Source organism: Phycodurus eques, chromosome 2 (assembly GCF_024500275.1).
Source record: "Phycodurus eques isolate BA_2022a chromosome 2, UOR_Pequ_1.1, whole genome shotgun sequence".
In the NCBI taxonomy this organism is placed as follows: domain Eukaryota; kingdom Metazoa; phylum Chordata; class Actinopteri; order Syngnathiformes; family Syngnathidae; genus Phycodurus; species Phycodurus eques.
The window spans coordinates 14152504-14224335 of NC_084526.1; the positions used below are offsets into that span (position 1 = coordinate 14152504).

Here is a 71832-nt window from a genome sequence, read left to right on the forward strand (position 1 = left end):
CAAGATTCTCTCATGACCCTACCAGGACCAAGAGGTGCATGTTTCTGTGGGAAAGAATGACATTTGGGCTATTTATATTGCTGTCAATTTTGACACAAACAATTTGTAAGAAGGGTTCATTCTCAGACCTCGAGCCAGAAAATGAAATATTAATTATTAAATGACACGATTTACCTTCAACCTTTTTTAAGTGGATTCCTGCCAATGAATAAGAATAAATCGATCATTTGCCATATGGAAGCCAAGAAGCCAGGTGCGTGCACGAACCGAAGTCGTCATCATAGCCCCGCCCACTTTGTGACGTGCACTGACGTCGCCTGGTTCGAGCGGCGCCAGAGAGGACAACTTCAAGCTGCTCTAATTTCATTCGGCGAGCGGACTCCGAAAGGGAGAGCCAGCGATGGCTACGCTCGGGCAAGAACGACGTTACGGGCTGTCGTGCGGGAAAAACAAAAAAAACAACAACAACCACGGACCCAACAGGACGCTTTACCACGTCAAGCTCACCGACACCGCCTTTCGAGCTCTGGAGGCTTATCAGAACATCAAGGTACCTATGGAACCACACACACACACACGCACGCAAGCACACACACGCACACACACACGCACGTACACTAGTCAAAAGTTGTTCTCTCTGCTTCATTTTCCTTCCATTTTTTTTTTTTTAGCTCATTGTCCCAAAGTATGTTTATGTGTTATTTCTTAGTTTGTATAAGTTCACTTAATGAGAGACCATTAACATATACATTTAAATGGCGTTTCCTCCCCCCCCCCCCACCCCACACACTTTCACCTCAGGCTAATATATCAAGTGAGCCGTCTGTCTGTTTCGAGGGGAGTCAAGGGGTAAGTACATGCTTATTTTCTACTTCGTTCTTTCTTATTCCTCATCGAAGTGATATTTACTTAACTTTTCGTATTTGCCGTAAAACTCCACTATTGCTGCCTAGCACGCAGCTCACCACTTCGATTGTACATGCCCCCCCAAAAAAGTTCAATTCAGTTGTTTATTTGACATTCATATGAATTTTATACAACCCACGGGGTACTAAAGCAACAGTCAGCTGCTCTAAAATAATTATTTTTAAAAACTTGTCAATTTATAATCGATTATCCACAACTAATAAATAATAAATAATGGCATTCGAGTGTAAATTAGAGGTCATGGTTGCCCAAATATATGCACACATCAACAAAACAATATTTTATAAATAACAATCGATAGATACGTGTCGATGAATGGATAGATTAATTGGCTGATGCATTATCCAATTCAGACAAATAAATGCCTCCCTCAATTACTGCAGATGCCTCCCTTTTCCATCCATCCGTCCATCCATCCATCCATTTTCTAAGCCGCTTCTCCTCACTAGGGTCGCGGGCGTGCTGGAGCCTATCCCAGCTATCATCGGGCAGGAGGCGGGGTACACCCTGAACTGGTTGCCAGCCAATCGCAGGGCACATCCAAACAAACAACATTCGCACTCACATTCACACCTACGGGCAATTTAGAGTCCCCAATTAATGCATGTTTTTTGGGATGTGGGAGGAAACCGGAGTGCCCGGAGAAAACCCACGCAGGCACGGGGAGAACATGCAAACTCCACACAGGCGGGGCCGGGGATTGAACCCCGCTTCTCAGAACTGTGAGGCTGACGCTCTAACCAGTCGCCCACCGTGCCGCCGCCTCCCTTTTCCCATCAGAAAAAAATGCACTAAGTAGCTATCACACACGTGATTAAAAAAATATTAACATAAAAAAACTTGCCCATCATATCTGGAAGGATTTAGGCTTTGGAATTGGAGTGTCACAGTTCGAGTCCCGCTACTGACAAATAAAAATGGCAACTAGTTGTTGGAGAGATGCCCCTTTCTCCCCACTCCGCCTTCCACCGTGTGTGTGATCTGGGTCTCTGTGTGGTGTACAACACAAATGTACAGCAGAGTGTGAGCAGAATTGTGAGTAATTGTCTGAGCGTAATCCCCTTGAGGGATTATGAGTGTAATAAATACAAAAAAAGAAAAGAAAGTCAACTCTGTTGCTAACCATAGCAGCAGCACCTGCTGATTAACAGACCCTCAGATGAATTATTGTGTGGAGTCCTACTGCATGTTGTAAATGATTTCCCTATGCATTATTAAGATGATTTTATGTAGAGGTGCAATGATTAATCGATTAATCTACTACTAATTATGATGTTAATCAATAACGATTTTTTATAATTGATTAATCGTTATGCCTTGTTTATCTTAAAATTGTCAAAATCCTTGGAATTTCAGCCTCCTAACAGTAAAAATTGATTATATTTAATGTTATAATAAAGAAGCAAATAATAACTCTATTTACTAGAATAATCCATCCATCCATTTTCTACACCGCTCATCCTCACTAGGGTTGCGGGTATGCTGGAGCCAGTGAATTGTGGGCAGGAGGTGGGGTACACCCTGAACTGGTTTCCAGCCAATCGCAGGGCAGGGTCATCAGAACTGTGAGGCGGATGTGCTAACCAGTCGCCCACTGTGTCACCTACTATAATAATAATAATAATAATTAATAACGCACACTAGGTGTTTAATCAAAAGACACTTTCAAACATCTTCTGTTTCTTTGGAAAACAATTATCAACATTCTTGCCTATTTTATATGTTACAGACCAAAGCAGTAACTGAGTCATAGTCAATTTATTTCTGTGCATTTTCTGCACTATTTGATATCAAGTCCTGTTTTTTAATAAAGGGGTGGAAATTTTAACCTTTTTTATGTTTGAGTCATCGATTAAACCCCCCCAAAAAATGTAATCAATAGATTAATCGATTATAAAAATAATTGTTAGTTGCAGCCCTAATCTTAATGTTATGTGGAGATGATTAGTGATCCAGTAGACTGACATGAGATCACTCCACAAAGTTCTGTACATTGTTTGTTCAGTTTGCCTCAGTTCTTGTTGTTGATCTACATTTGTCCATAATAGTACTTTTAGATTGTTTTATACAACAGTTTCACTTGCTATGTATTGTAATATTGATCATTTTATACCAAAAAATGCAAATAATAAATGCCTCCCCACGCATCAGCAGAAAATAAATGCCTCCGGCTACAATTTGAAATATGATCTATGCCGTTTTGCTCCGCTATTGTGCAACTGCAAATTAGATTCTGCCACATATGTGCTGTGATGATTCATACTGGGGGTTTATGCTTACAGCACATAGAAGGCTTGCAGGTCACTGGGTCAGGCTGGGTACTGTGGAGTGACAGTTGGTAGAGAGTCAGAGACACGCACGCACACACTTTCGCATGCAGAGTCAACAGTGTCGTGAGGAGCATTCATGTCTCAAGCAAAGAGCCTTCAGTGACGCACATTGGTCCCGTTGCCTCGTGGGAAGTTAATGTTTCGCACACCGTGTATTTACGCTTGGTTAGGAAAGATTTTGGGGTGAGGTGGGGAGGGGTCTTCCGAGATCTCACAGAATCTGCAGCAAGCGTCACCAGATCATATCTGTGTGTGTGTGTGTGTGTGTGTGTGTGTGTGTGTGTGTGTGTGTGTGTGTGTGCACGCGCGTGTGTGTGTCGTCAGTAACAGCTACAGCTATGACCTTGGGGACTATTTTGCTTTTCAGTCCATGCTAATTGCACAGGCTGGTAGGAAATAGCTCAGCTTGCAACCTTCCTGCCTCTACAAGACAAGGAACTAGGTTAGTCTGGCGACAGTATTAGAGTGAGAGACGGGGGAGCAGGTGTTCCTGTCTGCAAGCCCCAATGTGAATATGAAAATGTTTTCACAACAGTATTTTAATTATTGTGGTTTATTTTGCAGTGGCGTTACTCTCTGTGCCATGCCGGTGGAACGTGTGTATGCCCTGCAACTGGAGGGTCACCAGTTTATCCCCGCCTGAGCACAACAAGACACTTACGAATTGCCTACGAATTAATGTGGTTGGATGTTTGGTGGTGGTCGGAGGGGCCATAGGCACAGAATGGCAGCCATTCTTCTGTCAGACTGCCCCAGGGCAGCTTTGGCTACACAAGTAGCTTACCACCACCAGGTGTGACTGGAGTGAATGAATAATGCGTGAAATTGTAAAGTGTCTTTGAGTGTCAAGAAAAGCGCCATGTAAGTGTAATGCATTATTAATATTATTATTATTATTAGGGGGCGGCACGGTGGAAGACTGGATAGAGCGTCCATCTGAGGACTGGGGTTCAATCCCCGGCCCCGCCTGTGTGGAGTTTGCATGTTCTCCCCGTGCCTGCGTGGGTTTTCTCCGGGCACTCCGTTTTCCTCCCACATCCCAAAAACATGCATGCTAGGTTAATTGAAGACTCTAAATTGCCCATAAGTGTGGAGGTGAGTGCGAATGGTTGTTTGTTTGTATGTGCCCTGCGATTGGCTGGCAACCAGTTCAGAGTGTACCCCGCCTCCGGCCCGATGACAGCTGGGATAGGCTCCAGCACGCCCGCGACCCTACTAAGGATAAGCGGCTCAGAAAATGGAGAACATGCAAACTCCACACAGGCGGGGGGCCGGGATTTGAACCCCGGTCCCCAGAACTGTGAGGCAGATGTGCTAACAAGTCGTCCACCGTGCTGGCCCATGTGTACCAATATAGCAGAAATAAATAAATAAGTACTACAATATAAAATACAAAAATGCTCCTGCCATTGCTAGAAGTCAAGAAGCACTTAACCACAAAGAAATCCAAAATGCGTTTGAACTTCTTTAACCGTCTTCTAACTTTCAGCCATTGTTCCTGTTTGTCAGAGCAAGACACCAATTGAATTCGAATGATGCCATATTGATACAGTACATACTGTGGAACTCGTAATCCATTCTAGACTACCAATTTGTTTGGATTTTTGAAACAATTGCTCACATTTTCTTTTGGCATTTTTAGAATCTTTTTAGAACATTTTAAATTTCAATTTAAGTGTAAAAAGAAGTTAACCTCTGTACAACAACAAAAATAATCTACTTTAACTTTGATAGCGTGCATGGTGACTGAACTGAATGTGAGTCTTCTCACTGAGACTGCTTCTACTTTTGGTGTTGCAAAAAAGGCAAAGAAAAAGCATAACATTCAGATTTAATCCTTTGAATGCATGCTTAACTGAGCGCTTGTGGGGTATGCTGAGATCTTGAATGCTTGATAGCTGTTTCGACTCCAAATTTTTGTTCAATTTTAGTGACATAATTGTATGTTGATATGGTCAGATTCCAGATTGTATGGTTTCAGGGACCTTAGAGGTTCCACCAGACAGACCCGGATGCACCACAATTGGAGATCTGTTTGATGTGAACGCTTGTGGCGCTACTTATCTGAAGCTCCCGTCCTCTGCTGTTATTGTGATGACTGCTGGAAGACAGGAATTTCTACACACAGTCATTAACCAAATGAATGTTTAGAATTAATTACAGGAGCCGTAATACTCTGGATGACAGCGTCAGCTTTTTATGTCCAGTCTAACTCAAACATGCCTGTGTGTGTTGATAGGGTTTGGAGGAGCAGAGTAGACAACAATGCTCTCTGCCGTGTTTAAGCAATATGCTACTTTCGTGAGATTAATGCAACCTGTTGTGATATGTTTTTTTTATCAGGGTCCAGTCATAATGTCCTCACAGGGCCAAACATTTTGTTTTGCCTTCACATTATGAAGTGTTTGCATTGTGTTTTTGTGCTCAAGGCATTAAAGGCATGATTTATTCATCTCCCGCACCCCTGGCCCATTGTGCAGCGCTTTACCCTGGCAAGACCAGCCGAAATCCCCTGAGGGATCGTCAGTGTGTGTGTGTGTGTGCGTGTGTGCGTGCATGCGTGCATGGGTGCGTGCGCGTATGTTTGTTTATCTGGTGTGTATGTGCAGATGAGTGAGACAGGATGAGGAAGCGCTCGCCAATTGCTTTTCTCTGAGCGCTTGTGTGCTTGAGCTCTCTCTTTCTCTCTGTGTGTGTGTGTGTGTGCGTGTGTGTGTGTGTGTGTGTGTGTGCGTGTAGGTGTGCGTGTGTGCGCGCATGCATTTGTGCGCGCGTCCTCACATCACATGAATAACAAGGAGTGAGGGAGTGTGGCCTGTGTTTTGTCACCCACAATGAATTGACTTCCTCATCCAAATGCATTACAGACCAGATGTGATATACTCTGCCCTAGAGGACCAAGCAACATGATTTTAAAAAAAAAAAAGTAATAATCCCTGCTGTGCATCTAATTGAGCAGAAGCTAATGGGTGAACAACACTTTTCTGTACAAAGTTGTGTAAGTGAGATCAAATTTAAGTTAATAACTTTTTCTCAAGATAGCTGATGGTCACCGGAAGTGCTGAATGACCAAAGTAACTGGAAGCAAGCAGCAGGGAAAACGACACTTTATTGTCCTCCTGAGGGGAAGTTCAATGTTACACTCAGTTTGTTTGTACACTATTTGAACATGTCACATGCGTAATAGATTCTGTGGCCATGTACTGGTGAGCGGAGCCCATTTTGAGTTCAAGGGGCGCCCGTGCTCTAAGAGCAAATTGGCGTCTCTCCACTATAGCAGATCTTCTACTTTTTTTAACTTAGTCTTTTTAGTGGCTCTTTAACCTGGCACTTTCCTTTCCCCAAGCGATGTCCTCACAGGCAAGTTTATTGTAAGTTAGTAAGCAGCGAGAACAATAACTGTACTGAAGCATTTCATTTAATTTTTTTTATTTATTCAGGGGCCAGTTGAGGCATAAAAAGGGCACTTGTTTCCCCACCAAACACACGTATCAAACAACAAACCCAATTCCAATGAAGTTTTGACGTTGTGTTAAACATAAATAAAAACAGAATACAATCATTTGCAAATCATGTTCAACCTATATTTAATTGAATACACTACAAAGACAAGATATTTAAAGTTAAAACTGATAAACTTTATTGTTTTTAATCATTAATTTTGAATTCTATAGCTGCAACACGTTCCAAAAAAGCTGGGACAGGTGGCAAAAAAGACTGAGAAAGTTAAGGAATGCTCATCAAACACCTGTTTGGAACATCCCACAGGTGAACAGGCTAATTGGGAACAGGTGGGTGCCATGATTGGGTATAAAAGGAGCTTCCCTGAATTGCTCAGTCATTCACAAGCAACGATGGGGCAAGGTTCACCTCTTTCGAACAAGTGCGTGAGAAAATAGTCAAACAGTTTAAGGACAATGTTCCTCAACGTACAATTGCAAGGAAATTTAGGGATTTCATCATCTACGGTCCATAATATCGTCAAAAGGTTCAGAGAGTCTGGAGAAATTACTGCATGTAAGCGAAAACCAACATTGAATGCCCGTGACCTTCGATCCCTCTGGCGTCACTGCATCAAAAACCGACATCAATGTGTAAAGGATGTCACCACATGGGCTCAGGAACACTTCAGAAAACCAATGTCAGTAAATACAGTTCGGCGCTACATCCGTAAGTGCAACTTGAAAGTCTACTATGCAAAGCAAAAGCCATTTATCAACAACACCCAGAAACGCCACCGGCTTATCTGGGCCCGAGCTCATCTAAGATCAGAATCAGAATCAGAATCAGAATCATCTTTATTTGCCAAGTATGTCCAAAACACACAAGGAATTTGTCTCCGGTAGTTGGAGCCCTCTAGTACAACAAACAGTCAATTTACAGAACACTTTGGGGACATAAAGACATTGACAAAAAACAATTGTGCAAAAAGATGCAGAGTCCTCTAGCACTTAGAGCAGTTCGAACGACTAATATGGCAATAGTCCGGTGCAATGACCATTGTGCAAAGGGCGCTGAGACTTCAAGGAGTGTATGCGGTTTAAAGTGACGAGTAGTGCGATCATCTGGGACAATGTCGGTTGTGCAAATGTTACAGATACTCCTCAATCAGTGTGCAAATGGAGCAGATGCTACTCTGGCATGAGTGGCCAGTATATGCAAATAGTGCAGCATGGCGAGACAACTACAGTGAGTGCACAAGTATTAAATAATTGGCCCCACAGAAATGTGACAACGAACTCAAGTCAAAAAATTCCCAGCTTGTTGTAATGGAATTATAGGTTAGGTGTTTAAGAAGTTGATCGCAAGAGGGAAGAAGCTGTTGGAATGTCTACTGGTTCTAGTTTGCGTTGATCGGTAGCGCCTACCTGAGGGAAGGAGCTGGAAGAGCTGGTGACCGGGGTGCAGACGGTCCGAGAGGATTTTGCACGCCCTTGTCTTAGTTCTGGCAGCGTGCATGTCCTCAATGGTGGGTAGGGGGGTACCGACAATCCTTTCAGCAGTTTTGATTGTCTGTTGCAGTCGGAGTTTGTCCTTTTTTGTAGCAGCACCAAACCAGACTGTGATGGAAGAACACAGGACCGATTCGATGACCGCTGTGTAGAACTGTCTCAGCAGCTCCGGTGGCAGGCCGTGCTTTCTCAGAAGCCGCAGGAAGTACATCCTCTGCTGGGCCTTTTTGAGGACGGAGTTGATGTTGTTCGCCCACTTCAGGTCCTGAGAGATTGTAATTCCCAGGAACTTGAAGGTCTCGACGGTTGACACAAGGCAGCTGGACAACGTGAGGGGCAGCTGTGGCGAAGGATGCCTCCTGAAGTCCACGATCATCTCTACCGTCTTGAGCGTGTTCAGCTCCAGGTTGTGTCGCCCGCACCACAGCTCCAGCCGCTCCGCTTCCTGTCGATATGCAGACTCGTCACCGTCCTTGATGAGGCCGATGACAGTGGTGTCATCTGCAAACTTCAGGAGCTTGACAGTCGGGTTCGCTGAGGTGCAGTCGTTCGTGTAGAGAGAGAAGAGCAGCGGAGAGAGGACACAACCTTGGGGCGCCCCAGTGCTGATGCTGCGTGTGGATGAGGTGGCCTCCCACAGCCTGACCTGCTGTGTCCTGCCCGTCAGAAAGCTGTAAATCCACTGGCAGATGGCAGGTGAGACGCTGAGCTGGAGAAGCTTGGTTGAAAGGAGTTCAGGGATGATGGTGTTGAACGCTGAGCTGAAGTCCACGAACAGGATCCTCGCGTAGGTCCCTGCACTGTCGAGGTGTTCTAGGATGAAGTGCAGTCCCATGTTGACTGCATCATCCGCAGACCTGTTCGCTCGGTAGGCAAACTGCAGGGGGTCCAGCAGGGGACCTGTGACACTCTTGAGGTGGTCCAGCACGAGACGTTCAAAGGACTTCATGACCACAGATGTCAAAGCGACAGGCCTGTAGTCATTCAGACTAGAGATTGCAGGTTTCTTGGGGACTGGAATGATGGTGGAGCGTTTGAAGCAGGATGGAACTTCGCACATTTCCAAAGATCTGTTAAAGATCTGAGTGAAGACTGGAGCGAGCTGGTCCGCGCAGACTTTGAGGCAGGATGGGGACACATGGTCCGGTCCTGTTGCTTTGTTAATCTTCTGTTGTTTGAAGCTGCGTCTCACATCCTGTTCATGGATGGTTAACGCAGAAGTCAGAGGTGTGGTTGTGGTCGCGGGTGCGGCCGGGTGGGTGTGTGGAGTGAAACTGTCCTTTTCAAATCTGCAATAGAAGGTATTCAAGTCGTTGGCTAGTGTGCTATTGTTCTCAGCTTGGGGGGATCGTCGCTTGTAATTAGTCAGCGATTGGAATGCACGCCAGACTGATTTCGAGTCGTTCGCGCTAAACTGTTTTTCCAACTTTGCTGCATAGATCCTCTTTGCAATGTTAATTTCTTTAGTAAGCTGGTTTCTAGCTCGATTATACAGGGCCCTGTCCCCGCTCTGATATGCATCTTCCTTAGCTTGGCGAAGCTGCTTAAGTTTAGCAGTGAACCACGGCTTGTTGTTGTTGAATGTCCGAAATGATTTTGTTGGTACACAAACCTCTTCACAGAAACTGATATAGGATGTGACAGTGTCCGTATATTCATCCAGGCTGCCAGCTGAATTTTCAAAGACACTCCAGTCTGTGCAGTCTAAACAGCTTTGAAGTTCCATCTTTGCTTCATTGGTCCACTTTTTGACTGTTTTCACTGTAGGCTTCGCACATTTAAGTTCTTGCTTGTACGTCGGTATTAAGTGAATTAAGCAGTGATCAGACGAGCCCAGGGCTGCACGAGGTATAGCACGGTATGCGTTTTTTACCGTAGTGTAGCAGTGGTCTAAAGTATTATTTTCCCTGGTAGGACAGTCGATGTGCTGCTTGTATTTAGGGAGTTCGTGGTTGAGTTTAGCTTTGTTAAAGTCCCCGAGAATAATGACGGGTGAGTCAGGGTGTTTTTTTTCCAATTTCGTTGACTTGTTCGGCGAGCGTTAGCAATGCGGCGCTCGTGTTAGCTTGCGGTGTGATATAGACTCCAGCCAGTATAAACGATGCAAACTCACGTGGCGCGTAAAATGGTTTACAGTTCAGAAACAGCGACTCCAAATGCGGGCTGCAGTGTGTGCTGAGCACCGTGACGTCCGTACACCATTTTTCGTTTATATGGAGGCCTATCCCGCCGCCCTTCGTTTTTCCCGATGATTCCATGTCGCGGTCCGCTCGATGAATGTTGAAGCCGGGAAGCGTGACGGCGCCATCGGGTACAGCGTCGCAAAGCCAGGTCTCCGTGAAGCACATGGCCGCGGAACGTCCGAAGTCTTTACTGGTCTTTAACAGAAGATGAAGCTCGTCCATTTTGTTGGGTAGGGAGCGTACATTCGCGAGGTGGATCGACGGGAACGCCAATCTGTGTCCTCTCTTGCGGAGTTTCACCTGAATTCCGGCTCGTTTTCCTCTGTGGCGCCGCTTCCGCATCCATGCGCCGAAAACCGCGGACGCCGCTCCGGTGAGTAACTCGGGGAAAAAACTGAGCGGATTTTCGAAAGTTGGTGACAGAAAGTCCGGAGTAGCCTCCTTGATGGTTAGCAGGTCTCCCCTTGTGTAAGTGAGTCGTGTAAGGTCTCCAAAGACGGACGAAAAACACAAAAACAAAGACAATACTAGAGAGCGCGTTACCGAGGCGGCCACACTGGTAGGCGCCATCTTGCATGGACTGATGGAAAGTATAAAAGTAAAAGTGTTCTGTGGTCCGACGAGTCTAAATTTCAAATTGTTTTTGGAAATTGTGGCCGTCGTCTCCTCCGGGCCAAAGAGGAAAAGAACCATCCGGACTGTTATGGATGCAAAGTTCAAAAGCCAGCATCTGTGATGGTATGGGGCTGTGTTAGTGCCAATGGCATGGGTAACGTACACATTTGTGAAGGCACCATTAATGCTGAAAGGTACATACAGGTTTTGGAGAAACATATGCTGCCATACAAGCAATGTCTTTTTCATGGACGCCCCTGCTTATTTCAGCAAGACAATGCCAAACCACATTCTGCATGTGTTACAACTGCGCGGTTTCGTAGTAAAAGAGTGCGGGTACTAGACTGGCCTACCTGCAGTCCATACCTGTCTCCCATTGAAAATGTGTGGCGCATTATGAAGTGTAACGTGAGTTCGCATCATTCATACTGGCTGGAGTCTACATACCGCCTCAAGCTAACACGAACGCCGCACTGCTAACGCTCGCCGAACAAGTCAACGAAATTGAAAAAAAAAACACCCGGACTCACCCCTCATTATTCTCGGGGACTTTAACAAAGCTAAACTCAACCACGAACTCCCTAAATACAAGCAGCACATCGACTGTCCTACCAGGCAAAATAATACTTTAGACCACCGCTACACTACGGTAAAAAACGCATACCGTGCTATACCTCGTGCAGCCCTGGGCTCGTCTGATCACTGCTTAATTCACTTAATACCGACGTACAGGCAAGAACTTAAATGCGCGAAGCCTACAGTGAAAACAGTGAAAAAGTGGACCAATGAAGCCAAGATGGAACTTCAAAGCTGTTTCGACTGCACAGACTGGAGTGTCTTTGAAAATTCAGCTGGCAGCCAGGATGAATATACGGACACTGTCACATCCTATATCAGTTTCTGTGAAGAGGTTTGTGTACCAACAAAATCATTTCGCACATTCAACAACAACAAGCCGTTGTTCACTGCTAAACCTAAGCAGCTTCACCAAGCTAAGGAGGACGCATATCAGAGCGGGGACAGGGCCCTGTATAATCGAGCTCGAAACCAGCTGACTAAAGAAATTAACATTGCAAAGAGGACCTATGCAGCAAAGTTGGAAAAACAGTTTAGCGCAAACGACTCTAAATCAGTCAGGCATAGATTCCAATCGCTGACAAATTACAAGCGACGATCCCCCCAAGCTTAGAACAATAGCACACTAGCCAACGACTTGAATATCTGCAGATTTGAAAAGGACACTTTCACACCACACACCCACCCAGCCACACCCGCGACCACAATCACACCTCTGACTTCTGCGTTAACCATCCATGAACAAGATGTGAGACGCATCTTCAAACAACAAAAGATTAACAAAGCGGCAGGCCCGGACCATGTGTCCCCATCCTGCCTCAACGTCTGCGTGGACCAGCTCGCTCCAGTCTTCACTCAGATCTTCAATAGATCTCTGGAAATGTGCGAAGTTCCATCTTGTTTCAAACGCTCCACCATCATTCCAGTCCCCAAGAAACCTGCAATCTCGGGTCTGAATGACTACAGGCCTGTCGCTTTGACATCTGTGGTCATGAAGTCCTTTGAACGTCTCGTGCTGGACCACCGCAAGAGTGTCACAGGTCCCCTGCTGGACCCCCTGCAGTTTGCCTACCAAGCGAACAGTTCTGCGGATGATGCAGTCAACATGGGACTGCACTTCATCCTAGAACACCTTGACAGTGCAGGGACCTACGAGAGGATCCTGTTCGTGGACTTCAGCTCAGCGTTCAACACAATCATCCCTGAACTCCTTTCATCCAAGCTTCTCCAGCACAGCGTCTCACCTGCCATCTGCCAGTGGATTTACAGCTTTCTGACGGGCAGGACACAGCAGGTCAGGCTGGCATCCACACGCAGCATCAGCACTGGGGCGCCCCAAGGTTGTGTCCTCTCTCCGCTGCTCTTCTCTCTCTACACGAACGACTGCACCTCAGCGAACCCGACTGTCAAACTCCTGAAGTTTGCAGACGACACCACTGTCATCGGCCTCATCAAGGACGGTGACGAGTCTGCATATCGACAGGAAGCGGAGCGGCTGGAGCTGTGGTGCGGCCGACACAACCTGGAGCTGAACACGCTCAAGACTGTAGAGATGATCGTGGACTTCAGGAGGCATCCTTCGCCACAGCTGCCCCTCACGTTGTCCAGCTGGCTTGTGTCAACTGTCGAGACCTTCAAGTTCCTGGGAATTACAATCTCTCAGGACCTGAAGTGGGCGACCAACATCAACTCCGTCCTCAAAAAGGCCCAGCAGAGGATGTACTTCCTGCGGCTTCTGAGAAAGCACGGGCTGCCACCGGAGCTGCTGAGACAGTTCTACACACCGGTCATCGAATCAGTCCTGTGTTCTTCCATCACAGTCTGGTTTGGTGCTGCTACAAAAAAGGACAAACTCCGACTACAACGGACAATCAAAACTTCTGAAAGGATTGTCTGTACCCCCCTACCCACCATTGAGGACTTGCACGCTGCCAGAACTAAGACAAGGGCGTGCAAAATCCTCTCGGACCCTCCGCACCCCGGTCACCAGCTCTTCCAGCTCCTTCCCTCAGGTAGGCGCTATCAATCAATGCAAACTAGAACTAGTTGACATTCCAACAGCTTCTTCCCTCTTGCGATCAAATTCTTAAACACGTAACCTATAATTCCATTACAACAAGCTGGAAATTTTTTGACTTGAGTTCGTTGTCACATTTCTGTGGGGCCAATTATGTATTACTCATGCACTCACTGTAGTTGTCTCGCCATGCTGCACTATTTGCATATACTGGCCACTCATGCCAGAGTAGCATCTGCTCCATTTGCACACTGATTGAGGAGTATCTGTAACATTTGCACAACCAACATTGTCCCAGATGATCGCACTACTCGTCACTTTGAACCGCATACACTCCTTGAAGTCTCAGCGCCCTCTGCACAATGGTCATTGCACCGGACTATTGCAATATTTGTCATTCGAACTGCTCTAAGTGCTAGAGGACTCTGCATCTTTTTGCACAATTGTTTTTTGTCAATGTCTTTATGTCTCCAAAGTGTTCTGTAAATTGACTGTCTGTTGTACTAGAGCGGCTCCAACTACCGGAGACAAATTCCTTGTATGTTTTGGACATACTTGGCAAATAAAGATGATTCTGATTCTGTAAAATTCGACAACGGAGACCCCGGAGTGTTGAACAGATGAAGCTGTACATCAAGCAAGAATGGGAAAGAATTCCACCTACAAAGCTTCAACAATCAGTGTCCTCAGTTCCCAAACGTTTATTGAATGTTTTTCAAAGAAAGGGTGATGTAACACAGTGGTGTCCCAGCTATTTTGGAACATGTTGGAGCCATAAAATTCCAAGTTAATGATTATTTACTAAAAACAATCAAGTTTATCAGTTTGAACATTAAATATATTTTCTTTGTAGTGTATTCAATTAAATATTGGTTGAACATGATTTGCAAATGATTGTATTCTGTTTTTATTTATGTTTAACACAACGTCCCAACTTCATTGGAATTGGCGTTGTATGTGTAGAGCCGGCCTCGCTTGGGGGCTGCAAGGGGAGGGATCGCAGTGACCCACAATTTGTTGAAGTTGACAGTCTAGCCTCAAGCACCTGCAAGAGACAAATTCTTATCATCGTCAATGTTGGGAAAATCTCAAAGACGCACCCCAACTTCTCGACTTCCTCTCCCCTCAAGCGTTGGAGCCTGTTTGCTCTGTCTCTCAGTAAAATTGTAAATGGAAGGTGATTATATGCTCAGTCTTGATGACATGCGCTGTCTCCCGCTGGAGGCAGTCGCATGTGAATCTCAGTGATGCTTAATTTGAGCCTTGCACACATACGTAAGTAAGGAATGTTGTGCGTCTGTGGACGCAGATTCACCATGCTTTATGCGTCCCTGATCATTTTCCCTGATCTTGTTTGATGTGGGTCTTTCATCTGAGACGCACATCAAAAAGGATCTGCAATATAGCAGCATAGCATGAACCGCGATGTAGAGAGGGATTACTGTATCTGCATTCCCCCCCCCCATCACCTGTTTTTATTTGGTTCAGTATTGCACGATGACCCTGCTAAAGGTGGTGTGGTATTGTTGTTAAGGGAGGGGCTTAACTCGAATAGCAACTACTGGTCCTGGAAATCCATCTCTTGTTTGGGATGATGTCTTGTGTGTTTGTGTGTTTGTGTGTGTGTGTGTGTGTGTGTGTGTGTGTCACAGATAGCTCATCCTTGGCCTTGCTCCTCCTCTGCCTTTCGAGTTGCAGACATGCTGACTTCACCCTAGTAAGAGGAGCTGGAGCTCAGCTTCCAGTTTTTCACACTGGATTAACACACACAGTCACACGCTGGGTATGTGTACTGTGGATCCAGCAAAGGGTTGCTTGCCTCCTGCTGGAAACAGACAGCGGTGGTGGCGACAGGTTTCACTCCCCCCTCTCCTCCTCATACCATCAAACCAGAGAGGCGAGGCAGTGCCATGGCTCTGGAGCCCAGGATGCCGGAACAAAAGACAGGCTGTTTTCAGAAGGCCATTACTCAGGCTGCAGAGGATATGGAAACAATAGGCTGCATGAGTTCTACACTCCGACACCACATTCAGCCAAAAGCTTGCAGGAAACCTAAGCCCTGTGCACCGACAGCAGTCTCTCACAGTTTTTGTTCCATCAACTTTATAGTTTGATAACGCCAGGAAAAGGAGCCATTTCCTTTCTAGTCTGCTAAGACATTTATGATGACTGTGAGTGAAACTGTTGCTCATTTAGAACATTCTGTCTTGGTTTTTACTGATCACCAATGGACTTTTTGTAGAACTAAGCAAAATTTTTTCTTCACAGCTCATTCCATTTTTAATTTATGACCATATGTGATAAGAATACTTGTTATTTTTTTGTCTTAGGATATTATTGCAATTACTCTGTGCTTTGGAAAGTAATTTCCACTCAGTAATGTGTGAACGTGAATTTTTCTTTTCTGTGTCTATACTGTATGTTCCCTGTGATTGACTGGCACCCAGTCCGGGGTATAGTCTGCCTTTTGCCAAAATTCAGCTGGGATAGACTCCAGCTCCCTGCGACACTAGTAACGATGACAATATCCAGTGATACTGTATCTTGAAGGTTGACCACATTCCGTTCTCTCATGCTGGGTGACCTTCATTTGGTCAACTTTGAAAGCAAAACGTGAACCCAAGTAATTTTTAACTTACTGTCCCAAAATCAATTAAAAAAGTGCTTCCTGATTTTTTTTTTACTTTGTCTATTTAGTCTCAGTCATCCAGATAATGGTAATCTGGAAAGGCTGAATCGAGGCAACTGGACTTGTCCTATTTGTGGAGTTTATTGTGTTCTTTCTTGTTTTCTGAAAATGTTCCAATATGAGTTCGGCAATTAGGTTAATGAATTAGGTTATTAGGTTTTATTTAGGTTAAGGCTATTAGGTTAATGAAAATGTCAATTCCATTTGGAAAAATGTATTCCACAATAAAATAAGTTAACTGTAAAAGCAATGTTTTAAGTAACATTTTAACATTAATTGTCATGCAAGTTTAAACAGAAGTTAACCAATTAAATATTCTAAAACTGGTGACAACTAAAAAGAGCGCTAGCGTAATCTACTCTTATTGCACAAACAGATGCAACTGAAATACACAACACCAATAACAGACAATCCAAATAAAGTCCTTTGGCTTGCGTGATGTGCTGGATTATGGCGGTTTTACAGCTAAAATATGTATGCTGTTTAAGACGTTTTTCCGAAAGGTTTTCTTCCAAATCAGCTTTAAGGCATGTGGCCTTGAAGGAACCACTGTATCTGTAAGATTAAGTAATTATTTACATAAATTGCTTAGTCTGTTCGTTGTTGGTGCTCATGTAATGTTGCCAACCCAATGAAGGGTGGGAATGGAAAAGCCGTGTTTATTTAACACCTGGCAAAGTGGAACGGCAGCATGATTTATTAAGGGGCTTTGGTCCTCATGATCCAGTTGTGCCAGAAAGACTTGTGATCTTGGGGCCTTTGGACAACGTCATGTCACTGTGAAGCTTCTGGATGCGTTAAAGGTAATGGAAAACCAAACACGAGGAACCACATCAGAGTGTGGTTGGAAACCAATTGATAAATTATTTTATTTAGCAGAGTTCATCAGTGTGATCAGATTGCGCCTTCGAGCAGTCTGGCCAACCAGCACCAACTCTCCATGTCCTGTTCAGCTGCATGGCCTTGCAGAATGGTGGATCCGTATGCCTTTGTGCTGGAACAGTTTTGCTGTGCAAAAGGGGAGTTTGAAATAACCCCCTCTGCTTATTTTTTATTTTTTTTATTATTCTGATGTTTATTGAAAATGCAGCCGCTCAGAAAAGGGTTTTAGGGGTCAGACAGAGGGACAGAGTAGACAAGGGGACGAGGGGTGAGAACCACAGCAGAACAATAGTGAGATAGTCTCGATATTTGAACACAAGTAACATGACAACAATCATTTGTAGATGGAGTGCGGGGGGGGGGAACACGCAATGGGGACATGCAATAACTAACCAAGAGAACAAGATAAGAGAGGACAGAAAAGGGCAGGACAGGATGTGGGAAAATGAGCAAGGCAGTGCTATTGACGAGTGGTGCGGTGGAATTATTTTTTTTAGTGTCTAAGCACCTGTAAGAACCTGTGAGTTATGTTAATATAACCTGTGTTGTTGTTGGTGATCCTAGCACAAGTAGTTAAAGCCTATAGTGTGTCAATTGAATTTATTAGTGAATGAACACCATATCACATGCATGTTAGTCAACTGGAGTACGGAGTTGCTGAGCCGGCACATCGAGGATGGGTGAGCCCCACCATCCCCAGAGAGCATGGGGGCCACTGCCACCAACAGGGCCCAACGCAGGAGCCAGCAGCCACCCAAAAACGGCCATAGCCCGCCAAAGCGAGCCCATGTTAAGCGGCAGTCGTGATCAAGGACGGACGAGGGCGCCAAGAGAGGCGAGAGGAAGGCGGGGCTCAAAGGGGAGGGAGGAGGGGGAGGGGTGGTGCCCGCCCCACCCCTCCGCAGCCGGACAACCATGGCATGTAACAAACGGCAAAAACACTTTTTTTTTGTTTTAAATCCTTTTTATAGTTGAAAAAAACTCTTTCCTAAACTCTACTCAAACATTGACTTTCCAACACAGGGAAATAACACTCTGGACAATGTTTTTACCCCCTTGAGAGGGGCCTACAAGGCCCTTCCCCTCCCCCACCTCGGCACCTCAGACCATCTCACTGTTATGCTAATGCCAGTTTACAGACCACTGGTTAAAGTCTGCCAACCAGTTAGGAAACGGGTAAAGGCCTCTATACTCCGTATCCGACAAAAATAGTTGCTGCGTGTCGAACGCCGCAGAGATCATCTCTCGTGATTGGTCCGTTTTAGTCACATGCTGTGATGACGTACTTAGCGTGCTCCTTGTTTCTACATACCATCTACGTCGCTGCCTTATCGATCGATTTTGCAGCATAATTAAACATATCATCTGGTCATCTAGGTCCATTTGTTCTGTAGCGGTCGCCATTGTTGTTGCTTCGTTCCTTGTTACTGAAAGGAAAGTAAAAACGGCTACCGGAAATGGCCAAAAAATGCAGACGAAACTCCACCCTGTGGTGTTCTATCCAATACCAGCCGTAGCGACACTCACGACTTGGAGAACTGCAGCACACTTTCAAAACAGCTCGCGTGGGTTGCGCTCGAGTATAAAGGCAAACTGCACGAGGGACAGCTGCAGTGACGTCAGCGCGGTCGCGAGTATAAAGATGCCTTAAGAGTGTGGCCAGAAGAGTCTCTTTCGGCACTTCAAGACTGTTTCACCACCACAGACTGGACCATGTTCAAACAGGCTGCCACCTACAACTCCATCACAGACCTTCTGGAGTACACAGAGACTGTTAGTGCCTACATCAGCAGGTGCATGAGTGATGTCACCATTACTAAGTCCATCACCGTCCGTGCTCATCAGAAGCCATGGCTGTCGGGGGAGGTCTACAGACTACTGAAGGTCTGCAACGTGGCTTTTAGATCTGGGGATGAGGAGGAACTGAGGACAGCCAGGGCCAATTTGTCCCATGGCATTAGGGAGGCCAAGAGGGAGTATTCTAGGAAGATCACCGACCGTTTCAGTGACAGCAGTGACACCGGGAGTCTGTGACGTGGTATTGAGACCATTACGGACTATAAACCCTCACCACAGACCTGCGACAGCTCCACCCCCCTGCTAAACAACAACGCCCGCATTGCATCACGTGGCCAACGAATTGGCCCGCGCGGCCCGTCTGCGTAGCTCGACACGCATACGGCAAAAATTGTTGCTGCGCGTCGAACGGCGCGGAGATCATCTCTCGTGATTGGTCGGTTTTAGTCACACGCTGTGATGACGTACTCTGCGTGCCCCTTGGTTCTACATACCATCTACGGCGCGGCGTTCTTGATCGATTTTGCAGCTTAATTAAACGTATCATCTGGTCATCTAGGTCCATTTGTTGTAGTAGACACCGTACCACGGTCGCCGTTGTTGTTGCTTTGTTCCTTGTTATTGAAAGGAAAGTAAAAACAGCTACCGGAAATGGGCCAAAAATGCAGAGGAAACTCCACCCTGTGGTGTCCTAGGCAATACCAGCCGTAGCGACACCCCCAACTTGGAGGTGAACTACAGTACAAAACTGCACGCGTGGGTTGCGCTCGAGTATAAAGGCAAACTACACGTGGGACAGCCGCAGTGACGTCAGCGCGTTCGCTCTCCGTGCGAGTTTAAAAAAGCCTTAAATGAGCTAAATGTCTTCTTTGCTCGCTTTGAGGCACACAACAGCACCCTTACACACAAGACTCCACCCCCTCCTGGTGACCAAGTGCTGACACTGACCCGGGACAGCGTGAAAAGATCTCTTGACAGGATCAACACACGAAAATCCCCGGGCACTGGTCGTAACATACCTGGTCGTGCTTTGAGGGACTGTGCAGCTGAACTCACGGACATCTTTAACACCTCCTTGAGTCAGGGTGTTATTCCCACATGCTTCAAAGCCATCACCATCATCCCGGCACCGAAGAAGTGGTCTCCCTTCTGCCTCAATGACTACCGTCTTGTAGCGCTCACCCCCATCCTGATGAAGTGCTTCAAGCAGCTAGTGATGCACCACATTAAGTCCTACCCCCCACCCCCGGACCCCTTCCAGTTTGTATATCGGTCCAACCGGTCAAGCGATGACGCCGTCTCTACTGCCCTCACACCCTTAGACTCTAACGACTCATATGTCAGACTGATGTTCATAGACTTCAGCTCAGCATTCAATACCATCATCCCTCAACTACTGATCTACAAATTGGACCAGCTGGGGCTTAACACTTGGACCAGCTGGGGCTTAACACTTCGATGTGCAACTGGCTGCTGGACTTTCTGACTTTCCGCAGGCAGTACGGGTCGGCAGCAACACATCCAGCACCATCACTCTGAACACGGGGGCCCCTCAAGGTTGTGTGTTGAGTCCCCTCCTCTTCATCAAGTTTGCAGACGACACAACTGTGGGGGGGTCTCATCAGCAAAGGGGACGAGACAGACTACATGAGTGAGGTGAGCCACCTGGCCGGGTGGTGCACAGACAACAATCTCTCTCTAAATATGGAAAAAAAACAAGGAGATTGTTGTGGACTTCAGGAGAGCGCACTCCCAGCATGCTCCCCTGAAGATCAATGGTGCTGCAGTGGAGAGAGTGCGCAGCACCAAGTTCCTGGGAGTGCTCATCACCGAGAACCTCTCCTGGACCAGCAACAGCTCATCACTGGCCAAGAAAGCTCACCAGCGTCTCTACTTCCTGGGCAAGCTGAGAAGAGCCAGAGCCCCGACCCCCATCATGTGCTCGTTCTACAGAGGGACCATAGAGAGCATCCTGGCCAACTGCATCACTGTGTGGTACGAAGCCTGCACCGCATCCTGCCGCAGCTGAGAAGATCATCGGACTGTCTCTTCCCTCCCTGCAGGACATTTACAGCACCCACCTCACCCGCAAAGCCCTCCACATAGCGGGGGATGCCACCCATCCATCACACAGCCTCTTCAGTCTGCTGCCATCAGGGAGGAGCCTGCAGAGTCTCCGGGTCAGGACGAGCCGGCTCAAAGCTCTATTTTATTCATCAGGCTGTCAGGAATCTGAACTCTGTGCCCACTTTGCCCCCTCTTCCTCTTCTCTCCTCTGCCCACCTGAACTCTAATGACCCGCATACATTCACATGCACACACACACACACACACACACACACACAAACACACATCAATACACACACACACACACACACAGGGTCGCACTAGCCACTTTTGCAGCATTGGATTTTTGTCATCGAATTTATGTCTTATTTGGCTTTCTTTCTCTGACCTTGACTATGTTGCACCTGATCTTTGATATTGCACATTCAATTAATACTTTTTATAATGTATATATCATAGTTTTATTTAGCTTTTTATATTGATATTATTTGTACTGTCTTTGTAGCACCGCAGGCCCTTGAGTACCGTAATGTCATTCCTCTGTATGTGTTACGCATATTGAAGAATTGACAATAAATGCACTTTGACCTTGAAGTTGACCTTGAAAACTCTTAGAAACAGCTGCTTCATCCCACGTCCCTGCCAATGCCCACTGTTGGGCAAAGTTTTCTAGAGGTCAGATTTTTGGGTGTAATGCTACTAACAAGCAAACAAAAAGTGCTGAATATAATCTCTGAGTTAATGAGTCGTTATGTGGATGAGGTTTGAAGGCTAAAGACAAAATCATCATGGTCTAATTAGTTACTCCTTAAGGTTGACCCAAGACTCTCAGTCAAATAAACGAAACCTTTAAAAAGCATTGCACTTACACACAGTTCTTCTCTAGCGTCGACGTGTCTATCCACACTGTTCTCGCTGACAACACCACTGCCATTTCAAATAAATCATGTGCAGCCATGTGCTCCCAGTTAGAGAGGAAGGCTGGCTTTTTAACAAGACCAGCTCAGTTTTATAGCTGTGTGGAGATCTGACCGCTGTCCTACACTACACTCCTGTGAAACGGTATTTTTCCACAACATGTAGTCATCCTGTTGCTTCGTTCCAAGTACCACCCAGCAAGTTTGTCACAGACCAATTCCCTGGAAATAAAGAAATTAACGAGAGACAGAGAGGTTTTCATCATCTTTTATCTCTGTACAAGAAATTCTGTGAAAATAGACATGAAAGACTCAACCTAATTTTTTAATAGAGAAGCTGTACAATTAGATGAGTTGTTTACAAATGTTTGGTGTGGAGATGTTGTCCATGAGGCCTAGTAAGGCAACCTTTGTACCACTGCCTAATCTCATGACCTTTTGCAATGATTTTAGCTGTTGTGGTTTTACTTTGCAGCAATATAAACAGCACTAGAGAAACGTCACTTTCTTTCCTTGCATGTTTTCTCTCTGAAAGCAGATATGTTAAACAAGGATACCATGAGGACACATTTAGAAGGCAAAGTTTTACCTACAGTGCATCACATTGGTGAATATCATTTTCATAGTGGTTTCTTTAGTTTCTTTTAATGTTAACTTGTCGTTAGGTCTTGGAGTCACCCTCTAAATCCTGATTCATTCGTGTTGACAGTAACAAATGACTTCTAAATCAGAATCAAATTGTTACTCATTGTACTACTCTGAAATAAAGACGTCATAGTCCAACAATTGAAAAATCCCATTTGATTATATGAAAACTATCTATTGAAACAAAAAGAGAATACGCTGGCACGTTTTGGCTGCCACTTCTCCCATCTTCTCCCATCTTTTTAGTTGAAAATAATAAAATGGCCTATAGCCGTACCATGACTAGCTAGCTAGCTGGCTCTTGTCATCTGCCACCCTGTAATGGGTCAGCTTTCTCCCATTCATTTTGGCGCGGTCACCATCCCCCTCCAGCGATGACTGGTTTCTTGTTTCGATTGTGGTGCTGCCATGAATATCCGTGCAGCTCCTTGGGCTCGGCTATCGGACGCCTCCTGCGGAGATCTCGGTAAAGTGCTATAGCCATTTGCATCCTCGATCCATGACTGCAAGAACGAACTACAACTGTGCACATGTGCAGAAACTATGCGCAATAAAAACAAATTGTGTCTGCCATAAACACAGGCTAGAAATCCTGAAATATTTAGATTTTTTTTAAAGTAAATGGGGCATGGCAGCAGTTTCAGCTTTTGTCAGAAAAAAATGGTATGATATTCTAAGATTTGTTCTGATTTGAGTCTGGAAATTCTGATTCGATGATCAGCCACACGAATCCCAATTTGAGTCACAACTGATTCATGCCTACTAATATTTTAGATTTGTAAGAAAAGATAAGAAAGATGATGCACGTTTGTTATTGAAGTTAAAAGAATGTTTAAAGAGTAAATTAGCCTTCTACTAGTGGAACTTTTTATACTTGTATGGCCACTACATTAAGTGTTACCTAGAACCTGGCCTGCACAACCAATGAGTTTTATGATGGAAATAGTTTAACCCAGGAAATGATCATTTCTATTTGTGTTATCGGTCGCATTGGAAAAATTTTGAAATCAGAACACATCAGAGATTTGACAGATTATTTGTGTTCGACCTTGAAATACTATTTAGTTTCTGTGTACTGTACTAACTAATTGGTTGTTAAAGTGAGTCAGTCACAGCATGTGCACATAACAGTCTTGCTGTAACAAATGTTTTTTGACCTCTGTCTTTTACAACCACATCCGGGATTAACCTATACAAGCTTAAAGAGTGTATCTCAGAGCTAAATAGTACACAGTCCCATTAAAGTGTTATGTCACATGCTGAGATGAGCCACTTGTGCAACCTTTGCAAGTTTACTGTATGTGTAACTTTCAGTCCAGATCAATATACAGTAGTAGCAGTGCACTTTGTTTTAACACTTGCAAAAGCTTGCAAGTAAAGACTTGTGCAGTGAGCTGATGAGTGGAGTGAGCCTCTTGTTTCACTCTCACAAACTCTGAGTCAGCTGAGGTCTACAGTGTGTGACGTCTTAAGTACTGTCTTGAACATCTTTTATACTTGCCTTTATACTTAGCATTTTTAATACACATTCATTATGTTTGGGTTGTTTTCCTTTACTAGTCACCTACTTCGTTCCTCTCCTGTTACCTTCATAGTACATCAAGTTACCAGCTGCCACAGCAGAGTCGCCCAATGCGCTTCGCGTCTTCTCCTTCTACTTATCCAGCGACTGCAAAGACCAGCCACAGGCTAGCTTCGACTGCATCCAGCAATATGTTTCAAGGTAGGAAGCTCAAGTAGAACTACAGTGAAAACTAAATGTCATACACAGCCTCTGTTTTGAAAATGATTTTTAAAACACTTCCCATGTGTTTTAATAATGTGTCTATGACATCCTTTTGTCAAAATCCCAGATGATCAAGAATAATAATGGCAAGTACGGCTTTTGTTACCATTGAATAGGCAAGCAAACGGCTTCGACTTGCATGAGTGTGGGGAAGAAAGGAAGTACCTGTCATGGGTGTGTGTTCCAGGTTTTGTCTTCCCCCCCCTGTTTCACACACACCTGCTCCTGTGAGCATCTTCACCACCTGTGCCTCGTTCACCCTAATTACCTATTGTATTTAACCTCGTGTCTCATTCCCTCTCGTTGCCAGTTCGTTGTACCTTGTCGTCGCGTTCCAGCATTCCTTGTTTCCACGTCACAGACTCACAGTAAGACTTGACCCTGTTCCGATTATCGACCTTGCCTCTTTGCCTCATGTTTTTGGATACTGTTGCCTTTCTTGGATTGCCTGCCTGTGTACCGCCCGTATATTAAACCTCTCTTTTTGGAAACTGTCCATTTGTTTTGGAGTCGTGCATTTTTGGGTCCTATCCTCTGTTCCGTTCATGACAGTACCTAAAGTACTTTCACTCATGGAGGCAGCAATTCATACACTATACTGTGTGAAGGTGACACATGGACACATCACCAAACCTAAATTTTTCTGGGATCCTCCATAGCGCCATTGTCACCGACATGTTGATGTCGTTCATGTCTTCAAAAGGGGTCCACTTGACCGCCCCCCCTTGAGCTTGGGAAACAGGGAAAAATCAAAATCAAACAGGTAGCCAGGTAGGCTGCGTAGGGAGGTGGCTCCAGCAAGGCGATATTCTTTTTGACAGGGAACGATCAAATGGGCGGCACGGTGATCGAGTGGTTAGCACATCTGCCTCACAGTTCTTAGGACTCGGGTTCAAACCTGGCCTCGCCTGTTTGGAGTTTGCATGTTCTCCGCATGCCTGCGTGGGTTTTCTCCAGGTACTCCGGTTTCTTCCCACATCCTGAAAACATGCTTGGTAGGTTAATTGAGGACTCTTAAATTGTCCGTAGGTGTAAATGTGAGTGTGAATGATTGTTTGTTTGTATGTGCCGTGCGATTGGCTGGCAACCAGTCACAGGGTGTACCCCGCCTCTCTCCCTGAGTCAGCTGGGATAGGCTCCAGCACTCCCGCGACCCTAGTGAGGATAAGCGGTACGGAAAATAGATGGATGGGTGAACTATCAGATGCTCAGGCCATTGTGAACGGGTGTGCCTCTTCTAGTGTACGAAATGAAGCAAAAACCTGTAGTATCTCTATGGTGATATGATAGTTGACCATCTGGCCTGGATTGATGGGGAAAACTCATCGTTTGTAGTGTGGATTTGAAATATATAGCGTGTGACATCAGTCCTGGAACCTCGTATGTGTTGTTTGAGTCGTGCGTTATTTCTGGCCCGTAGAAACTTTATAATGGCTGAAGATCAATACTCCATCCATTTGGGTCAGTTTCATTGTTTTTCTTTCACGATTCTTTAGCTGTCTGCTCGTGTCTTCACAAGGCACTACTAGCTCCTGTGTGCAAGATGTGACCAACTGTTTTCTGCTAGACTGCTGATTGAATCATTTTATTGGGTTGTTACCTCATGTTGCCGGTCAGCTAGCTTTAAGCAGCTCTGTTTTCAGTCTTGTGCCTGTAATAGTCTAACAAGCAAAGTGACAGGAGGAGTATTAAAAAAGCAGCTATATTCGTTTCTGGAAGTAGGAAATTCAATTTCCATTCTGTTATACAGTATTTTAAAGTGTCCCTCCATCCCTGTTTGCTTGCTTTTGCCTCACAAGTGAGTTGATATTTGCAAGACAAATGCTTGAAAGTGTGCAGTCATGCATGCAAATGAAGCAGTGTGACGCATGACTCTTGTCATAGAAGAGTTTTGCAAGGCAGTTCGACCGAGCCAAGCTGGAGTTTTTCCACAGGCTGTAGCCTGCCATGAACCTTTTGTCTTTTTCCCTTGTAGCATGGCGGGCTATATCCAGTCTGTGACATAACATAGAGTAACCTCGGCCATCTTGGCCAGCTCCCACCGCAAACCACACTGTGTTGCCCCGAGTCCTTGTTTGTATGCTGCTGTGAGGTAGCTCACTGGATTTTGTCTTTTCCGTGTTGACAGCTAAAAGCTCCTGTGGCTCAGGAGATTTTTTGTGTTTTGGGTTTTGCAGTGACGGCCGCGAGCGGCTGGAAGCGCAAGGAGTCATCCAGGACAAGATCACAGTGTGTGCCACCGAGGACTCCTACCAGATGACGCGTGAGAGGATGTCTCAGGTGGAGAAGGACAGCTGGAGCCGCTCCGCCATCGAGATAAAACCCGGAGCCACACATCCCAGTAAGTATTCACCTCGATTGGGTGTCTTGCAACTCGAAGGTTGTGGGTTTAAGTCCAGCCCCGTAAGAAACAGATCACCTTAAAAGTCATGGTTGGTATTTGAACGTTCTCCCCATGTTTGTGTGTTTTCCCGAGCCACATTCTAAAAGTATGTTAGGTTAATTGAACACTAAATTGTCCATAGGTGTGAATTTCCCTTCTACGAGTGGAACTTCTTGTTTGTCTATATGTTCTCTGTGATGGCTGGCAACAAGCTCCGGGTACCCCGTCTCTCCCCCCAAGTCAACTGGGATAGGCTCCAGCTGATGGAAATGTAATGTACCAAATTTACAATGTGGTCTTTCTCAGTGGTTCACTTACATCTCCTTGCTTATTGGAGTGCTTGGTCAGAGTGTAAAAGGTTAGTGGTCTACAGCCAATTCTATGCTATGCTAAATATAAAGCGGCCAGAAATCCACCTCACATCCAGTAAGGTTGAAATGCCAGATGGAGGATGAGGCACATGCATACATCTATGGCTTCAAGATGTTTGGGGGATTTAATGCCTGGCTCGAAGTCAGTTTGTATTTTACACATATATTGTAAAGGAATTCAAACGGCGTCAATCTAAACATTTTATTAGGACTCAATTTGTCAGAATTTCAGTTGTTTTTCTTTGCTACACTTATCAGTAATCACATTCCATCCATCCATCCATCCATTTTCTTCTGCTTATCCGAGGTCGGGTTGCGGGTGCAGTAGCTTTAGCAGGGACGCCCAGACTTCCCTTTCCCCAGCTACTTCATCCTGCTCTTCCGAGGGGATCCCGAGGCGGTCCCAGGCCAGCCGAAAGACATAGTCCCTCCAGCGTGTCCTGCTTCGTCCCCGGGATCTCCTCCCGGTGGGACATGCCCGGAACACCTCAACAGGGAGGCGTCCGGGAGGCATCCAAATCAGATGCCCCAGCCACCTCATCTGGCTCCTCTCGATGTGAACGAGCAGCGACTCTACTCTGAGATCCTCCCGGATGACCGAGCTTCTCACCCTATCTCTAAGGGAGAGCCCGGACACCCTGCGGAGGAAACTCATTTCGGCCGCTTGTATCCGGGATCTTGTTCTTTCGGTCACGACCCACAGCTCGTGACCATAGGTGAGGGTAGGAACAAAGATCGACCAGTAAATTGAGAGCTTCGCTCCTTTACCACAACGGGCCGACACAAAGTCTGCATCACTGCAGACGCTGCATCGATCCGTCTGTCGATCTCCTGTTCCATTCTTCCCTCACTCTTGAACAAGACCCAAGATACTTGAACTCCTCCACTTGGGGCAGGATCTCATTCCCGACCTGAAGAGGGCACGCCACCCTTTTCCGACTGAGGACCATGGTCTCAGATTTGGAGGTGCTGATTCTCATCCCAGCCGCTTCATACTCTGCTGCAAACTGCTCCAGTGAGAGTTGTAGGTCACGGCTTGATGAAGCCAACAGAACCACATCATCTACAAAAAGCAGAGATGCAATACTGAGGCCACCAAACCGGACCCCCTCTACGCTTCGGCTGCGCCTTGAAATTCTGTCCATAAAAGTTATGAACAGAATCGGTGACAAAGGGCAGAGTCCAACCCTCACCGGGAACGAGTCCGACTTACTGCCGGATATGCGGACCAAACTCTGACTCCGGTCGTACAGGGACCGAACAGCCCGTATAAGGGGGTTCGGTACCCCATACTCCCAAAGCCCCCCCCCCCCGCCCACAGGACTCCCCGAGGGACACGGTCGAACGCCTTCTCCAAGTCCACAAAACACATGTAGACTGATTGGGTGAACTCCCATGCATCCTCGAGGACCCGGCAGAGGGTGAAGAGCTGGTCCACTGTTCCACGGCCAGGATGAAAACCACACTGCTCCTCCTGAATCTGAGATTCGACTTCCCGACGGACCCTCCTCTCCAGCACCCCTGAATAGACCTTACCAGGGAGGCTGAGGAGTGTGATCCCCCTGTAGTTGGAACACACCCTCCGGTCCCCCTTCTTAAAAAGGGGGACCACCACCCCAGTCTGCCAATCCCGAGGCACTGTCCCCGATGTCCACACGATGTTGCAGACACGTGTCAACTAGGACAGCCCCACAACATCTAGAGCCTTTAGGAATCTCATCCACCCTCAGGGACTTGCCAACAAGGAGCTTTTTAACCACCTCGGTGACCTCAACCCCAGAGATAGGAGAGCTCACCTCGGCTTCCTCATGGGAAGGTGTGTCGGTGGAATTGGGGAGGTCTTCGAAGTATTCTCCCCACCGACTCACAACATCCCGAGTCGAGGTCAGCAGCGCCATGGGGCCCGAAAGGGTAACGTGGGTCCCCCTTCCCGTGGGCTCACCACCTGTGGGAGGGGCCATAGGAGTCCTATCAGGCTTTTTTGGCCTGTGGGACTCCTGAGGCAGCTGATGGGTACCGGCTGGCCAAGCAGAATGCAGCTTTGGTGGTCGCTGAAGCAAAAACTCGGGTATGGGAGGAGTTCGGTGAGGCCATGGAGAAAGACTTCCGGACAGCTTCGAGGAAATTCTGGTCCACCATCCGGCGTCTCAGGAGAGGAAAGCAGTGCACCACCAAAACTGTGTATAGCTGTGTAATCACATTGTGTTTTGATATTAGTTTTCCAACATTTTTAAGCAATTGCTTGCCAGTGAAATTTCTTTGCTCGCATCTGGCTTTGGAAAAAACACCCAAAGTGGTCCACAGTGACATTTAAACCGCATCTGTCTTTAAACTATTGTTACAGATGCAAAAGATCCAAATGACATCATAAGCCAGTTCTTTCCTATTTTTAAGATGGTAGGAGCATAACTCCCATTGTTTTTTTGCATACATTAAAAAATGCCATTTTTAAAACTAATGGGATTACTCTCCTCTTAACGCACATTGACTTTTCACATTTCATCAGATGTTAAAAATCATGAACATCATGCAACATATAAATCAAGCATCCACTTGCCAGCTTCTTTTCTCCTATTTTACTTCTCTTCAGCGCTTGCTGCAGTTACGCAATATTGTTTCCTGGCAGGACTGTAAGACCCCCATGTCACTGCCGAGCTCCAGACTCTTGCTCAAATTCTGGATGCGTTTGACTAAATTTAACCCTTTTTTAAGGTGAAGATGCAAATGATAAAGCCTTCAATAGCTGTGCTCTGTATTTCCCTTTTATCTTTAGGACATGCGCGCTCATTATGAAGCATGTCATAGCTAAAGAAGAGGCACATGGTTGTGCAAACGTCTCGTACTATCATTGATGCATCATGTTTCACAAATGATTTATGGCTGAAATTACTGATAACATTGCAACACATATTTTATGGTTGAAATTAAAGCCTCTGCTGTGACCTTCAAAGTGCAGATTAATGTGTAATAGGATTAGCAAGGGGAGGTAACTCTCACCCATGCCCTAACATGCCCCACAACTGTCTGCTCAAGTGATCATTTTTACCTGGAAATGGCTTGCGTGCACTTTCGAGACTATTATTTCGGGGGAAGTCGTCACGGAGACAGTTCGGCCTCATGATAATCAGGTAGTTTTGTCTTGTCTGACATATTTGTATGCTCCTCCTGGATTTATTAAAAGGTTTACTATATTTGATGCTTGGCCTTATTTTCTACATTTTTTTTACATAATTTAAAATATGAATATATGATTAGCTGCATGTCCTAGGCGAACAAAATTAAACGGGCTTCATGTTAGTACAATAACATATTCAAACAGATACTGCATACATTTTCTAACCAATTTCACAAAGACATCTGAATCTTCACCGTGAAAAAAAAACAGAAAAACATATTTAGTCATCTCATTCATATTTGAGATCATTTGAATGAGAATTGGCTAAGTTACTAGAGTATGAAATGAACCTTTTTACAGTACAGAACTTTAAAGGTCAAACACAATTCCGGATGATGGTCCACCTATGATTTGTTTCAATTTCAATATAAATCACAGAAATACTATTCCAGAGTCATACTATTGCAATTATAATAACCTTTCTTAACTGTGCAGGCAATGTTTTGGGTATTATTTAAACAATTTGAACCGTCATATAAATCCAGAACTAAATTAACTACTAAAAAGGTAACTACTTGAATTAAATAAATTTCTCATCCTTTTTAGACAAGATAGACGCTTAGCTGAGGTAGGTAATCAAGTCAACTTGATTCTTATTTTATTTATTTTATGTTGAATGGCCACTTCAGCCATCTTGTAGTGAGCAGCGAGGACAGAGGTTACCATTATGTCGCAAGTGCCATTTTCCTTTTTATTGTCATCATCACACTTTGCCCCTTTTTCCTTCACTATTGCCCTTTCTGTGGGGGCGTCACACAAAACATAATAGCCAAAGGAAAATAAAAACACACTACAGAGTGAATATTTAGATGTCCAAATTGTACACAACTTTGTTTACGTTAACATAGATATGCATTGTAATTGCAGCTGTTGAGTACCGTGTAAGTCGTGAAGCTCATTATAGTGTATCCTCCAGTGATTAAACAGGCTCATTTGTATTTTTTCTTCAGGTAAAAGCATAAAGAGCCATAAGAGGCCGCCCATTGTGTCTACATCGGACAGCGGCTTCTGGAAACCTCCTGTACTCAGCCGGTGGAGCAGCAGTTTGGCCTCGGCCCACCAAAAGCCCCTCTGGGAGCGCATCATTCACCTGCTAGCTCTCAAGACCTACAGGAAGCCGGAGCTTCTGCTGTGGCTGGAGAGAGAGCGGGTCTGTGCCAAGGACAAGGCAGAGCTTAGTGCCATATTGGAGGAGGTATGAGGAAGCACATGTACTCACTGAACACTTCATTAGGTACACCTGCACAATCGAATGAGATCACAAACAGGAGTTGTATAAACAAATTTCTTAAGGTTTGTTGTGGAAAAATTCATTTAAAAAAGCAAAATTCGTATATTAAAAGGATTAATTGAACATCTACGTTCCAGGAGGTCTATTTCTAATGTAATTTCTGTATTAAAAATCCTTTTTATGATGATCATTGATATCATCTCATTTGATGTGCATCCCGCAAAAATAAAACTTTATCAATCTGCATCCATAGACGCACAGCATTGCTTACATGCGTGTGCGCGTGCGTGCCCGCGCTGGTCCTGAACAAGTTCAATGAAGGAAAGTTCATGAACTTGTTAATAATAATTAACAATAATAATTTGGGCGAACATGAATTGAACTTAGTTCATTTCTGCCAAATGAAAGTATTTGAGAAAATGCTCATTCTTGCGTCGAAGAACGGTTTTTGAATGAAAGTTCATTTTCATTCACGAGTGCCAGGTTTTGTTGGGTATTTCCAGGGAAAACCTGTCTGAACACACTATACTGTATCTGAGCCTTCATATGTCGGCAGATAAACGCCGTATTTGGCAAGAGATTCAGTGCAGTCACGGCTGCCATTCATGGCAGGCACGTCGCGGCTGTGTGGGAATGTGAGGTGCATTCAGGTACACTTCGTAAATGGGATTGAATTTGTTCTTCGGTGGTTCTTTTGTAATATAGTACATCCATCCATCCATCCATTTTCTGAGCCGCTTCTCCTCACTAGGGTCGCGGGCGTGTTGGAGCCTATCCCAGCTATCATCGGGAAGGAGGCGGGGTACACCCTGAACTGGTTGCCAGCCAATCGCAGGGCACATACAAACAAACAACCAGTCGCACTCACATTCACACCTACAGGCAATTTAGAGTTGTCAATTAACCTACCAAGCATGTTTTTGGGATGTGGGAGAAAACCGGAGTGCCCGGAGAAAACCCACGCAGGCACGGGGAGAACATGCAAACTCCACACAGGCGGGTCCGGGGATTGAACCCCGCTCCTCAGAACTGTGAGGTAGACGTTCTTACCAGTCGTCCACCGTGCCACCTAATCCAGTACATATTTGTAAAAATTGATTAGGCCGACTAGGAAAATTATTTGTATCAGAATGATTTAGTTAAAACTCTGTACGATCACATTGTCATAATATGGAATTTATTTAGTTTTTTACTATAAGAATAGATCAAATAAAATATTTTGTTAATATAGTCAGCCAGAGCTGCAAATCATGCAGTTATCAATGTCCTTTCACCATCGTTCCTGTCATACTGTGTTGCGTATTTATGTTTGTACATTAAGGACAAAAGTCCTGTTTTTGTTTTAGTTCCTCATTTTAAAAAAGACCATTCAAGCAACACGTTTCCCCTCATGTTTTTGAGATTGTAGGGTGAAAGCTGCAGCTGGCTAATAGTGTGGACTGAATGGGTGGCAACAATGGGAACATGAAATGTCAGTATTTTAAGGGGAATAACCCATCAGCAACATATTAAGGAAAAAAAACAAAAATGAATTATGAACTAGTTCAATTTTGGAATGGTGAGCTTAGTTCTAAATGTTTAAATATGAACTGAACCAGTTCATTAGTGGAACGGAGAACTGCACTTTGAACTAGTTCGCATAGAAAATGAACTTTCCCAACACTGTGTGCGTGTGGGTGTGTGTGTGTATCCTTCAGCGAATCATTATCCACTAATAGTAGTCATGTTGGTGGCCAATCAGAGGCAGATGAGAGCGGGTTATCGTTCCATAAATAAAACGGAGACTTTTTTTTCCAGAGTCGATACATTTTCATTGTTGTAGTAACACCCGGCGCACCGCTCACGACGCAGCGAGCAACTGGCGGAACTGCTTTCAATTTATAGATGAACACAAGTCGGACACTTTAGGGAAAGTTAAGTTATAATTGTTCTCTAGCCCGGAAGCTAACTAACTACAGAGCTAAGAAGCTAAACAGCTCGCTCTGGCTCGCTCAATCGTGGCGTCATACAGACGTCACTAACTGGTGGACTGGACCAGGATGTGGAGGGTTTTGTGTGGCCTTGTGGAAGTCCTCAAGAAAATGGGTATCTGGGTACCGATCATTTTTTCGGGAGCCTTGACTGTCATTTGCAGTCTCATTTTGTCCTCTATGGCAGCACCAAACCAGACTGTGATGGATGAACACAGAACCGATTCAATGACTGCTTTGTAGAACTGCCTCAACAGCTCCTGTGCCAGGCCGAGGTTCCTCAGAAGCCGCAGGAAATACATCCTCTGCTGACCTTTTTGAGAATCGAGTTGAAGTTGGTCTCCCACTTCAAGTCCTGAGAAACTGTATTTCCTAGGGACTTGAAGGTCTCGACAGTTGATATAGGGCAGTTGGACAGCGTAAGGGGCAGCTGTGGCAAAGGATGTTTCCTGAAGTCCACGATCATCTCTACTGTCTTGAGCGTGTTCAGCTCCAGGTTGTGTCGGCCAGAGGTGGTGTACCCTAGCCTCACTTGCTGTGTCCTGCCTGTCAAGAAGCTGTAAATCCACTGGCAGAGACATTGAGCTGGAGAAGCTTGGAGAAAAGGAGTTTGGAGATGATGTGGTGTTGAACGCAGAGCTGAAGTCCACGAACATGTCCCTGTGCCCTCGAGGTGTTAACCACAGTTAATTCATGATTGAATATTTATTTTTCATGCAGGAAGAGTAGCTTTGAATAGATGTTCCTTAATAAATCAGCATTTGACAACAGGAAACAAAAATGATTACTTGGGTTATCTTTGTCTGATATTTCCATTTGCTTGAGCTTAAACATTAAAGTGGGGAAACTATGCAAAAATACAAGAATTTGCAAATACCAATACTCTTTTTCATGGCATCATGTCTGCACACAGTGGCTGTGGGCATTGATTTACTTGCCTAGGGTGTGGGGGTTTGGTGGGGAGGCCATTATTTGTGTGCCTTTTTTTTTTTTTTTTTTTTTTTTTTTTTTTTAATATATATATGAGATAAACAATAGTATTCAAATGTACCTCAAGTGAAACTGGAGTTTAAACCACGATAGAAAGGACTGACATGGACAAATGCAAAAAGCATCAAAACTTGAGGCAGACTGAATGGAACAATTGAGAAAATATGGTAGTTCGATGGTTTTACACAGACTTACGTTCCCGTGTTTGCGTCTAATTGGGTCAATGCTGTACTTATCTCTGCAGACGTGTTTGTTTTGGGGATAGGACGTTCTGTCTGCAGCCCATAAAGATTATAATCTGACACAGAGTCTTACCCCATTAAGGACAAGTTTCAAGTCTGTGTGAAGAAGAAATCCCGAGATTGTCATTAGAATGAGTACAATGAGGGTATCACTTAAGACGACAGTGGACAAGTGTGTGATACAAAATGAGACTGGAAATGAAACCTAACGGAGGCCGGTTGTGTTTAATGGTATAAAACCAGAAAACTAAAGCTTCGCTGCAAGCTTGAGATGTAGCTTGTATTTCAGGTGGCAAAAGTGAACCCCAAAGACAGCAGCTATCTCCTGAAAGACAACTTCTACAAGTACGTGCGGCGGGACTGGCCCAGCTACAGCGAGGAGGAGCGACAGCTCGTTACCAGGTTATTGTCAAGGTGTGTTTGATTGACAGCCATTAAGTGCCTGCTATTGTAATACACAGCAACCAAGATCATGTTTTATGTGTCGCCAAAAGAAATGAGCATTACAGGAGGTCCTCACTTTACGATGGAGTTCCATTCCTACGGTGGCAACGTAACCTCATTTTGTATGTATGTCAGAATTTGCCGTAGTCTATCACTAACCTACACAAATGGCGTAGTATAGTTATACAGGAATTGGAGTAAATATTTGAATGGAAAACACTTTTAGGCAATAAATCTAAAACAGTAAGTATGGTGGTGGTAACTGAGCATATCTTCTTGCGCCACCTGACCACTTTTTCTTGCTTACTGTGTGTAAACTACTTCATTATATGCCATGATTAACCATGTATACTGAGACAGTTATAAACCAAGGACCCTCTGTACACCCACAGGAAGTAAGAATTTGGATTCTGGAGTTGAGTTCACGTTCGACCACACCAAACCCATGTGTCCATCCCTCTCTGGGCACACTAGGACCAGAAAGGGTCCTTCCCCAGAATGTTCCCATTTCCCAAGTTGGAAGCGTACTTTAAATCTTGGCAAGGTGAAAAATTAAGTTGAAAGCATATTTAATGTCTTTGCGAGTTGATGACTTAATATTCAGGGATGAGTAATCCAACCCTTGATTTATTTAATTAATTGATTAAAAAGTATTTTAAGACTTGTTGAGTATACGGAGACATATTATGCTTTTTTTCCACAATTTAAAGTCATTCCCAGGTGTCTTAATAATGTCTTTTGACATATTTTCATCAAAGTACACCAAGGATCACGAATTATGGTACACATAACACAATTTATTTTTGGCTTGCTGAAATTAGCCCACCAGCCTTCTTCCCACTGGGGCCGGCTACACGCTGGGCAAGAGGGGGCACGGCTCCCTCAAACAAACACTGTGCCCCACCAACTCAAATCTGCACATGGTGCCCCAACTCCTCCGCTTCATGCTGTGATCAGCTGTCTGCAGTGAGACTGCAGAAACGGCCACAGTAATTTTTTAAGGAAATGTTAATCTTTATAATTTAAGTGCCTTAAACATTTAATAATATTGTATGCCAATGTATAATGTTGTTTGAGGAGTTTAATTTACATGATTTGTGCCATGTGGCGATCGTCAAGTTAGTGTCAGTACGCCACGGGAAGTGGTGCAATTCTGAGTTTCAAAATAAGAGTAAAACCGGAAGCGCTATGTTGTTTACGTGAATGTTGCTGGCTTAACATCGTATTGCTAGATTTGCTTTGTAAAGTCTACTCATTGATCCTGTTATGTGCCCTTCTCTATTTGTACTGTTTTTGTCCTTCTTTCTTAGAAAACCACATCCACACACCCACACTACTACACATAAGCACAAAGAGACAGGAGAAAAAGTCACACAAAATTTGAATTAGGAAGTATTTTGCCATGGAGAAGGTTAATCTATTCAATTCGGGTACCTTAAGCATTCTTTAGTTTTGTGCTTATATTCGTGTATTGCTGTTATTCATGCTCTCCGGTTCACCTGATTTGTGCATGGGTGGTAAAGTCACAGTTGCTAGAGAAGCAAAGCTTGCGATGTAGTTGGTAGAAGATATTGTGTGTACAGGATTATAAATTTGTTCGGCTGTGTGCTTTAATGGCATATGAGAAATGACACAGTAACAGTGCCCTGTGAACAATAGTCTTTAACTGTGGCGGTGCTGGGTTTAAAAGCGAACTGTGCGAAACACCTAGGTAGCCTCCCTACATGACGCCACCCGTGTCGATGGTCAACGATTTTTCATCGTTCACTATTGCTCCATATACTATATAGTCATTGCTCCAATTACTATATATTAAAGTGAACGTAGTTAAGTAGTGAAAGATGCCGTGTAGCAATAGCTAAGATAGCATCACAATAAATAATGATAATCAATAATAAATAAATAAAAATATGCTGTTACATGAAGCCCCCTTAACATTTCTGCATGCCCTCACAAGTATGCATACCTAGAACCAGCCCTGCTTCCCACTCCACATAATGCTGGGCCAGTGGATAGTATGTATTTTGTTACCATGACCACTAGGAGGCGGGGGGCGCCAGGAGTGAATGCCCTGAGAACCCCACCTTTCCATCATGGAGGCAGCACCAAGCTGCCAAATTACACCGATAAATTGCTGCGTGGAACCGTCCCGTATATGTGGTGCAGTGAACACGTCACCAAATACAAATACGCCCCACATCTGCTTCTACAATAATTTATCGGGCAGTCAAGTATATGCCACCTATCAGAAGCAAACTCTGTGAGTCAACACCAATCAAAACTAAATGGAGCTCCACTTTGCTTTTGGCTTTGTAGTGTTTCAGACAGTGTAGTCTGGCCGTCGGTAAAAAGTGAAAGTGGCTCTGGATTACCAGTCAGCCTCGCTGACATGTCATGGGTGGAGAAACTCTGTGGAGTGGGATTTCTATGTAAACGCAGTACATCTTGCTCACAGACACATTTTCAGAAATAGGCAACTTATAAAAGATTCACTTGGTTGTTTCATTTCACATTTGATGTGTGGACAGGCACTCCAGAGACCCAACCATGTGTATACCAGCAAAGTACATTTTCCCTATATGTCCCCTTTTAAAATCAGTCTGTTGTACCACAGAAACATATAGACACACAGCTACAGTGTTCCCCCGCTATATCTTGCAGTTTATCGTTCGTGTCCCTGCTATATCACATTATAGTAATATAGCGGATCGGGAGATAAGGACCAGGCTGGACCGTGAATAGCGAAAATCCACGGATAATTGACGTCCATTGCATTGTGGAGAGGAGGGATGTTTCTAAAGTCACAACGTGCTTGAATAAGCGGGAATAAACTGCCAATAAGCATTTTCAGGGTTGGTTCCCCCCTTTCCCCAAAAAAGAAAAAAATAATCTGGAAAAAAATTAGATGTATCTATTTATTTATTTATTTTTATTATGAAAAGGTGCCAGTGCCAAACCGTGAGTATGCGGGGGTCCACTGTATACTGGAAATGTTTTCTGAAGTTGTTGCAGTATGAGAGTGTGGACGGTCCTTTGTCTTCCAATGCGGTTCTGTCATGTATATTGTTTTCCATCTTTTTTTTTTTTGGTTTTCAGGAAGTTGCAGCCTTATATGGCTGGCCATTCGAGGAATACTCAAGCCAATGGATCAATCGTGAAGCAGTCCGAGGATAGAGCACTACATAACAGCTTGGCAAAGAACCCAGTGGTGGTGAGTAGTCAAAGATTACTTTTGCTGTGTTAGGTTTGATCTAATCGATCGATTTGATTATCTGACTCGTGGCTCTGTTGATATTCCAGAAACGCCCCATGCCTACAGACTGTCTACAAGCACTAGCTACAAAGAGACAAAGAGAAAATGATCTCAAGACACAACAGCCGCCAGCTATAAACAGACTCTTAAACAATAAAGGAGCACCTGTCATTGCACCTCCTAGTTTCCACACCAAACCTGATTTCCAAGGGACTAATAACACCATAGGAGGCCACCAGCACAGCTCTCCTCTAGCACACAAAGTGTCGAGCACCTCTAACCTATCAGAGACCGATCAGCACAGAACCAAAGCGATGAGCCACGAGCCACCTCAGGCCGACTTGGAATGCACTCAGCCACAGAGGAAGAAGAAATCCAAAAAGCACAAAGACAAGGAGCGGGAAAGGTTAAAAGACCACCAGGACATAATGTGGTCAGAGGACAGTGAGGACCTCAAGCACAACAAGGACAAACTTAAGAGTAAGGCCCTTTTTAAAAAAAATAAAATAATAATAATAATAATTACTAAATTTCAAGATCACTGGCCACAACATTAAGAACACATGCATAATCTGAGTTCCAATACAAAAGCATTGCAAGTCCTGCATTTGCAAAGATATAAAGGCTATTTTTTTTGCTATCAGAAAAGTATTAATTTAAAAATATATCATTCATTTTGGGTGGACGAGTGGTTAGCACGTCTGCCTGGAGTTTAGGGTTCAAATCTCTGCTCAGCCGTTCCGGTATAGAGTTTGCATGTTCTCCCCATGCTTGCGTGGGTTTTCTCTGAGTACGCTTTGCTTCCTTATACATTCCAAAGTCATCCTTGTTAGTTTCACTGAAGACCATTAACTTTCCATAGATGTGAATGTGAATGGCTGTTTGTCTACATGTACCCTGCAATTGGCTGCCGACCAGTCCAGGGTGTATCTCACTTCTCACCCAAAGTCAGCTGGGATAAGCTAGAACCCATGCCTGAAATTGAGCAGGAAGCTGTCCGTTTTGGTTTGAAGCAGCCAATTTGGGCGACTTAAGAGCTGGTGCTTTGAGGAACTCTTACTAAGGAAATTGCCTAAATGAGCCCCATATCGACAGATGCGTGACACCTAATTGTCAAGCCATTTTTGCATATAATGTGGGCGGAACATGGCACCAAAGTATGAGGATCAATTTCAGGATTCGCTATAGAAAAGGGTGCGAGGGCCCATTCATCGCTGCTTGTAGTGTTCATTTTATTTATTATGATGGTGTAGAACTGCACTGCATCATACCGAGATGTTTCTCTGGTTAGTTTATGCCTGAATCAGACTATAGGAGAAATTTGTAATCTGAGAAGGAGACTTGGTGGTGGAACCTCAAAGTACAGGAAATCATACAAGGAAAGAGGATATCTAAGAAGAAGTGGGACACTGAGAGGACTGAGGAGAGGAGAAAGGAATACAAGGAGGCGCAACATAGGGCGAAGATAGAGGTGGCAAAGGCCAAACAAGAGGCATATGATGACATGTATGCCAGGTTGTACACTACAGAAGGAGAAAAAGATCTATACAGGTTGACCAGACAGAGGGATAGAGATGGGAAGGATGTGTTACCTCGTGCCAGTAGTGTGCTGGATGGATGGAAAGAATACTTTGATGATTTGATAAATGAGAGAAGAAGAAGCAAGTGTGGTGAACCAGGAGGTAGCAATCATTAGTAAGGGGGAAGTTAGAAAGGAGACTAAAGAGGATGAAAAATGGAACGGCAGTTGGTCCTGATGACATTCCTGTGGAGGTATGGAAGCATCTAGGAGAGGTGACTGTGGAGTTTTTAACCAGCTTGTTCAACAGAATTCTAGTGGGTGAGAAGATGCCTGAGGAATGGAGGAAAAGTATGCTGGTACCCATTTTTAAGAACAAGGGCAGCAGAACAGTGGTGAGGTGTCTTGTAGGTGTGACAGAGAGGTTTAAGATGGAGGTGGGACTGCATCAGGGATCTGCCCTGAGCCCCTTCCTGTTTGCAGTGGTGATGGATAGGCTGACAGATGAGGTTAGACTGGAGTCCCTGTGGACCTTGATGTTCGCAGATGATGGAACATTTAGAAAGGTGGAGGCATGCACTGGAAAGGAGAGTAATGAAGATTAGCCGAAGTAAAACAGAATATATGTGCATAAATGAGAGGGGTGGAGGGGGAAGAGTGAGGCTACAGGGAAAAGAGATGGCGAGGGTGGAGGACTTTAAATACTTGGTCAACAGTCCAGAGCAATGGTGAGTGTGGTAACGAAGTGAAGAAACGAGTCCAAGCAGGTTGGAACAGGTGGAGGAAGGTGTCAGGTGTGGTATGTGCCAGAAGAGTCTCTGCTCGGATGAAGCGCAAAGTTTTGAAGACAGTGGTGAGGCCAGCCATTATGTACGGATTAGAGGCAGCTGCACTGAAGAGACAACAGGAAGCAGAGCTGGAGGTGGCAGAAATGAAGATGTTGAGGTTCTCTCTCGGAGTGACCAGGTTGGATAAAATTAGAAATGAGCTCATCACGGGGACGGCCAAGGTTAGATGTTTTGGAGACAAAGTTAGAGCGAGCAGACTTCGATGGTTTGGACATGTCCAGATGAGAGAAAGTTAGTATATTGGTAGAAGGGTGATGAAGATGGAAGTAGTAGCAAAGAAGTTGTATTACTACTGTGATCTCATCTAAATAAAATAAAATAAACAAGCTCAAAATTAAGAAAGTAGCAACAATGCAGTGTTGTACTGTAGTATGAAGTAAATGCACACACAAATGTGCTGACGCATAGATAGGTGTAGTGTAGTGTGAGTGCAGGACATTTTTCTTCACTCTTATACTTAAATACATAAATAAAACCAAATCAGGTATAAATTATTGGATCTAAAATAACATTTTGTGACTGGACACTGTGTGTATATATAGTACTTATCAGTCCACCACAAAATAACAATTCAACCACACACCACTGAGGACCCTAATCAACACAGGTAGCCTCCCAGTGCACTTATCCAGTAAATCTCATAAGCATGGGTGATGGGTGTGTTTGCGCCCCTAAGCTTTGTCTCTGTCTCGCTCTCTGGAGTCCTCGGCCTGTTATGTTCCTGACTCATTCAACAACAACTCTTTAACTCCCTAAAGTGACACCTGCCCTGATGCCTCCCATCTCTGAGCATCTGCGGCTCCACTTTTTTAAGGGTCGTCTACTGTCAGTTACTTTACTGAATCATGTCTTTCATATCTTAATCTACTGTGTCTTGTTGTTCTCTTTTTTTTTTAGATTGCAACATCACTAATGACATGGACTTGGTTGAGAATGTGTGGTAAGTGTAAACATGCTTTTTCTTGTGATATTTTACAATTTACGACTGTAACCTGCCACAGGCATGATGGATACGGCATTTCCACCAATAATCAACTGCAGATGGAGTGAGGCATGTTAATAGTTGGGAGGCCTTTTTATGTACAAATGCATTTTGGAAAGAATAAACAATTTTAACAGTGAATTACAATTTTTGTCAAGTGACTCTTGAGATTAGGCAACAACCGAGGCAGACTAAAAAAGTTGAGTGATCACATGCAAGAAGACTCAAATGCAAATCGTTGTCTCCACATAACGAAAGATCATCTTTAATACTATGCAGGGAACTCATTTTTAACATGCAGTAAGATTACACAGTTTATCTGAGTAACGTCCTGCTGTTTTGGTTAGCAACAGAGTTGAAATGGGCTCAGCTGTTCCTCTTTGTGTGAGTGAGCACTGGTGTCTATGAACAGGGATAATTACACTTACTACCTGCTATTTTTCCCTGATGGGAAATGTGAGGCATCTATTTGAGTAAGGTGTTTTTCTTCTTCTCTCAAGTGGACCAGGCTACTAATTGTGGCACAGCATCTACAGGTATTAGTTGAAATATGATATGTTTAGAATGAGCAATGGACGCAGAGCAGCAATTTTGTTCTACGTTTACCAGTTTTAGATGGCAGTGTTTGTTATTGTTAGACATTAATAAAGATAACATTTCAGATTTTCAATTTTTCAATTACATTTTTTGTTCCAATTTAGTATAACTCTGTTGTCTGTTATAATAATATACATGTGTCAGTATAAAACAAATTTGCTCCTTCCAGTATTATTGTAGTAGCGAGTTCTCTTCAGTAATTGTTTCCATTGCTGATTACTGGAACAGGGCGGCACGATGGACGACTGGTTAGCACATCAGCCTCACAGTTCTGAGGACCACAGGCCTCGCCTGTGTGTAGTTTGGATGTTCTCCACGTGCCTTCGTAGTTTCTTTCTGGGCACTCCGGTTTCTTCCCACATCCCCATGCATGGTAGGTTAATTGAAGACTCTAAATTGCCCATATGGGTGACTGTGAGGGCGACTGGTTGTTTGTTTGTCTGTGCCCTGGGATTGTCTGGCGACCAGTTCAGGGTGTACCCCGCCTCCTGCTCGATGATAGCTGGGATAGGCTCCAGCACGTCCGCGACCCTAGTGAGGATAAGTGGTACAGAAAATGGATGGCTGGATGGACTTGGCAGAAATGTCTGTTTTAAGGCTGCCATCTTGTGTCACAAAATGGATTTGCAGCATCCAAAGTTAAAATCGTACAAATGAACTAACTGCCTTTTAGTGAGATTAAACCAAACAGGATTTTGTGACGCTCTGCAATAATTCATCTAATTTTGTAATTGTTGGCACACATTGATGTCTATTTGCAGCACGTACGTCAGGATCACAAGTGTTGAGCAACGTCAGCGGTACCAGGAGGATTTCAGTGCCGAGTACGATGAGTACAAAGACCTGCACACCCGAATCGCCACCATCACACACATGTTTGTTCAGCTCGCATCCAAGCTTAAGAGCATGTCGCCCGGAACAAAAGAACACAAGGTGCATCTTCATAAGTGTTCCTAATTACGATGTGGATGTTGATTAATTTTATATAGTTATATTAATATTTACATTGTTTTCTACTCCATGCTAGGTAATGGAAGATCAAATTTTAGAAAAATACAACAAGTATCGAAAGGTAAGACTGTAAGACTATAGTTTTTTTTTTTTTTTTTTTTTTAAATCATTATTAAGTCAAATAACATACATCTAGTGCCTTTTTGTGCGTAAAGATACCTTTATTGGGGAGTGACCTTCATTTGTTAAATTGCAATTTTGTCATAAATTTAAGTGTTTCAGTTCCTTAAGAACTATATTTTACCTGTTTGACACTTTAATTACACTTAATTAAAGTAGATATAATAAAATATATGTATTATTTAAAATATAAAAAAATGACCTGCTGTTTGGGGCGGAACGGTAGCCGACTGGTTAGAGCGTCAGCCTCACAGTTCTGAGGACCCGGGTTCAATCCCCGTCCCTGCTTGTGTGGAGTTTGCATGTTTGGGTTTTCTCCGGGCACTCCGGTTTCCCCCCACATCCCAAAAACATGCATTAATTGGAGACTCTAAATTGCCCGTAGGCATGACTGTAAGTGTGAATGGTTGTTTGTTTCTATGTGCCCTGCGATTGGCTGGCAACCAGTTCAGGGGGTACCCCGCCTCCTGGTCGATGACAGCTGGGATAGGCTCCAGCACGCGGCTCAGAAAATGGATGGATGGATGGATGGATGGACCCGCTGTTAGAATGTGTCGCAGTTTTTGCTCCGGAATGCTTTGTACTACATTTAGCAGCACTTTTACTTTGAAGTCCCCCAACTTCAACTTTATAGATTCCATTTCTGTTATCTTACTGGATCAGGCATAGTTACAGTATTTAATAGGTTGTCTCTCTCCGTCCACAGAGGTTTCCAGGTTACCAGGAAGAAAAGAAGCGCTGTGAATATCTCCACCAGAAACTGGCATTCATCAAGCAGCTCATCGTGGACTACGACGCCTCTCGGGTGTCCTCGTAGCGTTGGCTCTCCCTCGGATTCAGTGCAACAAGCGGATTTCCGTGAACAGCATCTGTACAATAGTTATGGAAAAGTTTGTTAAGAACAGATTTTTTTTTTCCTCCCCAAAACTGGTCCAAGGAGAGAGACATTATACTCTGCAAAATCATCTAGGCGCATCCACCACGACCATTGGAAGCCATTTTAATGGAAACCAGAAGAGCCTATTCCAACCTATCAATCCACATCAGAGTTGCCTCCTTTGTAATGTAGCTTGTGCCTCTTTTCTCATTCTGCCGTAGCATTGACATTTTGATATTTTCCATTTTTTTTAGGGTGGCGATATACGCTAAATATCATATTTATAGTTACACAACCTTCCTTTGTATGAATTCAAATGTTTGAAAGCAGCTCATTTTCATTAAGCCCACCCCCGCCCCCTCCATAATGCACTTGTGTTTAAATCAGGGGTTGGGAACCTTTTTCCTATCAGTTTCTGTAAAGTCCTTGGGAGGCCTTCCAAAATAATGAAAACATGATGCAATGATCAAACAAATGCTTACTATATGTTATGAGCATCTTTGGGTTCAATGTCTTTTTATAACGGTCCTTGAGGTTTTAATCGTTTTTAGAATTGCATGGCAGGCTGGAACAAATACTGTCACTGGCACTGGACCACCTATGAACTCCAGTATTTAATGAGCACAACCTTTCACTTCCTCACGTAATTGGCTATTGCCTCCGTACAAAGATGTGGAGCAAAGTATTTTTCTCTGAACTGCTGATGTATTTTAGGACAGCCTTCTTCTGTCCTCTATTGCAGGCCTGTGTAGATTAAAGGTCACATGACATTATTAAAGCACTAGGAGAAGGAGCTGAATAACCTTTTCGCCTTTGTAACTCAAGTGTGCATTTTCCCATGTTACCCCCGCCCCCATGTCATTGTATAACGTGGAATGGGGGGACAAATTCTGCTTTCGCCTACATATGAAATAATTTCCCTGTTGTGTTGTAAGCCATTGTTTGACAAGTATTTTATACGTCACACCAGACTGTCATCTACAAGTGCATCTCATAAATTAGAATATTAACAATTATATGGCATCTCTGCTGCCCTTAAACTCTCTGGTTATAGCCGAAGCTAGCAATTTTTCGTCTTTTTTTTTTTTTTTTTCAATGTTATTATCTGTCTGTTACTTTTGGCTCATCCCTGGAAGGATCACATGAGTGAGTCACTTGCATGATTTGTTTGGCATAGTTTTTATGTCGGATGACCTTCCACATCCAACCCTTCCATTTTATTTTTTTCTGGCAGTAGCGAGGTATTGGGGCACTGGCCAGGAATCAAGCTGTCCGCATGAAAGGCAGCAGCATGTACCACTATGCCATCAGTGCCTATGTTGCTGTTCTGTAAACGCAATTTTACGCCTTCTGAGGTAGTTTCAGAGCTGTAACGTGGCTATGTGGTGAGATATTAGAACTCTCGCTTCTCCTGCCCTGTTGTGTTGAAAGCAATTGTCGCTGCCCGACAAGCGGCCGCAACTGTACGCTTTCACATGGTAATACAGCATCTAGCGTAGATACTGTTGTTAGATGACGTAATCTCCATTGTCTGGTCTGACAACAACTCTCAACACAAAAGGCCGCTTCATTTACAGCTCTACTACTTCCGAAGGCGGGAAATTCTCGCGCCAACCTCATCCTGTAACACGGAATGAACATTACATGGGGAAGACATGGCGGATTTTCCTGGCAGTGTGAAGGGGGCTCGCCACGGGAGCTCACCTTATACTATCCGCTTCTGAGGTTGTTCTCGTTCACGTTTAAAGAACATTCCACAGTTGAACCATTGTGACTTTTACAAGACTGCAGAGCATTATGGTACTGTGCTTCCCACTTGTGAATAATGTCACGGATTTACTCTTAAGTCCAAACATTTGATTCACTTATTTGCACAGACAATGACTGAATGGATCAAATAGCAATGGTTGGTTCAGGGAATAATAAAGCCATATTGGTAAATAAAATAAAAGCATGCATTTGCTGCATGTTGCAGTACTTTTTGGGCTTTCTTATTGTTGTCTTCCAGGAATTAACCAGTACCTTAGCTGCAAGTTGGTGACATTTTCTGTCGTGCTTGCCCTCATTAGGGTCGCAGGTAAGCTGGAACCGATCCCGTAGCTGAATTTGGGCGAGAGGCAGGGTACATCCTGGACTGGTCAACAGTCAATCGCAAAGTAAAGTAGCAGTTAAAGTAATCTGTCATTTTAAAATAGCTTTACTGGCTTGGTTTAAACAGTTACCTGACATAATGACAGGAACTTATTTTATCATAGTGGGTGAGCCAAAAGTAGGTAGCTACTGATTTCAATTTTATTGTGTTACATTTACACTTACAATACAATTACATTTATTCAAAGCAGTTTAAGCTTGTGAATTCAAAGTGGGGTTTTATAGCCAGGGTTAGGGTTTCCAAATATTGTTTCTGGCCAGGTAAGGGTTTGTAGTTAAGGTATCAAATCATGGTCTCAAACCAGGATGAAGTTAAAAGTCACAAGTGTTACATTTACCAATTAGAGGTTTAAGGCCCAGTGTTTCCATCCTACCGTCCTTTTTTCTTTCATTCAGTCCTTTTTTTCATACCGTTCTTGTTCATTCCATCCTTTCATCCTTGCTCCCTTTTCTTCCATTTCCAAAAGAAGTTAATTTGAAAAATGTATCGCTACTTGTAGCCCGCCCTCTGGTGGTATCACATTACCACGCCGTTTCTATGGAGACGCTGTTGTCATCACGACAGGCACGCGCACGCTCACTTCGCTACATGATGATGTTTTGGGGGGTTTTTAAGCGAACAGTTTAAACACTACACTTTTCTACCTCGTTTTGAAAGGACAACGCAAATAGTTAAGTAAACAACCTGCTAAATGTTAAAACAAGCTAGCGTAGCGATAAATGGCGTTTTGTCACGGGTGTTTAGCTTTTATTGAACAGTAGTTAGCATGATTAGCTAGCTCACTGTAATTAGTTTTTTTTTTTTTTTTTAAAGCATTTGTGAGTTATATAATGGTTTTGTCTGCATTAGGGCTTTCCATGTATAACAGAAGAGGTTCCGCAGAGTCCGAAATGGCGGCTGCTGGCAGTGCGAGGAAATTCAGAAAGAAACCACCCACGTTACACCTGACCAGTGCCACACAGGTTAGCACTTTTACATTTCCCTATACAGGGGCGTTTGTTTAATCAACTGCAAATAGTAATCGTCCAACCAAAATGCGTTTTTATGGTTCAGGGGAGTCCTCGGTTTACGACATACTACATTTCGAGGTCACGACGGTGCAAGACGTCACGCAGCACGAAAAGGCACGCTTAGTTACCGCCGTAGTACTTAGCTAAACAAAGTGGGGGGGAGGGACTACTATTTTTCTTTGCATTTCAAGTGAAAAGGCTAAAGATAAAATTTCGGACAGTGATATATTTTTCTATTTTATATATGTGTGTGTGTGTGTGTGTGTGTGTGTGTGTGTATATATATATATCACTGGGAGAGAGCATAAAAAGCAGAGGAGGTCAAACTCGTAAAAGTAGCGGCACTGAGAAATGGACATTTCCTGTCTTGTGGTTGAGCAGCGCGAGCACTCTTGAAAACTTCAAAAGGTCATTTGTGGTTGGACAAACAAGACAGACAGACAGAGAGAGAGAAGAGAGAGAGAGAGAGAGAGAGAGAGACGTGCATACAATATTCTTTTACGTCTGTCACTGACTGAGAGTAGATCTCCATCTCCAGCTTTCCTAAAATCTTCATGGATTCTAATCGACTACCGAAATGCGCCCTAAAAAACTGTCTGCTCAATCTTTTGCTTTTGTTCCAATTCTTAATTATTTTCAAGTCAATGTTGAAAGGGTTAACAGCTTACCCCAGAATTCAACTCCACCAATGTCAGTCAGCCTTATTTTTTCTGTTATCTGTATCATCTTGCAGCTTCCAGAGAGCACCAATTGCCTGGCGTGTTCCGATGACGGTACATACCTCACCCTGGGTCACTCAGGAGGCTTCTCTGTGTGGTCTGTGGGTAGTCTGAGATGTGAGGCCGAGTGGTTGCAGGACAGGCTGGAGATTACTTCCATTCACATGACCCGCACCAGTGAGACTGCCTATTTGCTGGGCACGATCGATGATATGGGTTGGTTCTATGTGCTCGGCCTTTCTCCTCGGTCTTTCTGTGTCGTGAGATGGTTTTTCCACAGCGCATTCACCATTTCACCATTTGTATATGAATCTTGCAGGCCAGTGAAAGTTGATTTCTGAAAACTGTCTCTCCCCTCAGGTGTTGCTCGAATCTTTGTGTATAACTTAGAAGGCATTTATCCTTTCAGTGTTATTAACATGCTGGTAAGTTTTGTGAAAATAATACTATGGCTTCATACATACACTATGTACATTATTTGATGGACTTTTTATTTACCTTTGTCAGGACGATATTAACAAGAGGAGCGTTTGCTTTTACTTTGAGCTATCTAAAGGAGGTGAACATGGAGCTATAATAATGAAGTGTAAGTTGTGTCATTATTTAAATTTGACCATTTTCAATTGTTTCTAAAGTTGTACTTTAGACTTTGTATTGGAACATGTAAATTCCATTTCTCTTTTCAGGCAACAGTGAAATTTGGCTTGAAATCTATTACTTTCCCATACAGGACTGGCTGAGAGAGCTAAAGGTAGTGTAATACCGTTCGTTATAGTAAATACAGTATTATTTACGATATGGAATTTTTTTTCAAAACTTTTTTTTTTTTTCAAAACTTTTTTCACACACACACAGCACAAACATGCTGTGTGTGTGCGTGTGTGTATGTATATATGTAAATAGAGAGAGAGAGAGAGAGGGAGAGAGAATGGAAAAGTTGGGAATCTATCGTCTATTTAAAGTTAAAGGTATTTTATAATAAATCTACATTGTAGTTCAAGTATAGTACAGAAAATGCACTGTTAAGGTGGTAAGGTACAGGTTGTAGGCTACAGTAATCCCTTGACTGAAGTGACCCGGCTCACAAGTTTTGTCCAGGTAAGACCCATTGCTTGGCAGACCAAAAACTTTAAGAAATGAGCACTAGATGGTGGCAGCGAACTCAACTCCCTTCACAACAAGGAGGAGTTTGGCAGATAGTGAACAATAAGACTTCATGCTGTTAATTGCCGCTTCCACTTAGTTTACTGCCAAACTAAGCATAGAGCAAAGAGAAATACAAGTGTATTTAAAAAATAAATAAATAAATAAGCGGAACGCAAGATGAATGAATGAACTTCACTTTAAGAAAGTGCTTAATCGTAACACACAAAGCAAAACACCAGAGAGGGGCTAACAAATACTGTCAATGTTGCAGTGTTATAATCCTTTAAGCAATGGATATTTGAACTTCGGGTGTCAAATTATCACGTTAATTAAGATTAATTACAGTCATATTTACTGTGTTATGATTTTTAATGTTGTTAATCTACTTTAGAATCAATGTCCTATTCCCTGTACGCAAGCAAGTTGTCCTGTGAGAGCTGGCTTGTTTTTGTGTTTCTTTGCCTCCCTATTCTGGCATTTTAGGGTAATAATTTCCTTGTTAAATTCAAGTCTCTGTTGTGATACAAAGCAGATGTCTACCGCATCAACGCCTGCACAGGTAACGTTAGCAGCACAGACGCAGCGAGCCATCGCACAACTCTTCGCCAAACTGAACTTTAGAACAAGCAAGTCTGAGACTGACAGCCTGACGAATGTACTTTTTGATGATGAACAATGTTAATTTGGTGTTAACTTTGTGCTAGCAATGTAATTGATATTTCATATGTATTATTTGAAACAGGGAAAGTAGCAAGTCTTCGATAATTGTATATTGCTTCGAAAAGTGTTCTTGCCGTTTGGAATGTGTTAACTTCAGCACTAGGACCTGATTTTTTTTTTAATCCATCCATCCATCCATCCATCCATTTTCCTCCGGTTTTTCCTACGCTTATCTGAGGTCGGGTCGCTCAACAGCTTCGGTAGGGAAGCCCAGACTTCCCTCTCCTCAGCTACTTTTTCCAACTCTTCTGGGGGAGGGGGATCGTGAGGCGTTCCCAGGCCAGGGTGTCCTGAGTCCTCCCCGGGGCCTCCTCCCAGTGGGACGTCCCTGGAACACCGAGCCACCTCATCTGACTCCTCTCGATGCGGAGGAGCAGCGGCTGGACTCTGAGCCCCTCCCGGATGACCGGGCTTCTCACCCTATCTCTAAGGACCCGGACTGCGGGGGAAACTCATTTCGGCCGCTTGTACCCGCGATCTTGTTCTTTTGGTCACGACCCACACCTCGTGACCATAGGTTTTTTATATATATATATATATATATATATACACACACACACACACATATATACACATTCACATATACATATATATACAAATTAGATGAGCTCGGGCCCAGAGAAGCTGGTGGCATTTCTGGGTGTTGTTGATAAATGGCTTCTGCTTTGCATAGTAGAGTTTCAAGTTGCACTTACGGAAGTGGCGCCGAACTCTATTTACTGACACTGGTTTTCTGAAGTGTTCCTGAGCCCATGTGGTGATATCCTTTACACATTGATGTCGGTTTTGAATGCAGTGCCTCCTGAGGTATCAAAGGTCACGGGCATTCATTGTTGGTTTTCGGCCGTGCCGCTTACATGCAGTGATTTCTCCAGATTCTCTGAACCTTTTGATGGTGATATGGACCGATATTATGGATGATGAAATCCCTAAATTCCTTGCAATTGTACGTTGAGGAACATTGTCCTTAAACTGTTCAACTATTTTCTCAAGCACTTGTTCACAAAGAGGTGAACCTCGCCCCATCTTTGCTTGTGAATGACTGAGCAATTCAGGGAAGCTCCTTTTATGGCACCCACCTGTTCCCAATGAGCCTGTTCACCTGTGGGATGTTCCAAACAGCTGTTTGATGAGCATTCCTCAACTTTCTCAGTCTTTTTTGCCACCTGTCCCAGCTTTTTTAGAACGTGTAGTGTAATCAATTAACACAACGTCCCAACTTCATTGGAATTGGAGTTGTAGTATAACAATACTCGCAGGCATATATTCTTCATCATCTCTGAAAAACAACTAATATTACAGGGGTTTTATGAGTCACTTTGTTGTGAAACAGCTTAGTTTATGTCTGTATCTCTGTATTATACTTCCTGGTGACCAAAACATGCACGCCAGAAGGAGCACAATGTGGGGCTGGAATTGAATAATGGTATTTGCATTCTTTTCTATGGGCGGAAATTATTTGATGTATTTTTGTGTTAGGAGCGTGGTCATGCCTCAAATTAAACTTGCAAGTCAAGGTATTATTGTATATCATCGTAAATGTACCACCTAGTTGAAGTTAAAGGTAATATAGTACAGTTTCGTATAGTAACATCTAGAGGAAGTTAAATGTAGAAAAGTATACAATAGTTTATTACTGCCAGTGTCTATTTGAAGCTGCATATTATATGGCTTTCAACTCAGACGTGTACTTTATATGTGAATTACATTTCTTAAATATAGAAATGTTTCATTCTATGTTCAATGTTTCCATTATTTTGGCGAGAGAGAAAGAGGCCCAGTTGGAATCATGATTGTTTTTACAGGATCCCAAAATTTCTGCAAACATGAAATGGTCTGCTGCTGTTCGTGTGAATAGAGTTAATCCATCAACAGGTCATATCATCTCAAATATGAATAAACACTATCCAATAGGTTGTTGAATGAAGAGAAACAATATTTAATTGAGAATGGAGCAAATAACCCAGCATGTTTTGGTTGTTTTGCAGCAATCACGACAGAGGTCCCCACCATATTGTCTCACTTCTTAGTTTTGGATGAAACAAGCGAGCCACCCAGGTACAGCAAAGGTTATAAAAATGCACACACGCAGAAGTTGAGACATTCTGTTGTTAATTGGGCTGAATCTTTTCCAGACATTGCACTCCACACTTTCTTCTGTGCTGTGGCCACTCCTATGGAAAGAATAAAGCAAAGCCGGGTTTGTTAAGGAGGCGTGTGACACCATTATATCTTTTGCAAGACATCCTATTGTATCGTATTTGATTGTCCATGTGTACATATCCTTGTGAATCATAGCGGTGAATGATTTCATGTATACTCTAGTTTGCCACTTTTAACACACTGCTCTATACATTTACTGTACTACACTGCCTTTAACCTTAACTACGTGATACATTTATTGTGCCAAACTATACTACACTGTCCTGTACTACCTTTAATTTCAACTAGCTGGGGCATTTATAATACCAAAATACATTGCACTACATTATACTACCTATGAGAACAATGTACATTTACAATACTACGTTTAACTTCAACTATATAGTACATTTACGATACGTAAACCATACTATCCAGTAATTCCCCCTCCATCGTGGGGTTACATTCCTGACTACCCCTGTAATAAGTGAAACTCACGATATAGAAATACCCTATTTAAAAGGCACGTTTTTATAATATTGACGGCACTTACTTTACATTGAAAGAGAGCAGGAGCAATGGATAACACACCAATATTGTACAAAGAGTATAAAATAAATAAAGTTAAACTGTAATAACAATTACAAAAAAGGAATCTAGCGGGGGATTACTGTAGTATACTTCATCTTGACTACATGTACTATACTATGCTACCTTTAACTTCAGATAGACTGTACATTTGCTACACCAAACTATAATATACTTCTAACTCGACTGTACGTTTATAATACTATACGACCCTTCAACTATATGGTACATTTACGAGTAATATACTAAAGTATACTATACTGAACTTCAACTTGACTACACATGTATTGTACATGTACTGTAGTTAACGTAGATTCATTTATCATATCTTTAACTACAGCTAAAGGGTACATTCATTATACCTCAATTTGACGGTAATTTACTATACAGTACCAGTACTATACTATACTACTTTTAACTTCAACTACAAGGTACTGCACCAAATTATACAATAATATACTTCATCTAAATCGTTGTTTAACTTTCCTATAACGAATTAAACTACACGCTACTATTCTAACTTCAATCAGATGGTACGTTTACTATGCCACACGATACTACTGTATATCACGCAACCTTTAACTCTCTCAGCCAGTCCTCTACGAGAAAGTATTATATTTCCCGACAAATTGCAGGGGTGACATTCCCTCCGACTTTCATAGGATCCCCGCTTGCCGTCTGTTTTTGGTGGAACGGAAGTTACAATCTTCTCTACCTGCTGCTGTCCAAAACACCAAAAGCCAAACAAGGTCGTAGAAGAGCTTTCGAAGACCTTGAGTTTTAGCATCCATACAAAAGCTGAAGAGTTGCATCATTAACAAGTTTGACCTTTCCTTTTTTGGAGCAGATCCAGAACCTCCACCGTTGGTGCTGTGGGCCAACGCTGCTGAAGTTGTCTGCTCCGCCGTCAGTATGTGCACTCGTTTCATTGCGCTCGGCCTGAGCAACGATCTGCTGTGTGTTTGGGACAGGCTGTCTGGTGAGTACATAATAAATCATCAAATTAATAACATTTATAATTTTATCTTAATCATTGGTGTTTTGGTAAATCTACCATCTCACCCTTTGTTGCCACAATGGGACTGAAATGTGACTCCATTCTTCCAGTGAGTTTTTTTTGGGGGTCCAAATTTTCAACCATTTGTTTTATTTATTTTGAATATCTGACACTAGAATTGGCATGTGCCTGAAATCAAAGTCAATTGCCCAGTTGCAATTGGCAATCGCTTTTCTATTAACATAAAGGAGACATTATGCTGTTTTTTACAAACCAAAAATAGCTCTCAGGTGTCTTGATAGCCGTTCTATGACATATTTTTGTCAAAATACCCCAACAATTATAGTACCTATTATACACCCTATTTTTTTTTTGTCTTGCTGAAATCAGACCAGCCCCACCAGGTCGAGAACTTCACTGAACACTCAATGTATGTGCCGCTTGTCACAAGCAAACTCTGCTAGTTTACACTGATCTGTGCATCCAATAAAACTCAGTGCAGCTGTGCTTACCATTTTAGCTTTCCATCCATCCATCGATTTTCTGAGCCGCTTATCCCCACTAGGGTCGCGGGCGTGCTGGAGCCTATCCCAGCTATCATCGGGCAGGAGGTGGGGTACACCCTGAACTGGTTGCCAGCCAATCGCAGGGCGCATACAAACAAACAACCATTCGCACTCACATTCACACCTACGGGCAATTTGAGTCTCCAATTAATGCATGTTTTTGGGATGTGGGAGGGAACCGGAGTGCCCGTAGAAAACCCACGCAGGCACGGGGAGAACATGCAAACTCCACACAGACGGGGCCGGGCATTGAACCCCCGTCCTCAGAACTGTGAGGCTGACGCTCTAACCAGTCGTCCACCGTGCCGGCCATTTTAGCTTTCCAGACTGCAAAGGGATTGCACTCACGTAAAGACACCACTGTCTAATTGAACCATAATTAGCCTGTATAATTAAACTATTACTAATAAGTGACACTCCATACTGGCATCTCCAACAATTTTCACTTTTAATCCTACCTGAATCAGACAACTTTCACTCATACTAAACATTGTTTTGTTTTTTTTAACCCCTGGATACCTTCCTTGAGAAAAACACTATATTCTCTGCCATTTTGCCATCACACTATTGATTGTACTTAACATCTCTTAGTCCTCTTAAGAGACATTTTGTCTTGTCTAAAGAAAAATATTAATACCTAAAAACCTAGCAAGTTACTACTTTTCTATTGGTTCTCATTAGGTTGGCCTGGTGTACCAAAGAAAGGGTCTGTTGGTCGTACATTACACTCCATGTGTAGACCTTGTAATTGAGAGTAAGAGGCATGATCTAAAAAACTTTACTTTAGCAGCAAAGGTAAACAAAATAGAGTATGGTTATGCAAGCCAGCTGCTGTGACATCTGAAAGGAGCCCCCTGCAGCTCTGGAACGCAGCTGCACACTTTATTATAGCATGACTCAATGAAAGATATATTTAGCATTTCCCCCAGAACTCAGCCAAAACACTATAATGAGGCTGAATCAGTTTATGGAAAGAAAATTGTTTGAGTGATTGCCGAGCTAAAAGACATTTATTGGCTTATTAATACCTTCAACTTAGCTTAGAGGCATTTGATTCTCACTCCTAATGTTTCTCTCCATCAGGCTCTCCGTTGTCTGTCTCTGGAGTATCAACAGACAGTTCCTTCCTCAGGCTGCACTTTGTGGATTACTGGCCTGCGTGCGCCGACAATACTCCGACTTTAATCGCAGGTGAAATCCACCTTGTGACGCTTTGCGAGAGCGGCGCCGTTCACGTCGTAAGCACGGGCCGGGGAACAGCAACCAGCATTGTGCAGCTCTCTCCAAGGTTACCTCGGACCCTCACAATTTCCACATTGAATACACTGAACCGCCATTTATCACAGGGGATACATTCTTGACCCAGGTGAAAATCAGCAATAATTGACATTCCCTGTAAAAAGGTTTGCAATTGCCTGTAGATACCACTAAATGTTGGCAAAGCACACTCCTAGGCTCACCTCAATGTACAACCCCAATTCTAATGAAGTTGGGACACTCTGTTAAACATAAATAAAAACTGAATACAATGATTTGCAAATCATGTTCGACCTATATTTAATTGAATATACTACAAAGACAAGACATTTAATGTTTAAACTTTGTTTTTAGCTAATAACCACTTCACTTGGAATTTTATGGCTGCAACACGTTCCAAAAAAGCTGGGACACGGTCATGTTTACCATTGTGTTACATCACCTTTTCTTTTAACATCATTCAATAAACGTTTGGGAACTGAGGACACTAATTGTTGAAGCTTTGTAGGTGGAATTCTTTCCCATTCTTGCTTGCGGTAGAGCTTCGGCTGTTCAACAGTCCGGGGTCTCCGTTGTCGTATTTTACGCTTCATAATGCGGCACACATTTTCAATGGGAGACAGGTCTGGACTTCAGGCAGGCCAGTGTAGTACCCGCACTCTTTTACTACGAAGCCACGCTGTTGTAACAAGTGCAGAATGTGGTTTGGTATTGTCTTCTTGAAATAAGCAGGGGCGTCCATGAAAAAGACGTTGCTTGGATGGCAGCGTATGTTTCTCCAAAACCTGTATATACCTTTCAGCATTAATGTTGTGTAAGTTACCCAAGCCATTGGCACTAACACAGCCCCATACCTTCACAGATGTTGGCTTTTGAACTTTGCATCCATAATAGTCCGGATGGTTCTTTTCTTCTTTGGCCCGGAGGACACGACGTCCACAATTTCCAAAAACAATTTGAAATGTGGACTCGTCGGACCACATAACACTTTTCCACTTTGCATCAGTCCATCTTAGATGAGCTCGGGCTGAATGAATGAGCAATTCAGGGAAGCTCCTTTTATACCCAATCATGGCACCCACCTGTTCCCAATTAGCCTGTTCACTTGTTGGATGATCCAAACAGGTGTTTGATGAGCATTCCTCAACTTTCTCAGTGTTTTTTGCCACCTGTCCCAGCTTTTTTGGAATATGTTGCAGCCATAAAATTCAAAGTTAATGATTATTTGCTAAAAGCAATAAAGTTTATCAGTTTGAAAAATGAAATATCTTGTCTTTATAGTGTATTCAATTAAATATAGGTCGAACATGATTTGCAAATCATTGTATTCTGTTTTTATTTATGTTTAACACAAAGTCCCAACTTCATTGGAATTGGGGTTGTAGTTCCTTGATACCAAATGCCACCAGATCACACCAAAGCAATACCGGTATCGCTTTGGCATTTGCACAAAAACAGCAAATAAGTGAGTTTTCCAGTGAGTAACAAAGGACGGGTTCCCCCAAAAATGAATGCCAAACGTTGAATATGCGGGGGTTCACTGTACATGCATTTCTTGTTCGAATAAACACCCATTTTTTATTTAATACACAGGCCAAAAGACAGCGGTGACCTCCCGACTGTTGCCGCATCAGTCCCCTTCCTGCAGGGCTTGGTAAGGAAAAAGGTTCTTGATAGCGGAAATTTTCATGAAACTTTTGCAAAACCTTTTTTTATTTTCTTGTGGGTTTCTGGGAAAGTCACTGGTGGTGCGTCGAAATGGAAAAATTTTCCTACAAGATGTCGTCAACAGAGCTACGGTGTCCGTCTTGAGTTTGCCCGCTAGTCATCTGCTGGCTACCCCCTGCAATCCTATTTATGCTCTGAATGTCAAGCACCGCATTCTCTTCATACGAGGTATTAAAAAAAAAAAAAAAAAAATCAATTCCATCTCTGGGCACATTTATTTAATTGCAGAGAGTAGAGTACTCTGCATTTATTTACTGCGGCACGGTGTCGACTGGTTAGAGCTTCTGCCTCACAGTTCTGAGGACTGGAGTTCAATCCCCGGCCCCGCCTGTGTGGAGTTTGGATGTTCTGTGTGGGTTTTCTCCGGGCACTCCGGTGTCCTCCCACATCCCAAAAACATGCATGGTAGGTTAATTGACAACTCTAAATTGCCCGTAGGTATGAATGTGAGTGCGAATGGTTGTTTGTTTGTTTGTTTGTGCCCTGCGATTGGCTGGCAACCAGTTCAGGGTGTTCCACGCCTCCTGCCCGAAGATAGCTGGGATAGGCTCCAACTTGCCCGCGACCCTCGTGAGGCAAAGCAGAAGCCATTTATCAACAACAGATAAAATAATTTACTTCTCCTTGATTGTTCCCTATTTGTCCTATTGTGTAGAGTTGTGGGGATCTAATCACAAAACAATAATTAATGCAATTGTGTTTCTGCAGAAAACGGGCAATACGTATTATTAATAAGGCTGATTATTAACGCTCACACTTACCCTCTTTTTATTACCTCACATGTTATGAAATTAAAGGACTTACACTATTACAAAGAAATGCAAAAACACAATCGCTTCCACACTCCATACGAAGGTACTTTTTGATTTGGGAATCTCAATATGACTTAACAGGTATTTAGTAAATTTAATCTACAAAAAGCTATTAAGGGAATCAAAAGGAGAGATGTGTTTCTGTTGTTGGAGTTACATTTTGGAATGATGCCAAATTAGAAAAATTGTGATTCATTTTTATTTTTAAAACTTCATGTTTCTAAAGCTGTTTTAGAAGATTGTAAACAATGACTTGTCTCTTGTTTTTTCCACTTATAGTTTGGAAGCTGGTAGCTTAATTAGATATCCATCCATCCATCCATCCGTTTTCTGTACCGCTTATCCTCACGAGGGTCGCGGGCATGCTGGAGCCTATCCCATACTGTATGTTTGTTAAAAAATTAGGCTAGGCTTTAATAAGCATTTTGCTTCTGCCTGTGTCAGTTCTGTCACCACTCACTATATGACTGTAAAGTGTCTGTAATGTGAAATATGTTGCTGTATGGTGACTAAATTAATAAAAATACTACTAATACTACGACTAAATCACAAATGGAAAGTATAGTATAACACTGAAGGTTTGCACGTCTCCTCCAGCTGACCAGGAGCCCACCCCTGGCACTTCTTCCCTGGACGATCCAAGTCAGAGTCGACTTCTCATAATGCGTTTTGATGAGCATGACGCCATAAAGCCATATGTTGTTTCACATCCCGAATCTCCATGGCAACAAAAAACAAGCTTAGTTACTGGAGAGGAAGCCTGCAACCTGTATCTCCAACAAAGGTTTGCATTATTTTCAGCTTAATGCAACTTTACCTCCTTTACATGTTTGCTATTATTTTTTTATATTTTGTTAAGCTGCAATCAGTCAGATGATGTTTGAATGTACACTTTTGATCATTTTAGGATTTTACATATATTTACATTTCTTGATGTGTTTTCATTTGTAGAGCTCTGTCAATGGATGAGAGGCATAAAGCTATAACGCAGACTTGGAAGCGACTGCGGTGTGCCACTACCATGTAAAAGCATTAAAGACTGCAAAACATTTAGATTTTACCCAGAGGTAACATACAGTGACATACATACATACAGTGTCAACTAGTTGTATGGATTGAATTTGTTCTGTGACCAAGCTTGTAACTCAAATCAATTTTCCCCACTGAAATGAATTGAAATGCCATTAATCCATCAATTTATCCAACTTTTTTCATTGTTTTTTTTTTTTTGTTTTTTTTACAAAGAAACAGCACTATATTGTAAAATATAAATATGAAAATAATAAAATTAAATGTAAAGAAATAGACTTATAAAGTGTAACTAAACCAAAAGTCTCAAGACACACCCAAACACACACACACCATGTTGTATTTGTTTGTTGACATGTACCCTTAATACGTGCGGCTTCCTGAGTGGTCAGTTCTGACTCCAGCTCGGGTTGGCTATTTACGACGCAGTTAGTTGAGTTTCGGCGGCACGGTGGACGACTGGTTAGCACATCTGCCTCACAGTTCTGAGGACACGGGTTCAAATCTGGCCTCGCCTGTGTGGAATTTGCATGTGTCCCTGTGCCTGCGTGGGCTTTCTCCGGGTACTCGGGTTTCCCCCCACATCACAAAAACATGCATGGTAGATTGACTGAAGACTCTATATTGGCCGTAGGTGTCAATGGGAGTGTGAATTGTTGTTTGTCTATGTGTGCCCTGCGATTGGCTGGCTGGCTTTTTTCACTTCATTCGTACTCACAGTGACACCTATGGGCAATTTAGAGTTGTCAATAAACCTACCATGCATGTTTTTGGGATGTGGGAGGAAACCAGAGTGCCCGGAGAAAACACACGCAAGCACGGGGAGAACATGCAAACTCCACACAGGAGGGGCCGGGGATTGAACCCCGGTCCTCAGAACTGTGAGGCAGACGCTCTAACCAGTCGCCCACCGTACTGTGGGCTCATAACACAAAGCAAAAATAATAATAATAAATACAAATCTTTAAAAGAAAGAATCATCTTTATTTGCCAAGTATGTCCAAAAAACACACAAGGAATTTGTCTCCGGTAGTTGGAGCCGCTCTAGTACGACAACAGACAGTCAATTGACAGAGAACACTTTGGAGACAGAAAGACATTGACAAAACAAACAGTCACTGAGCAGTAAAGGGTTGCTAGTTATCTGGTAATGCCGGTACATTTTTTTTTTTTTTTTGACAATTGTGCAAAAAGATGCAGAGTCCTCTAGCACTCAGAGCAGTTCGAATGACTAATATTGCAATAGTCCGGTGCAATGACCATTGTGCAAAGGGCGCCGAGACTTCAACGAGTGTATGCGGTTAAAAGTGACGAGTAATGCGATAATCTGGGACAATGTTGATTGTGCAAATGTTGAAGATACTCCTCAATCAGTGTGCAAATTGAGCAGATGCTACTCTGGCATGAGTGGGCCCAATATTGAGTAAAGACGGTAAGTAAGTAAGCATGGCGATATCCATGGATGGATGTCTATTTCCTGCTGTGTAACGTTAGAAAATCTCACTTCTGAGCGTGATACCTTGGCTTCAGAGATTCATTGGTTATTATTCTTACATGGCTCATTCATTGTATGTACACAGTGGAGAGATCAGATATAGATTTTTAATTTGTACTCAAAAGGCAGGTTTGAATTTGGAGAGGTATAGTTGTTACCAAAGATCTGGATTCTGCACAGTCATTGAGAGGGTAATGAAAAGTGCCTGAGTCGAAAAGATACTTCTGTCATCTTTGGCAGCACTTTCCTCCCAAACACACCGTGGTAGTTGTGTTGGTCATTTCTGTTAAACATTTCGTCTTTTTATGTCTGCTAAAATAAGAAACAGCTGAAGTCAAACCCTTATGTTTGGGTTGCTAATTATTATAAACCTCATCTTTAAATTAGAAAAATAAAAGTATTTCTGTAAGTGAAAGTCAGCGTAATGTGTGTTAATGTGTGTATCGTGATAACCCATGAATTTCCCTTGCACATGAAAATCATTTTATCCCAGACAGGAATATTTCATAAAAGCTCCCTGAACTTGACTTCCTCCTCATAGGCTGCTTAAGGGATGCTATGCATTTGAATAATGCAACTCACCTTTACATGTATGATGTTTAACATACAGTATCTTCTGCAATCTATGGTTATTGGGATATAATTTTTCTTGATGCGAATGTGAGTTTAGTCCACTTCTAATTTGGGAGGAAGCTGTGTTTATTATAGCTGTCTCTGTGCATTTTAATTAGGGTAAAACATGGCATTTGTCATTTGGCCATTGACTCAGCACTGATAAAAGTCAGCAATTCCCTTTAGGAGCCTTCAGAGCTGGGTCTATGAGTCAGGCGTGTTGACATCATGCAGAGGATCTGATTAGCATTATGTGTAGTAAGTACTGCAGAGCTCTTGCTCACAAGTGTGCAATGTCTTTGTACCCGAAAGGGACGGCTAAGTCACAATGACCACTTTTAATGAACAATACCACAACATACATTTTGGCAGGCAAACAAGATCCTTTTTAACTGGCTCGTGACAGCAATGGGGTCAACTATTCATTTTTGTAATGTGGCTATATTGGCCAACTCAACCCATTTATAGGGCGCTGATTGAATACTTGAACATTCAAAACACAGTATATGACATTTCTTGTAATGTAAATACAGTATACAGTGGATACAAAAAGTCTACATACCCCTTTACAAATGAGACCAAAATAAATCATTTCAAATCTTTTTCCACCGTTAATGTGACCTATAGCCTGTATAACCAATCTTTTAGCGAGGGAAAGTAAACAACTGAGATTAATGTGGTTGCCTCTTATAACAAAGATGTGGCTTTGTTCAGAATTGACCAATCAAATTCAAACTCATGTTGAAAAAGAGTCAGCACACACCTGCCGCCACTTAAAGTGCCTTTGATGAACCCCAAATAAAGTCAGCTTTTCTAGTAGGCTTTTACTGACATTTTTGTAGTCACATCTGACAACACAAACCATGGTTCGCAAAGACCTTCCACTCATTGTTGGACGGTAGCAGTCAGGCGAAGAGTAAAACATAATTTCTAAGGCATTAAATATGCCATAGAACACGGTGACATTTATCATCAAGTGGAGAAAATATGGCCCAACAGTCACATTACCAAGAACTAGACATCCCTCCAAAATTGATGAAAAGAAAACTGGTCAGGAATTTCTCTCCAATTACTGGCTGTTTAGTACATGTGACAACAATCTACCGTCTTCCTCATGTCTGCGCTATGGGGTAGGCTGGCTCGACAGAAGCCTTATCTTACAAAGAGAAAAAAACCTCACTTCTCCCAAATGCATGTGGGAACATGTATTATGGACCAATGAAACCAAGGTTGAACCTTTTGGCCATCTTTGCAAATTTATTTATTTTTTTTTGCGCAAATAGCAGTCAGTTTTAGCACAAAACCTCAAGTCTTCAAACAAATATGGTATGATCAAGGGTCACTTTATACACAGATGCAATGCAAAAGTATTCGGGACACCTGAAAATGGCGTTTTTGTCCATACATCAAGAACATAGTTTATCCCAAAGGTGTTTGATGGGCTTCTTCCACACCAAACTTAAAGCTTTTAAAGAGCTTTTATGGACTTTGCTTTGTGTGTTACAATTGTCTATACATCGTACGTATATGTAGACTCCTGTGCGGAAACATGACTACATAATGTCATACTACCGAATTGTCCCATTTGGATTCCCCTCATATAATGCTCTCCAGATATCTGTGTCCAGGTCTCTGTGCATCGTTGCTTGTTGTTAGAAAGCAGCTTCCTGGCATTTCGCTGTCATTATCGCCGCACATTGGGGACGTCTGCTGGCTGCAAGGGTTCGTCTCCTGTTTCAGCAGCACGGCGTTGGCGGTGCCGGCAAAAGATCCAGTTATAACCGTATTGGCGTCCGTGTCTGCTGTGGCTTGGGAGCTACAGTGGAACCTGCGGAGGCGAATGGTGAAGAGGCCGTAGATGAGCGGGTCCAGGCAGGCATTGACCAGGCCGAAGATGAAGAGGAGGTGGGTGAGCGAGTGGGAAACCTTCCCTTCCAGGTCATCCGGGAAGAACCAGTACCACAGGCCCAACAGGTAGTAAGGAGTCCAGCAGATAATGAAGGACAACACGATCACAACGCTCATCTTTAGAGTCCTCAAGCGAGCCCTGGGGATGTTGTTCTTGGAGCAGCGCAACTGTAACTCAGTGGAGGAAACTTTCAGGAGAATAGGAAGAGACAAACACGGTAAATGTAAAAACTCCATTGTAGGGCTGGATGATTCAGTAATGAGTAATAATAACAGTAATAATAACTAAGTAACTGTGGCGTCATTGTGACGGATAACCACTGACAGTATATACACAGTATGTAGGCCCAAGTGCGTCACTGGGCGTGTTTTATCTATGCCCAAAGAAATCAGGAAAACTGAAATGCTGAAATCAGTTTATCAATCATCAGTTTATTGCTATAGCGCCACAGTTCAGTAAAGTAATCCCGCTCCATTGCTGGGGTTACATTCCAGACCACCCCCGCGATAAGTGAAATATGCAATATAGAAATAGCCTGTTTAATAATACACCCGAGGCATGTTTTTATAACATATATGGCACTTACATTTTTTTTAAAGGTCTTCAAACATACTTTAAAAAAATACAAACACATTTAAACACACAATATATTGAGAGAGAGCAAGAGCAATGGATAACACATAAATATTGTACAAACAGTGAAAAAAAAAAAAAAAATACAGTAACAACTGTAATAACACAATACAAAAGTCTGCGATACTGCAATATAGTTGGGCTTTGCTGTACTGCGTAGTTCTCAGTTTTCAGCAATTGTCTTCAAACATGTATAGTGTACAGTTAAGCATTTTGAAACAAATCTCTAAATTCACTTTCCACATGATCTTTAAAATCGTAAATCAGAATTGTGCGAAGAAAAATCTGAGATTTTTAAATAACTTTTAAGACCATATTGCCCAGCCCTCCCACATTGGAAAGGATTGTTTAAAACTCACCGTTGTCCTTTTTCAGGCGCTTGGAGATCTCAAAGAAGATCCTGGTATAGCATGTGATCATGATGACCAGTGGCAGCAGAAAAAGACAAAAGAAGGTGAACATGTTGTACGCCGTCTCATGCCAGTGGCTCCTGAAACTTCCTCGAGTGGTGCACTGCGTGAAATCTTCGGGATGCTTGATGGTCACGTTGTGGAACAGGAACATCTGAGAAGGAACATTTACAGTTTTACAAAGGCATGTTCATCTAAGGCGGCCACTCTCGGCCAGGTTACTTTTCAAATAGATTTTAAATCCATTAATTTTCAGAAAAAGGACATTTGACAACATTGTGTACTTTTGGGGCTTTTCTATGTCTAAATTTAAAAAGGGTTGTTTGTTTAAATCTATTGTTTACACACAGTATATACTTTATATCACATATTGTGCTCAGTCTCCAGCTTCTGATCGGATCAATACCGTACCATGTTAAGTCTGCCTATGTTTTAAATGTTTCATGCCGTCAGACGTCCTGTGGCCTAAAACATAGACTCCCTATTGTGTACTTCATTATTAAAGCATGACCGTGTGGCTTTATGAAAACATTTGAAACATGATGACGACGTCATAGGTTTGGTATTGATGATTGTTTGTTGAAGCCATCTGAAAGGAACAACGTAGACCAGTCATGCTCATCGAGGACACTACCATAACATCAATATCTTACTATATGTATATATATGAATTTATGACATTGCCTGTAGGTGTGAATGTGAGTTCGAAGGGTTGTTTGTTTATATCTGCCCTACGATTGGCTGGCAATGAGTTCAGGGTGTACCCCGCCTCTCGCCCAGAGTCAGCTTGGACAGGCTCCAGCACACCCGCGACCCTAGTGAGGAAAAGCGGTTTGGAAAATGGATGGATGGATGGATGACAACAAAAGTGAATCAAAAAGCTCTTTGCCACAAATTTGTGTGCCTGATTGATCCATTCATCCATTGTCTGTAGCCCTTGTCCACTTTAGCTGCCCTGCAATTGCCTGCCAACCAGTTCAGGGTGTACCCCACCTCTCGGCCAAAGTCAGCTCAGCTGACATAGGCTACATTTACCTGCGACCCTAATGAGGACATCCATCCATTTTTTATAGTGCTTTGCCTTGCCCTGAGATTGGCTGACGACCCGAAACTAGCTGGCATTAGCTTCGGCTTACACAAGCACTATAGAAAATATATTGTTTTTATTTGATTGAAAAGCTAACTTCTTAATATTATCAGCTGTGATAGAATTCCATTCCTGTATGTCTTACGCATTACATATGGTGTTTTCATGGGTTTTCTCTCACAAGAACATGAAAGCTTGGTTTCACTGAAGACTCTAAATTTTTCATAGGTGTGAATGTGAGAGTGAATGGTTGTTTGTCTATATGTGCCATGTGATTGATTTAGCAACCAGTCCAAAGTGTACTCCGACACTCACCTAAAGTCAGCTGGCACAGGCTCTGGCTCACCTGTTCAGCTCAAGTTCTATAGAAAACGAATGGATAAAAGACTCCAAATTGATGTTTTATTCTTCTATTGAGTCCCTATTTCATTTAATTTTCAGTCAGCTGACCTGAGGGACGGACAGCAAGACGCTCATGCCCCACGCCGCCGCCAGCATGAACCTGTTCCTCCTCCGAGCCTCGTTGATGGCCAACGGGTGGAGAATGGCTGACTGGCGGTCCAAGCTGATCACCACGGTGACAAAGGCACCCGAGTACATGGCCAGGAGCTTGAGGAACATCAGGAGCCTGCAGGCGAGGTCACCCGCCATCCACTGCACTGTGATGTTCCACGCCGCGTCCACGGGCATCACCACAAATGTCACCAGGAGGTCGGCCAGTGTGAGGTTGACGATCAGCACCCGGACGTGAGATTTGCGCTTGCTGTCCGTGTAGGCCGCACGTAGTACGGCGAGGTTGCAGAAGGCCGACACGCCACACAGGATGAAGGTGACGATCACCCGGATTTTGCCGGCAGTGGTGAAGGTGGGAAGCTCCGGGCACAGCGAAGACACATTGCAGCTGGCATTGGCTGGCTGGAGCTCTGCAGACACCTGATACATACTAGCATCCATGTTCCAGAGGAGGAAGCATTCTGCTCCAACAGAAGAAGAAATGATGGGTGAGTCGGAAGATGTGTGCTACACCTTGTAAAAGTCAGATGCAGAGGTGGGTAGTAACGTGTTACATTTACTCAAGTAACATTTTGGATGAATTGTACTTGTCAGAGTAGTTTGAATGCACCATACTTTTTACTTTTACTTGAGTATTTATGTGAAGAAGAATCGATACTTTTACTCCGTTACAATGATCAACATCCTGCTCGCTGCTTTTATTTATCCATTATTGTGTGCACGATCTATTTTTAGACCTCATCTTCGACTTCCACAGAGGGCGTCGTTGCGCCAATCACTAATGTCATTTGAGTCAAATTCACCAATTCACCAGTGACTTATTTTGGGGGAAAAGACAGCTGCGAGTGTTTACAGACTCTGAAAAACAGCAGCTTTGTTATGCAAATCTTAAATAGTCACTGCCCAAACTTGGATATTTTAGCCCACTTCTAACTTGAGAAAACACCTTGCGGTAAGTTGCAGATGTTTCTATTGTTGTTATAAATATATTTGTCAAGTATGTTTTTTCATGGGTAGGTGTGAAAAAGGGTCTCGCCCAGATTGTATGTGAAATTCAGGTTTGTAAACCACTGCAATAACTAACAGACGCCTGTAGATGGCGTCATAGCATCGCTTTGGATTTGAGATGGCCACAGCTTTTGAGTAGAAGATAAAGGTTAGGGGATGAATCTAGTTGATGAATCTAATCAACTAGTTGGTATTTCACATTTGAACAGAGTATGTATATGCAGAGCTGTTGCCAGACCTCAGTCTTGGGGGGGCCACATGAAATACATTATCATTACCCTACAGACAGTACATATATATTTTTTAATCCTATAGACTACGCTATTTGTGAAGCACTAATACATGTAATCCTCGTTAAACCTAACCAACAGCAAACATAGCCTACAGCACCAGTTATAATTTAAACCCTCAGAATTTAAAGCATTCATTCATTTTCCGTGCCGCTTATCCTCGGCATGCTGGAGCCCACCCCAGCTAACTCTGGGCAAGAGGCGGGGTACACCCTGAAGTGGTCGCCAGCCAATTGGAGTGCGCTTATAAACAAACAATCATTCACACTCACATTCATACCTACGGGCAATTTAGAGTCTTCAATTAACCAACCATGCATGTTTTTGGGATGTGGGAGGAAACCGGAGTACCCGGAGAAAACCCATGCAGGCTTGGGGAGAACATGCAAACTCCACACAGGCGAGGCCGGATTTGAACCCGAGTCCTCAGAACTGTGAGGCAGATGTGCTAACCAGTCGATCACCGTTCCGCCTAATAATAATTTAATTTAAAGCAATGTTATTAATATCCACAAAACACTTATGTTCAACTTACAGTATGAGATCATGTAACAACAGAACCATCTATAAAACTGAAAAAGCACCACAGCAGGTGCAAATTAAGGGGTCAACAGAGGGACATGCATTGCCAACACACACGCACAAACACGAGCGCACACCCACACTTCGAACCTACTTTGAGTAGTGTCTCATTGTAGCGGGAGGTAGCGTGTCTCCACACTGAACCTCCTCATCAACTCATCCCTCCAATGAGATTGAAATTTGTGAGTGAGGTCCTTTTCAAAAGCAAGCTGAATCAGCTGGGCCTTGCGTCTGGGCATCATAATACGCCGTCGTTCCGACGGCACGCTTTTGAGCATAGAAAAAGAGTTTTCACACTTCGCCATGGAAACTTCAAAAGTTAGGGCAAGGGTGTATGTAGGCTTTGACAACAGTCGGCATGGTTTGGTGAGGACGTTTGAATGTGCTCAGTATGTTAGCTATCGTCCATTTTCCATCTCCGTGAGGAACCGGGGTGCAGCCATTTTCTCCACAAGGACATCATGACGAGCCACAGTATAATTCAATTCAACCACATCAGTCCCAGCTAATACATCGACTGGTCCAGGAAATTGTCTTCACCATCTTGGTGCAAAGTACCCAATGAGCTCCATACTGTGCTCTCCAAAACGTGCATCCATCTCTCTTGCATCTGTTTCGTATCCAGTTTTGCAGAGGACACTGTTTTTTGGGTTTTCAACTACTTGTGTATATCCATAATTAATAATGATCAAAAATACAGATGTAGAGGAAACTTGCAGATTCACTTCGAAAGATTTTCAGGACTACTGTATGTGTGCCGACATGGATGGATGATGCCAACCAATTACAGGAAAAATATAGACAACTATTCACACTAACATTAAGGCCCATGGACAATTTAGTCTTCAGTTAAACTAACATGCCTGTTTTGGAATGTTGGATTTCGTTGGAGTACCCGGAGAAAACGCATGACCTCAGAACTGTGAAGCAGACATGCTAAACACTCGGGAAAAGTGCTGCCCGAGTGCCCATATAATTTAAATTCACTCTTTAACTTGTACTTGTGTATTAGCATATGTGTGATCACACCTAATTTGATGCGTGGCCTTGAAGGGATCGTCACTTTACTTTTTTGCATAATCACACCTCATTTGTTTTGAATAAGGGGCTCGTCAGAAAAGATTGTTTTTAACATTCAAATCAAATTACTTAATTAAAAAAAACAGAACAAGAAGTGGTCCTTATTGGTCATAAATAAACAACTGTTAATTTAGTGATTGAATGGATTAAGATGACTAAGAGGACTACAATTGTAAATTTCACAAACATTATAACTATAAGTGATTCTGCGCTTCATGTTGTTTGCAAACCAATCATTTTTTCAAGTAAGAAAAAGTGATTTTTGCTATTATTACTGCTGCTAATGAATCTTTTATTTATATTTAAAATGGCATTGCAATACATTTTCTGACTGAACATCAGGACGATATGCTACATTCTTACACAACTAGACACACACACACACACACACACATGTACTTAAACTACTTGTTTTGTCCTACTAAATACACAATAGACTTACAGTAAAGTTAATTGCATGGATTAATGAAATGATACTATGTTCATCCCATATTTTATCCAAAATCTTTTTCTAAGATCCAGTGGAAATATAAGTGAAATTGTGCTTACCCGCTGTGCAGAAATGGTCTTCCGGACGGCTTATATAAATAGCAATGAAACCCTCAGGCAGAGAGAAGAAAAAGGCTTTTGTTAATGTTGCAATGTACGCAGCCTTTAAATAAGAAGGCTTGAATAAGCATGGAGAGCTCCTCTTTGAATGCATGCACGCAGACACACTGCACCCTCCACATGCAGCCTTTGTGCCAATGAGAGAAAAGCAAAGGTGTGGCCTCACCTCTAACCATGCCCAAATATATACATTAATGTACATGACTATTACATAGCAAAATAGCCTGTTAATGATGAATAATAAATCACTGATTAATTTGTGTCTGCTTGTCTAGTTAACAGGTAATACTTGTTCCTGTCAGAGATTATGCAGGCAAAACCTTTCAATACTTTACAGAAAGTTTTTGCTGTTAACAATTTTCTTGAATTCACATTTTAGCATTTCTACCCAATTGTGAACATTTGCCTAGTGCATATTTTTAATTATTCATGATCAATGGCAGTCCTAGCTTGAATGGCGCCCGGTGTGCAGTGTGTGGACTGGGGCTTCGTCATGATGCCAACAGAAAACCATGTCGTGTAGGACCTTTTTTTGTTGGGGCGTGGGCGGGGGGGTTGCTTCCTCCCAGAAATGCTGCCCTGTGCAGCTGCACATATTGCATATACCAAAAACCGCCACTGTTTATGATTAGCAAGACAACATTGTAGGAAACACGTAAAAACGGGAACAATCAAACTAGTTGTCTAATTGGTTTAACCTGGATGTCTCGTGTTTTTTCTTTTTTTAGTACTTTTGTCACGCAAGCCATATACATGTTATGTTTAACCTTATATAACAATAACCTTCTGAGCCCTAGGCAAGAGTAAATGTATTCTTGCTTGCTTCTTGAGAATAGCATACACAAAACTGGTGTGTTCTTACAGGGTCGGGCAGCTTCAACCAACACCTCCAATCTCGTCACATTGATTGAACAAGCCACTCTCATGTTTACATGTTGTGTTTACTAAAAACTTGGAAACATATCATTGTTTGTGGGGCGTTAGTTGAAGAAAACTGCGTTTGTCTTTTGTTGAACTTATTCATAGCACATGATAACACGTTGACCAAAAGCATGAGGACACTTACACCTAGGGAAAGGGGAAATAGAAGACATTTTAGAGTTCTTCCCCTTATAACAAGTTAATTGTATTTGATTAATGCACAGAGTGACAGTTGAGTGCAATCTTTTTCTATTGTATTCTGTTTTATTGTTGCAGTCTCCCTGCAGCCACAAATGGTAAAAAAGAAAAAGAAAAGAAAAAAGACCTTTGCCTTCATTTTGTACGTAATCTCTTCACTCTTACCGGGTGTGCCTGGCTGGATTAATTCCCCTGGTTGCATTCACAGTAGATTGTCAGGGAACACGCTGACCCAAAACATGTGTTATCTTGTAAGCAGACCTCACTTTCAATAGATGTGTCACATTACCAAACACACGTGATACTGTTTGAGGTGTTGTGTCATCATAAAAAACAGGGAACTTTTAGCATCTATTGTGGTTCAGTAAAGGTCATGAAAGAAGGGACCTAAGGTGAAAAAATAATCACTTCAAAAATTGCCGTTACCGTGGAGGCGGGAAAGCTGAACTGAGATATAGTGGAGGAACACTGTTGTGAATAGCAAAAATCTGCGAGTAATTGACATTCCCTGTAAAAAGGTTTGCAATTGCCTATAGATACCACTAAATGTTGGCAAAGCACACTCCTAGACTCACCTCAATGTACAACCCCAATTCCAATGAAATTGGGACATTGTGTTAAACATAAATAAAAACAGAATACAATCATTTGCAAATCATGTTCGACCTATATTTAATTGAATACACTACAAAGACAAGACATTTCATGTTCAAACTGATAAACTTGATTGTTTTTAGCAAATAATCATTAACTTAAAATTGTATGGCTGCAACACGTTCCAAAAAGGCTGGGACAGGGTCATGTTTACCACTGTGTTACATCACCTTTTCTTTCAACCATATTCAATAAACGTTTGGGAACTGAGGACACAAATTGTTGAAGCTTTGTAGGTGGAATTCTTTCCTATTCTTGCTTGATATACAGCTTCAGCTGTTCAACAGTCCGAGGTCTCCGTTGTCGTATTTTACGCTTCATAATGCGCCACACATTTTCAATGGGAGACAGGTCTGGACTGCAGGCAGGCCAGTATAGTACCCGCACTCTTTTACTACCAAGCCATGCTGTTGTAACACATGCAGAATGTGTTTTGGCATTGTCTTGCTGAAACAAGCAGGGGCGTCCATGAAAAAGACGTTGTTTGGATGGCAGCATATGTTTCTCCAAAACCTGTATGTACCTTTCAGCATTAATCGTGCCTTCACAGATGTGTATGTTACAAATGC

At 43.1% G+C, this 71832-nt stretch overlaps 3 protein-coding genes across 4 annotated transcripts; 2 read left to right on the forward strand and 1 right to left on the reverse strand.

Annotated features, from left to right (window-relative positions):
- The first annotated feature begins 341 nt into the window (after nt 1–341).
- On the forward strand, nt 342–46347 carry LOC133397407 (RNA polymerase II elongation factor ELL2-like). 2 transcript variants are annotated; one of them, XM_061668265.1, is made up of 12 exons: nt 342–550; nt 802–849; nt 24193–24320; nt 26561–26724; nt 31263–31507; nt 35035–35159; nt 38286–38400; nt 38490–38922; nt 41707–41749; nt 43150–43321; nt 43416–43460; nt 44226–46347. In XM_061668265.1, exons 1-12 carry the CDS (start codon nt 401–403, stop codon nt 44334–44336), a joined length of 1779 nt encoding a protein of 592 aa, XP_061524249.1. In that variant the 5' UTR covers nt 342–400; the 3' UTR covers nt 44337–46347. The 2 variants fall into 2 exon arrangements, with proteins under 2 accessions (XP_061524249.1, XP_061524251.1); XM_061668267.1 differs by lacking the exon at nt 802–849.
- Nucleotides 46348–47405: 1058 nt separating this feature from the next.
- wdr93 (WD repeat domain 93) lies at nt 47406–59389 on the forward strand. Its single transcript, XM_061701658.1, has 15 exons — nt 47406–47510; nt 48292–48493; nt 48638–48702; nt 48785–48863; nt 48964–49028; nt 51949–52018; nt 52132–52201; nt 52279–52343; nt 53536–53622; nt 53721–53852; nt 55520–55724; nt 57287–57347; nt 57433–57589; nt 58831–59017; nt 59185–59389. The coding sequence occupies exons 1-15, from the start codon at nt 47406–47408 to the stop codon at nt 59258–59260; spliced, it is 1626 nt and encodes a 541-aa protein (XP_061557642.1). The 3' UTR covers nt 59261–59389.
- Nucleotides 59390–62708: 3319 nt separating this feature from the next.
- LOC133415530 (putative gonadotropin-releasing hormone II receptor) lies at nt 62709–69507 on the reverse strand. The gene is made up of 4 exons (XM_061701660.1): nt 69431–69507; nt 65859–66382; nt 64271–64475; nt 62709–63465 (listed from the first exon to the last, which is right to left on the reverse strand). The coding sequence occupies exons 2-4, from the start codon at nt 66360–66362 to the stop codon at nt 62966–62968; spliced, it is 1209 nt and encodes a 402-aa protein (XP_061557644.1). The 5' UTR covers nt 66363–66382; nt 69431–69507; the 3' UTR covers nt 62709–62965.
- Between the last annotated feature and the right edge of the window lie 2325 nt (nt 69508–71832).

Excerpts from the sequence above, each read along its gene's own strand:
- LOC133397407 (XM_061668265.1), top strand. The coding sequence starts at position 401 with ATGGCTACGCTCGGGCAAGAACGACGTTACGGGCTGTCGTGCGGGAAA. Across the intron at positions 35,160-38,285 it reads GTTACCAGGTTATTGTCAAG|GAAGTTGCAGCCTTATATGG; the intron begins GTGTGTTTGATT and ends TTTGGTTTTCAG. Across the intron at positions 38,923-41,706 it reads CAACAAGGACAAACTTAAGA|ATTGCAACATCACTAATGAC; the intron begins GTAAGGCCCTTT and ends TTTTTTTTTTAG.
- wdr93 (XM_061701658.1), top strand. The coding sequence starts at position 47,406 with ATGTATAACAGAAGAGGTTCCGCAGAGTCCGAAATGGCGGCTGCTGGC. Across the intron at positions 48,494-48,637 it reads GGGCACGATCGATGATATGG|GTGTTGCTCGAATCTTTGTG; the intron begins GTTGGTTCTATG and ends CTCTCCCCTCAG. Across the intron at positions 57,590-58,830 it reads CCGCATTCTCTTCATACGAG|CTGACCAGGAGCCCACCCCT; the intron begins GTATTAAAAAAA and ends CGTCTCCTCCAG.
- LOC133415530 (XM_061701660.1), bottom strand. The coding sequence starts at position 66,362 with ATGGATGCTAGTATGTATCAGGTGTCTGCAGAGCTCCAGCCAGCCAAT. Across the intron at positions 64,476-65,858 it reads TCTTGCTGTCCGTCCCTCAG|ATGTTCCTGTTCCACAACGT; the intron begins GTCAGCTGACTG and ends GTTCCTTCTCAG. Across the intron at positions 63,466-64,270 it reads GCGCCTGAAAAAGGACAACG|TTTCCTCCACTGAGTTACAG; the intron begins GTGAGTTTTAAA and ends TTCTCCTGAAAG.